This window comes from Anolis sagrei, chromosome 3 (assembly GCF_037176765.1).
Source record: "Anolis sagrei isolate rAnoSag1 chromosome 3, rAnoSag1.mat, whole genome shotgun sequence".
Lineage (NCBI taxonomy): Eukaryota > Metazoa > Chordata > Lepidosauria > Squamata > Dactyloidae > Anolis > Anolis sagrei.
In genome coordinates, this window is record NC_090023.1 from 162,675,002 (window position 1) to 162,747,090 (window position 72,089).

Below are 72,089 nucleotides of genomic sequence, written 5' to 3' on the forward strand. Positions count from 1 at the left end.
TCAGTAATGGCTATCATGGACTATAGAGGATATCAATGGTTCATAAATAGCCGTATGTAAAAATATATCAGATTTTGTTATGTGAAAACTCTTAAATCAAGTTAAGGAGTTGCAGTGCGTTAAATCCTGGTTCACTCCTGCCTGTTGAAAGGGAAATGCTTCAACATGAGTGTTTAGAAATTGTGAATGAGATATATTCCAATAGACTTGATATAAAAGATTAGCCATGGCCTGAGGTAGATGACACTCTTTTTACAGATGGAAGCAGTTTGATGGAAAATGGGAAAAAGATATGTTGGATATGCAATAATAAGTACAACTACTGTGTGGGAAGCAGAACCACTTCTTTTAAACACCTTAGATCAGAAGGCAGAACTGATAGCACTAATTGGAGCTCTGGAGTTATCAGAAGGAAAAATAGTCAACATGTATACAGATTCTAAGTATGCATATGGAGCATTATATAAGGTAAAGAGACTACTACATTCTGCTGGGAGATAAATACAATATAGTGAGACCATTTTGAAATTGTTAGATGCTGTTTGGGTTCCTGCATCAGTAGCAATAATGCACTGCGGAATACATCAATGAGACGAGGAACGTGTGACCTATGGAAACTGGTATGCTGACACCACAGCAAAGGCCGCGACCCGAAAGGGACGAGGAAAAGAGCTGGTCATAGCCCCTTTGCAGATAAGAGACTGGATACATTGTACTGGAATGAAGAAAGCATCACCTGAATGGACTGCGACTCTTGATCCAAAAGGATTCTTTGAGACTTTGTATCATCAAACCAGCAGTGCCATGAGATCCAGAACGAGGACTACGGCTCTGGTTTTGACTACAATTTCGAAAGCTGGTTAAATACATCAGACAGAAGATTGAGGAGCACTGTGAGGATGCCAACGTGTGTGGAACATTCTTCAATAACTGTGATAAATGATTGTGTTAAATGTTATTTTTGCTAAAAATGTAATTGCGTGAGTTTGCGAGACTACTGTAAACATCCGTTCGCAAAAAGGGGGGAATGTGGCAGCGAGCAGAGGAAAAGAAAAATATAATATTTTAAAATATAGGAAGACTTACCTTCAAAAGGGAGAATTCGGCAGCATAGGAAATTCAATAGAGAGAGCGTTCCATGGACGAAAGTAAATGATTGACTTAAAACAAGCTTCACAGGTTAGGCTCAAGAAAAGTTAAATATTAATGGAACATGACATTTGAGAAACAATGGGGTTTGACGTTATAAGCATCATCAAAGACAAGTCTTGGCAGAAAGACAAGTCTTGTTGGCAGTCAGTCAAGGAGACTTGCGTAAACAAAGTGGAACACCTAAAAAGTCAGATAGGAAGAGAGCGGCCTCTGGTGGGTCAGTGAGGTAAATAGCAGGCAACTTCAGATATATTCTAAAAGGTATTTCGAATATGGGAATAATTAAGGTTGGAAACAATTGGGAATACGTTATTGTAACGTCATTGTAATGCGTCCTTGTGATGTATGGGAAAAGGTCGTGCGAAATGTCTCTGTAAATGATTATGTTTGTGCAAATGTCAAGGACAGGTTTTACGTATGCTTAGGCCAGTGGATCTGCTATAAATATTGAACCAAAACTGACTGTAAGGCACGCTTTCAGAAGCTTGCTTCTGAGCGTCCTATCACTTGTGTTCTGTCAACTTGATAGTAAATATGCCTGGAATCAAATTGTGGTCTCCGTTTCTTCATTTCCTGCTTGATTGTGCTCTAAATTGATCCTGGGAAAAGATCATGCCGCTACATCTGAAGGTCTTGACTGCCCTATTTTTCCACAGGGCAGGGGGAGAATAACTCACCCAGAGGCTTTCTGAGGGGGCAAGCTCAAGACGAGCGTCTCCGGCTTGCTGCGTCCGCCATCTTCGCCACTACCGGAAGTCAAAGCCCCACAGATATTGAAGGATGCCTGACAAGCTTCATTAACCTCAGATGTATTGAGTCAGGAATCTCACCAAGCTGAAGGCAAAAGACAGAGGCATTTATTCAAACTGTACAGAAGGGACAGCAACTTGTACAGGTGCTCAAAGGATACAACTGCGAATCATAAGCAAAAACCAGGCATTTTATACATAAGAGTTTTCATGCACTAACATATCTACGATTCAAAATTCCCTCCCATTTCTTTGATTGGCCAGCACCAGAAAGCTGGGCGACATTTTTCAGGCCTCTAATTGGTTGAGAGGTTGGTCTTGCCTGCTATGTATGATGGTTGTTGGAAGAGGCAATGATGCAACTGGGGATCTTCTCCCAGCTGGGCAGGGAAGCTCTGGAGCTTCCACTGAACAAAAGGAAGCTGTCCCTGGGGTGGAGAGGTCTCCATGAGCAGTGTTAAACCTTGCATGTGTAGCAATGCAATGCTGAAGACAAAGAAAGTCCAAAAAAGTGATTGATAGGATTATGCATGTACTGGGTCCAAGTTGCAAAGAGAATGAGCACTGGATTCTCAGACATCTCCCCATGCTGGGAAGACAAAGAAGAGGTCCCAGAAATATCTATTGGTGATGGCAGTAAAATCAAAGTTTCTTCTGTAGCCTTTGTCCAGTGGATAGTTGAGATTCCCAAAGTGGAAGTTCTGAGTGACAGTCTGATGCCTTCCCGCTGGCATGTAGGAAGATTCTTGATCCAATAGATAATGTCTCATCTTTGGTTCCCACACAGAGAGAATCTGGAATTGATCAAGAGGTTATTACAGTTCATAAGTTCATATAGGTTTACCTTCTGCTTCATATTAAACAAGATGATGATGATGATGATGATGATGATAGTATATAAAATAGTTTATGTGGTGTCTCTGTCAAGACCCAGAAGCCTCAAGAATGCCAAACACAATATAAAACATCCAAACACAGGTTTATTGAACTCAAAAAAGGCTTAGAGAAACTTGCTTCAGTGTCTCTAGCATAAACTAAAAGTCTATAGCAACCACTAAGTAAAAAACCCAATTTAAATATAATCCGGATTATCCCAGAGTATAATCTGGGATAACGAAAATATACAGTAATCTGCTTGTAATTCAAAATGTCCAAAAGGCACCAGAAAACAATGTGGGAGCAAGCAAAATCAGAGTCCAAAAGCAGTCCGTAGTCCAGGCATGTCCGAAGTAAGAAGAAGCAGTTCAAAAAGCTTAGTCGTTGTCAAACACGGTCCGTAGTGAAAAAGGGAGAGTTGTAATCAGCACTTACGAAGTATCAACCAGAAGTAACGGAAACATGAAGATCTGTAGTCCAAGGACCCAAACTTGAGAGTAATGGCAAGAACAAAGATCCACACTCGAAAAAACACTTTGCCTTCTGCAAAGATCCATAGAAACCAAACCAACTTATATCCTAAAGCTCCTCATCAGAGAATGAACTGCTCCCCACCCTTCCATCATCACTTTCAGCTGCCCCATTCCCTGCAGCTGAGTCCTGCCTCCCATCTCTCCACCTTTGCCAGCGTCTGTCAAGACTTAGGTCCTCCCAAGTGTTCCCCAATTGCCACTCTCCTGCAAACCCCACAAAGTCATCACTGGAGGTAGGCTGCGTACAGATGTCCCTAATTTCCTGTACACAGGTCCAGTCTAAATCACCCTCCTTCTCAATGTCATTTCCAGTCCCATCACTCCTTTCAAAACCCATAAAATCTTCATCTTCTGTTGGAGCGCTAAGTATATCACGGATACGCTTCCTTTGAATCTCCTCATCAGATTCTTGTTCACGAGTAGCCTGCTTAACTCCCCTGCTTTCCTCTCCTTCTCCCATTTCACAGTCTGAGAAACCCTCAAAAGATTCGGAATCAATTGAAGCCATGAATATGTCTCTAATCCGCTTTCGCTGCTGCTCCTCCTCCAACACCTGCACACCCCTCTTCTCCCTTCTACCAGTAGTAGTAATGTTACTATCACGCTGTACTACAACAGTCTCAATATAGGTTCTTAGGTAGAAAGAGGGGTGAAAGGAGAGGAGCTTTGTCGGGGCTGCATGCAGGGCATGAAAGCTTATTTGCTCTATTTGTTTTAATTCATTCCTCTGCATTCGCATAAGGGGAAAAAATTAAAAAAAGAAATATAGAAAGATGAAAACCCCAGTTTAAAGATATATCATAGAGGTTCTGGAAATGGAAGTATATGATACAGTGTATCAGTTTGGGTTGTAACTTAGTTAGGAGAGAGTGGAATCATGAGGCAATCTCCAGTGGAAGTCTGGGGGTTGGCTGCTGCAGACTGGCTAAGACTCAACAGCTGAGCCAAAGTGCATGCATATGTGAGGAGTTGAGAGCTACGGAGTGGGGCTCCTGCTGGTTGAAGGAGGCTACAGGGATGGTGGCCATTGCCATTCATTTGGTTCTTCATTCCGTGGTGTGTGTTGTCACCATCTGGCCCCAAATTGGTTTCAGGATGCCCCATGTAATCATCTACACAGCAAAACCACTTTTTTCAATTGCAGTTTGAAATGGTAGACATACAAGTAAAAAAAAGTAAGGGACAGAGAAGAGAAAAATAAGTTCAGGTTCTTGTTCTTCTATCAACCTACTGGATGGAAACTTTTTAGTAGTCTGCTAGAATTGTAGCTGCCAGATGACAAATGGAAAAGGGCCAAGGATCATCAGTTTCTTAGTACAGGTTGTAGAATAGTCAGCTGGATCTATGTACTAAATGGGTTTACAACTAAGTTTAAATCTCCTGCACTTTCCACTAGTTTATACTACAGAGATAAAAAGTAATACTCAGTAGTTAGCCACTTATAAGATTATAGTAAAGATACTACATCACAAATGCTGAAGAACTGGTAAAATTTATTCCATCAAAGAGTGGGAAAATGTGTTATTGAAATAACACATTATGTTCAAGTTGCCAAGCTTTATTAGAATCAAAAAATGTAGGCTGCATATAGATTCATTAAAAAAAAGAATTCTAATGTACTTTTATGGATTGTCAGGAAAATAAGTATAAATGTGTTTTTGACATTTCTTTGAGTTATTTTAACAAGTAATTCATCACTACCTTCCTGTAAATATTTATCTCCCAATACAAGTCATTCCCAAATATGTGAAATAACATTGTTTCAGAAACAAACCCCAGTTTAAATCTCTGTTTAAAATGATAAGACAAATACACACACACTTCTGCCAAAGTCTTTGCTTACTGCATAGTTTGAAGTCCCTTAAAATTGAGTTATGAACAGAGAAGGGATTGAGTCATGCAGAATGGATGTGCCAATCCATTTGTGCATTCTGCTTCAATGCATGCAAATTAATGTATCTTTTGGCTGAAAATGGAGTAATAACTCTTTGACAACAAACATACCACAAATTGAGTGATATGAACTTTCAAGATTTTGCTTGGTACTAGGGTTGAGTAAGGCTGTAGAACCAAACAAGGGGAGCCTGCCAGTGCGTTTTAGGTGCATGAAAGAATCATGGCTCAGATGGGCTGGTGGCAGGAGCTTATCATCATGGCCAAATCTTTACAGGTCTGGCTAGAATAGCAAAGTTGTAATCCATACTTTCAACTGGGAATTTACATCCTTGGTCTTGCTTTGGCTTCAGACCAACATAGTGTTTTTAAGCTTCATTTCTAACATTTATGAATATTCTAGACCAGGGGTGAGAATCATAAAAACTTACAGATGTTTTGCTCCCAGCAGCACCACTTAAAAGTGTATATAACTCATTTAAAAACTTATAAAATTGATACATATTTTAAAATTATTCAATACAAACTATAAACATCATGGTAAGTGTTGTGAACCAGAAGCCTTAAAGGAGCCAAACACAAGTAAAAGGTCCAAACAAGATTTATTAATGTAACAAAAATAGCTTAGAAACACTTAACTCAGTGTATCTAGCAAGAAAACAAAGTCTGTAGCAAACTGCTATGCAAAAAACACAACTTGGAAAATAATCCAGGTTATTCTGGAATATAATGCAGTGTAACAAAAGTTCAAGCAAACTGCTTCAAAATCGCAAGGTAAACAAAACACAGGGTAGCAAGGTGGGAGCAAGCAAAAACGTGGTCAGGAAACAGTCCAAAGTCGAGGCACATCCAAAAGTAGAAGTTTGAGTCCAAAACGCGATGTCATTGTCCAAAAAGCAATCCGGAGTCAGCAAGGAAGTAGAAGTCAGCCTTTACAGGATTCCAGTCAGTAGAAGCACGGAAACACAGCAATCTGCAGTCCCAGGACCCAAGGAGAAAATAATGGCAGCAACAAAGTCCCAAGCCCAAATACAACACCTTGCCTACTGCAAAGTCCCCAAAGTTTGATATCTTCTTTTATCCTATAACTCATTATCAGATGATGAACTGCTCTCCACCCTGTCTTCATCACTCTCAGGTGCCTTGGCTTCCACAGCTGCTCACCACCACCCATCCCTCCAACTTTTCCAGCACCTATCAAGACTTAGATCATCCCATGTATTACCAGGTTGCCAGTCTCCCGAAAATCCTTCAAACTCATCACTTGATTTGGGTTGAGTACAGATGTCCCTGATCTCCTGCACACGGGTCCAGTCTAGCCCATCCTCCTCTCCGTTACCACTCTCAGTCCCATCACTCCCTGTGAACCCCATGAAGTCTTCCTCCTCAGTTGGAGCATTAAGTATTTCACGGATCCGCTTTCTTTCCCATTCTTCATCTGACTACTTGCTCCCGAGTAACCCGTTTCAAACCACTACTCCCATCTCCCTCCTCCTCCATCTCAGAGTCTGTGAAACCTTCGAACGACTCAGTATCTGTAGGTGTCATGAATATCTCCCTTCTTTTGCTGCTCTTGTTCCAGCACCTGAGCAGCCCTCTTTCCCCTTCTACTACTAGTTGTAGCTTGATCGGCACACTGTACTGCAACAGTAAGTCTGCTATAAGAAATTAGTTTGAAGTACCATTATGAGCTTGGCCAGTGTATCCAACTTTCAAATTTCTTCTAGCAGGTTGTCCCACAGTCTGGAGGCAGTCGAAGAAAGGTTTATCTCAATGAGAGGAGAAATGCTAGTAACTGAAATAAAAAGGACACACAGACATTGTTCAAAATAAACAAGGTTAATTGATGGTACAGTGAGTAATGACACTGTAGATGTTTGAGGCAAAGATTCCATTGGAGAATCTCTGCTGAAGTTAAGAAGTAGCCATGTAATATGACAGTGAGATCATGGGTCTTAAATTTTAGAAATTCACAATCTATGACATCACTTCTGGAAGGCTATGGGTCAAGCCCTGCAGGACTTTAAGCAGAGACCCTGTGATTCTGGTAGTTTCTCTACTTCTTATGTCATTAGTAAGTGCTACTTGAAAATACACTAGAAGTACCTAACAAAAACCCTTGAAACTATAACAAAAAACAACAATTCTTAAGTACTGTTTGAATAAATGTAAATTGTACACATGTCACTCACATGTACATTTAATATGTAAATAAATAAATTAAGCTCTAGGAAAACCCAAAGAACTTTGACCTCTATAGGCCTATTACACGGACAAAAGAAATCATACTCAACATGTAGCTCCCTTGATCCTGCAACATACAATAATTTTGCTATTTAATGCAATGTATCAAAATCCACATTTTGCTTCACAATTTCCAGGTATACCCAGCTTGTACCTGTGTTTTGATATGTGTGTACAAGCTAGATAAAGATGGCTTTAGGAAAATGGGGTATGACAGGTTACTAAGGTGACAAGCATGCATTTTCATTTACATGCCCAGTGCTACTTGATGAGGTGTATTTCTTATATCAATGCAGATGATTAATTTTATGCGAAACTCTCGGATGGGTGGGTTGGCGGTTGGGGGGTGTCAGTAAGTGAGTGGAAGAACACTCTATCCCTGCCCTTTGCCTAGGCAAGCTCTTGTCTCATCCACTGAAGCTGTTGCTTTGATCACTATAACCATCTCCTTTCTGCCCAAGTCGGTCATTTATTTATTTATTTAAAACATTTATATTCCAAAGGGAACTCAGGGCGGAGCACAGCATATATACGGCAAACATTCAATGCTGGGACACAAATTCATACAAGCATATATATAAACATTAAAAACATTTATCTCAATATTAAAATACACTATTTAAAACCATCCTAGTCATGGCAGTCCCAATACCTGATGGGGGGATCTGTGTCCCATATCAGCATTGGCAGCAGCAGTTCTTGAGTAAACTTACAGGCCAGCCACCTGCCCAGGAGTGAGAAGAAAGGATCATTCCACCATAATTGGAACCAGAAAAGAAGCTGAACCAAATGAGGAAGGAAGAGTAACTGGGTGAATTTGGAGTTGATGTGTGGCTACATGATCTGAAACTGGGTTATTTTGATGATTTAGATAAATCCCATGAGAAAGACCATCTTAACTCTTTTTTCTAAGGGCTTGGGGAGGCACCAGCACTCTTTGACAGAGAAGGATAAAGACCTTGTAAAACTACAATTGCTATAACTCCATAGCATTGAGTCATGACAGCTAAAATTATGTCAAACTTCATGACTTCAACTGTGTAGTTGAACCCTATGTTATAGTTTGGGAAATAATCTCCTTTAGCCAATCCAGACAGGGCCAAAAACTAGGACCAGGGTTGGTTTTACCAGAGGCATCCAAATGACACCTTCAATAATTTGGAACAAACCAATTAGATACCCCATTAGATCTAGGCCTTCCTGAAAGGCCCAGGTCTAATGAGGTATTGGGCTTGTGGAAACTCACTTCGGGTAGTCCCGGGTCTATCAAGGATGAGTTTTCATTGCCATCTTATACCTTTTGGGCTCCTGGAGCCCAAAGGTATAGAATGGTGCCCTGCCCCCCAAGCACCCAATTTCTGCTTAAAAGTTAAAGAATAGGTACCTGGCCACCCTAACTTTCCTCCTTGCGTCCTCTGGATTGAGGAAATGACTCATGAAATGAGAAATGACTCATGAAATGAGAGTTATGAGAAAAGAGGCGGCCGAGGAAGGGTTTTTCTTCTCTTCTCTCCCATCTCTTCAAGTATCATTCTTCATGCCAGGAGGATGCAAGGAGGAAAGTTATGGTGGCCAAGTACCTTTGCTTTAACTTTTAGGGGAAATTGGGGGTTTCAGGGTGGCTTTATGTCACCCCTCCTCCCCGGGAAAAGCCCGGGTTTTTGTTTAGGCGTGGGAACTGAAACTTGTGCCAAAGTGGGCTACTTAAACCCACTTCAGTATGGATTTTAGTTCTGCGTCGAAGTGCCCCTAGATGAAACTCCCCTTTTCTTTTAAAAAGGAAGAAGTCCGCTAGTTTCAGTGAATGCTGCATTTGACATTAGTGGTGTACTGAAAATACCTCCTCAGCACACACATCCATTTTGCAAAGCCATTCTCCTAAAACTGCATTTTTCATCTGTTAAGTGTTGATGGAGGGAGGAGGAGTGTTGAGCATACCTTATTCAGCTGTCGATTATTCATAAAGCCAAAGTGCTGGTCCAGACAAAAGAGGAAAGGGGCAGGGATAGCAATATTAAAACAGTGGAGTGTTTTCGAAATGAATTATTTCCATGTTCCCAGCTAATTTGTTTCCTACCTTCATGAATAAATATTGATTCTCTCCATATCTCTTATTTATTTCTGCTTCCTTCAGGTTGAAAAACAGCAGTCTATTAAGTAGACAACAGGAAATCTCAATCTTGAAAACAGATCTACCGTTCAATGGCTGGACTAGATCATTTTACCAATATAGATTAAGAAATGGCTTTCTTAGCATTTTAATTTGTTTGAGTGATTTCATTAAATAATGCTTCAAACACCGGATGACCACATGAGGGTGAATTTCAAGGAATCCCTGCCCACATGATCATTTGACAACATAAGATCATAAGATTAAAGTGTAAAAATACCATGCCACATAACCAAAAATGTAGATTTGGATATAAGAACACTTGCAATCATACGTCAATAGTAACCATGTCTGTAAATACGTAAGACGAGTTATTAATTGATGAGCCACAATTATTATTATCTCTAACAATTTTCAAAGGATGCAAAAAAAGAAATAAATAGCACTTCTAATTCTGAGAGATTATGTGATATGTATTCCAAAATATTTGCAGAACATCAAGTACAAGGCTGGCCTACATTGTATTTTGGGACTTCTATGAGTGTATTTCAACATCATCTTCATCATCTCGATTACTATTATCTGTCTACAGACCTCATCTTACAAGGGGGGAAGCAGATGGAATTCTCTTCTTTGTGTGGTGTTTTGTGGTGTGCCATCTTTAAAGGAGACAGAAAATTTACTCACCTCCATCACACAGGATCACCTCTGACCATTTTGAGTTAAATCCTGTTTTTCATTCACACCACACAGGTGGCTCTTGTCTCCTCCCATTCTGCCCCTTGCTGTTCCTATTTCACTGGTACTTTTTCTTTCTTAATTTTTTGCAATTACAACAGTGCAAAACAAAAAAATCAATACGACAAAATTTTAGGTGTTCAAGATTGCCCAGGTACAGCCATTAAAAATATTTTTAAAAGATTGCCCAACCTTTTCTGTGTTTTGGAAAAAAATAATGGCGAAAAAGGAGCATTGAGGGGCATTAACAGACTGCCCACATTGAAATATCACAAAATGGTGTGTTAATGGACAAACTCACCACTTTCCATCCCAAGAATGGGAAGTGGTGGGTTTGTCCATTAACACACCATTTTGTGATATTTCAATGTGGGCATTCATGTGGGCAGTCTGTTAATGCCCCTTTTATGTATTTATTAGCATTACAGTTTACATAACCAGTATTCCTTCTCTAAATAGTATTAAAATGCCAATGTTTTTTAAAAAGTTTATTTGCAAGCATAATTCTCTTTGAGGATATTTGTAAAACCAATTTTTGTTGTTGTATTGTTAAATAAGATTTCTCTGCAGTAGCATTTCACAAGAGAAATAAATGTTAAGATACACGTTCAGGCTCACTCACAAGTAAAAGGCTAAGTACGTGAATAAACTTTCTAATTGCAAATGAAATCCTGTAGTTCTGTACAGTAATTAGATAAACTATCAATAGAAAAGCAATATGAAAATATTGCTACTAGAACAACATGAAGATTACAATAGAGTAGTGGTTCTCAACCTGTGGGTCCCCAGGTATTTTGGCCTACAACTTCCAGAAATCTCAGCCAGTTTACCAGCTGTTAGGATTTCTGGGAGTTGAAGGCCAAAATATCTGGGGACCCACAGATTGAAAACCACTGCATTAGAGGAAGGTGTTAAAGGGAAGTGTATTTCCCCAGCCACTTCTGAGTTATTTTTTCAAATAGAGAAATGTGATTCTCTAAAAGCTTGTTGACCCTAGCCCTAAGATCAGATGTAGACCAGAAGTCACTCCTTGATGTTCAAACAATGTCCAGGGACTTTTGCTCCTTACTGATAGCTAAACTAGGGCAAATCAGTTCAGCTCCATAATAAGCGAGGTTGGGGAATGCTCTAGAATTTTGGTAAAACCCCGCACTTCACACAGACTGTGGACACAATGACCAGTTCGGAGGCAAACCAGTCTGCTGTCCACATGGGCCAGCACTGCCATCTTCCCTGTGCTTTATTGCACCCACTACAATGGCAGATAGCTGCAAAGATCTGGAGAAAAATAATAATAAGCGCAAAGATTAAAATATTATAGATATAGATATTAGGGCTGGGTAACAAAGGAAAAATTTGTTTCTAAACTCGTTTCGTTTTTAGGGGGTCCACTGCGTTTCGTTTTTTAAAGAATTCTGAATTTTTCTTTTAAATTTTTTTGTTATTTACGAAATTTCATAAATTTCAAATTGATTCGTTAATGGCGGACGCGATTGCGCAATACGCTAAAAAAACCTCCAAATGGGACAGGGGGGACTTCTGAAGCTTCCCTCTCCCTCTGTTGTTGACTGTTGGTGTGATAATTTATTTTTTTATCACTGATAAAACAAGCAACAACTATAAAACTTGCACCAGACATATGGAAATAATAATGAAACAATTTTGAAACGATTTCCAAACAATTTCAAACCAATTACGAAACAATTACGAAATAAATTGAAAAATTCGTTTCGTTTTTTAGTTGCTCCTGCATGGCTCAATATCGGATCGTAAGCTAATTTAAATACGAATCAATAACGAATTACGAAAGTAACGAACGAAACCGCCCAGCCCTAATAGATATAGATATATAGATATAGATAATCAGACAATTTAAAACAAATTAAGACAATTCCGTAGTTAAGATGATTAAGATGATTTAAATAATGTAATCATTGCACATACAAAAGTTCAAAAACATCAGTTGGGTCCGAAGACTGTAATAAAAAGCTAAAATTTGACATAGCACCGAAGTGATAATAATATTGATGTCCATGAAGACTAAGTTTGTTTATTTTCTCTGCTAGACCTTGCAGGTGAATGGATGTTGAACTGACTTTCAACTTCTGACTTTCCAATTTGATTACCCTTTTTGAGAAATCCACAGTAACCTCCCAAATAGCCCAACAGTTTGAATACTGGGAAGAACAAAACAATGAAATTAGATGGTTGCCAAAAACATTTTTAGATATATATATATTTAAAAAAACCATTAAATCCTGGATTATCCCATTACTATAACTGAACCACACAGGAACATAAGAGACTGGTGGAAAAAGGAAAACAATTTTCTGTTCTAATATCCTATTTCCATCTGTGGCCAGCCAAATGATTAAGTGGACATGAAATAGAAGCATTTGTACACACATGATTATCATTGTCATCCAGTGCTCTGCTTATAATTTGTGTGATCTAGGAAGAAGTGTGAGAAATGGTGACAGGAGGGCTATTCCTCTGATTTTCATCAGTACCTGGTGCTTATGGTAAGAAGTGATAAAAACTGCCCTTGGGGGGTTAACCTCCCCCCCCCCCCACACACACACACAACTAACATGTCTTCCATAGTGAAATAAATGTCATCACACTGTGGCTTCAATGGGCAAAGGGTGAGCCAGGGGAATGAATGACATTGTTTCCAAGCCAATACTTAAATTGATCAGGCTGAACCAAGGGAAGAAAAATATAGGCTGAAAATACACACTGTGCAAATGACTGCAATTTTTCCAGGGTCATGCAAAGGTGGTAAGGAAGGGCAGAAAAAAATCTACTGTTTCCAATAAGGTTATTTTTCCAGTGGGTACTTCTTTCTTCATGTATACAACATGCACGGCTTTTTCCTTCTGCTGTCACCTCTTACACTAGTGTAGTTACACTGATAAAGTACACCAACAGGTGAATCTGGCCAACATACAATTACATAAAATCAGACATTGTTTCTAGATATACATTGGTGATTTTGAAAGTATTTTAGGGACACACATCACATTGAGGCAGACTTTCCCAAACTTGTTATTGTTATTGTTTTGCGCCTTCAAGTTGTTTCTGACCTATGGTGACTCTAAGGCAGTGGTTCTCAACCTGGGGTCCCCAGATGTTTTTGGCCTTCAACTCCCAGAAATCCTAACAACTGGTAAACTGGCTGGAATTTCTGGGAGTTGTAGGCCAAAAACATCTGGGGATCCCAGGTTGAGAACCACTGCTCTAAGGTGAGCCTATCACAAGGATTTCCTGCCATGATTTGCTCAGATGGAATTTGTTGCTGTCTTCTTCTCAGGATAAAAGTATGCAGCTTGCCCAAGATCACTCAATGGGTTTAATAGCTGAACCCCGATCCCCAGTTGTAGTCCTATGCTCAAACCGCTACATCATGTGGGCTCCCATGGCAGTCACAGAATGATGGGAGTTATACATCAAACTATCTGGAGGGTACTAGGTTAAGCAGTTTTGTTAGGCTCTGGAAAGCCCTTAGCATTTTAACAAGAACAAACATACAGCATAGCCTCCTCACAGATGTATGTTAGTTGTATCTAATATGCCCCTGGAACATGTTTGGAGGCATCTCTTGGGTCACATCTGGTTAAGTGGCAGCAGCTGTGCAGAAGCAAAGGGACAGATTTCCTTTTGATGTAAACAGAATCAGCTTTGCTGGAAACCTTCAGGTAGAAAAATTGCCAAATTAATTGTGATGCGCATTCTTGGTTGAAAATGGAAATGACATGAATTGGTTTTGCAGGCATGAGCGGCTTCATGGATTTAGCACTCCCGTAGTACAAGCCCTTAAAATTTCAAACAGAAATTCCTATTTAAGAGCAGAGCTAGTGAAGCAGTCTCAAAGAAGATGATGATGGGAAAATAAAAGTAGGTCAGATGGGTGAAAGCAGGTAGGAAGGGATGTTTTTAAATGACTCTGAATCTCTGCAATGTATAAAGTGAGATATATTGTTCTATCTGTGACAGTTAGGGCCCATCCAGACAGACCCCAAAACTGGGACTTGTCTCAGTTTTTACTGGAAGCATCCAAACGATGCATAAAAAAGCATTAATTCGGAACAAAGCAAGGTTTATTCTGAATTAATTTGATACCCCATTACATCTGGACCTTCCTGAAAGGCCTGGCTCTAATGGGGTATTGGGCCTGTGGAGACTCACTTCTGGGTAGTCCCAGGAATACCTGGGAGTGAGTCTCCATTGCCATCCCAAATCTTTTGGGCTCCTGATTCGGAATAGTGTCCGCCCCTCCCCCCAAGTCCCCAATTTAGCCCCTAAAAATAATTTAAAGGGTACTTCCCTCCTCTCATCTTTGTGGCTCAAGCAAATTACATGCAAGAAGACCCCAGGGGGATGTGAGGAGGAATTTTCCTCCTTGTTCCTCTTGTCTCTTTAGATGTCATTTCCTTGCATCAGGACATAAGGAGGGGAGTTATGGTACATTTTAAGTTACTTTTAGGGGAAATAGGGGAGGGGTCAGAGTGACTTTATGCCATCCTGGTTTTAATTGGGGTGGCATATATCCCCCCCCCCAGAGAGCCCAGGCTTTGTGTGTGTGTGTGGGGGGGGGGGGGATGGGGATAGAATATCGTATCAAAGTAGGTTATTTAATCTCACTTCAACACGGATTTTGGTGCTGTGTGGAAGCACCTTTAATTATTGTAATTATGCATCCAGCCAGATGATTCCCACATTGGTAGAAACAAGGTTCCAGGTAAATGCAACAAAGAGAGAGGTTAGGTGAGAGAAGGTCCTGGTCAGAGCTTTGAAAAGTTATCCTACATTTCCGAAGTCACTATGGACATGGCCATGCTGACTGAAGGATTTGATAGCTGTCATTCTTTAAAGTAACTTAACGATTTGATAAAAAAAGGTTGGTGAGATGGGCACAGACTTGAGAAGACAACAGAAGATTCAGGTAAAGGTCCTAGTACTAGTTTTAATGAATCCATTCCAGTGAGTATTCGTTGAAGAGAAAAGATATGACACCAAAGTTTAAAAGCATTGGAACAAGTTGAAGGTCTCATTTACTCCAATCATTTATAGTGCTATGATTCATTTTAACTTCTGTACTAGTTAAAATGAAATCATTTTAACTTTTGTACTACCAGATACTGTGAAGACATCTGCCCTTGCGCTGTGCTACTCTGCTGCTGAGTATGCATGCCCAGTGTGGAAAACATCTCACCACACTAAAACAGTGGATGTGGCTCTGAATGAGACATGCCGCATTATCAAGGGATGTCTGCACCCTACACCACTGGAGAAATTACACTGCTTAGCCGGTATTGCACCACCTGTCATCCGCCGGGAAGTAGCAGCCAATAGTGAAAGGACCAAGGCAGTGATATCTCCAGCTCATCCCCTGTTTGGGTATCAGCCAGCACGTCAATGACTTAAATCTAGAAATAGTTTTCTAAGATCTACAGAGACACTCGCTGGAACACCTGAGCAAGCGAGAGTCCAAAAGTGGCAGGCTCAAACCCAGAACCTCAACCAATGGCTGATACCAAATGAGAGACTCCCCCCTGGGCACACAGAAAACTGGGCAACTTGGAAGGCACTGAATAGACTGCTCTGGCACCACAAGATGCAGAGCCAACCTCAAGAAATGGGGCTACAAAGTGGAATCCACGACATGCGAGTGTGGAGAGGGGCAAACCATTGACCACCTGCTGCAATGCAACCTGAGCCCTGCCACATGTACAATGGAGGACCTCCTTGCAGCAACACCAGAGGCACTCCAAGTGGCCAGCTACTGGTCAAAGGACATTTAATCAACTACCAAGCTTGCAAATTTTGTATTTTGTCTGTTTATTTTTTTTGTTTTGTTTTGTTCTGTTCTGTTACAACTGTAATACAATTGACTGGTTGCCCTGACACGACAAATAAATCTGATACAAGACCTTGTTGCACAACTAGAAACCAAAATATAGATCCTTCACAGTGATATCTCCAGCTCATCCCCTGTTTGGGTATCAGCCAGCACGTCAATGACTTAAATCTAGAAATAGTTTTCTAAGATCTACAGAGACACTCGCTGGAACACCTCAGCAAGCGAGAGTCCAAAAGTGGCAGGCTCAAACCCAGAACCTCAACCAATGGCTGATACCAAATGAGAGACCACGCTCGATCACCCAAAGGACATTTAATCAACTACCAAACTCACAAATTTTGTATTTTGTCTGTTTGTTTGCTTTGTTCTGTTAGAAATGTAATATAATTTGACTGGTTGTCCTGACACGACAAATAAAATAAATAAACTTCTGTACTTCCATCCTATGGAATCCTGGGGTTTTTAGTCAGGTGAGGCAGTAAACATTAAATCCCAGGGTTCTCTGGATGAAACTGTGGCAGAAAAAGTGGAATAATAGCACCATAATTTTGAACTATTTATAGCATGAAGTGAGATGCGATTTCTCTGTAAAACTCCTGTGGGGAGCACAAGGTTGCAAACAGCCATGGAAGAACTCTGAGGTATTTGGCTAAAAGGCATTACGTTACTTATAAAACCCTCTAATTGGCTTCATGGTTGAACAGGCTTTGTGAATTTGAATTTGAAATCCAATGCTCTGGTTATTGGAGTCAATTACCTTCCTCTCAATGGCATTGAAAAGCTGTTATGGATGGTCAGGATGCTTCCTAAGGTTTATCCTTAGATACTGAGAATTCTTGGATATTTTAATTAGTTCTGAAAATAATGTGTTTTATTACTCTCCCAAAACCACTTGCCATGTGATCTATGAGGGCTTATGCTGGATTGAAACTTCAGGATTATCTTCACATTTCTCATTTGAGACAGGAACATTATCATGTTTACTTTATGCTATCACAGAATACATGCATATTCATCTCCCTTACTCCTCCTAGATTTTTTTCAGTGTTCCCAAGTCTCCAACCACTGTATTTTTTCCCAATATTTTCTCATAAGCGAGATATTCAATAACAAGAGCTGTGCATTGGGTTTTGGAGAAAGTTCTCCCAGGAATTATCTCTCTGCAGGTCTTAAAGGCTAAAGATTTTATAAACCAAGTGTTGAACAGATTTTTATTCACAAAAGGATAAAAATTAGGTTGAGGACAAGCTCATCTTAAAGCAAAAAACAATTAGAAATGATAGCAGTAAACATCAAATGGAGCAGCCTGTGTTATATACAAGTTGTTTCTCAAAGTAAAAGAACGGGTGCTAAAAACTAACCAAAGGGGGCTGTAATGTGAAGAAAAGTCCAAAGTAGCAAGTTGGTTGAAGACACAGCAGTCAAATGAGAAAATGTTGGGGTTCAGCCTGTGTGTGAACCTGAACCTGCTTCTCTGATTGCATTTCCTGATGCTAATGTAGATGTCAATGTGAATTCTGAGGCCAATTTAGATGATGATGGTTTGAGTAGTGAAAATCCTATAGCCTTGCAAAGTGAAAGTCAGAATTCCCATGAGAACATGCATTCCGAGCCGAGCAGAGACGTTTCACTCCCTTTTCCTCCCAGTCTTAGTTCTCCAGAGAATCTGACACCTGGTCTGCCTAATGAGGATAGGCGGGGGCAGATTTGGCAGAGCCGGGGTGAAGCACAAAGTTTACGTAGGTCAGCCAAATTGAAATGCAAACAAAATCTTCAGGCGTGTCTCGCAATAGATTTCTTGGCTTTAAATATGCCTGGCCTGAATGCAACTTCAGACCAGGCAATGTTCCAGATTCATGTGCAAGCTTTTCCAAGTCTCCCAATTCAAGTGGCCTTGTTCCTCGGAGGTTTTCTAGTTGCTCCAGGTACGGTTAGTGGATTGCTAACAGGTTCCAGGATTCAGCAGTTTTGCTGTGGATTTCAGGATCTTGTTTGTGGACATTTCTTGTTCCTGATTTTTACTGTGACTTTTTACCTTTGCATATTTTTTCTATTTTGTATTCATCTTTCATCAATAAAAAAGGATTGTTTTCCTGAAGTCAAGTGTGGTGGATTGTTGTCTGAGGGTCCAGTTTCCTGCTCTGGGTTGCAACAGAAAGCAGGGAAGTTGGGACCATGTGATGAAATTCTCCTTGCCTGCCCATCCCCGAAATAACGAAACAACACACCATAATTTTTGGATTAAATTATGGGCAACTTTATTTAATGTTACCTATTTAATTTTTTTTCCCTTAACTTAAACTAACAGGGGTAATGAACTTGGGTACAAAGCCGAAGAGGTATCCCAACCGGGTATACCCCTCGGCTAACTAGGGCAAAAAAACCTAGGTTCCCTGGTAACCATACCCGGGCAACCTCTAAGGGAAACGTGAAAGGGGTCTTTCTCAAACTTGTTGAGACCAGACTCTCCCATTTCTGGGCCATGTGATTTCACCTCACTGAATACCTTAACTTTCAGGTGAGTGTTTTAGCAAATGGCCCACACCCCTAAAAGGGGGGTGCTTTGTGTGAACCAAAACTTTTGTGTTTCCCAAGCTATTTTCCGCTAAGACCTATTTATAGAAAAAAACCCACCATACTATCTAGCCCCTAAACAGTATAGGGTAGGCAAAAAACCCTCCTAGAACATGAGAGGGGAAAAATTCCTACCCGGTCCCCAAAAAGCAACCAATAATTATACTGTTAATGGGCGGGTGTAGTGGGTCGACGTCCAGGTCCTGACTGAGGACCACGATGCAGGCCAGGCCTTTGCTGGCCATGCCCCCTTTTCTGGATGGTTCCATTTGGAACCATCCATTCTCTTCTTTGGGGAGGTAAGGCAAATTGCTCTCCCTCCCTAACGTTGTTAGGGAGAGAAATTCTCTTCTCTGGGGATCCTTTGCTCCTGGAATTCTGTTTCCTTCTCTTCTTTAGATTCTATTTTGCTGGCATACTATCACTCTTTTTTCAACCCTTTGCATAGTCTGTCTTGCTTTCACTTGCTCCTCACTTCAGGGCTGCCACCTGGAGTGGAGACACTTTTGTGTGTGTGTGTGTGTGTGTGTGTGTGCGTATATGGAGGGGGGATATGACTATAATCTTATTCTATGGGGAACTTTTTTAAAAGGACTCATGTGCAAAAATGGCCTGTGTGCAGAGGGAAGATGTAAAGATAAAATCTGCCTGTCATCCTCTTGTAATTAATCCTAATGGCTCTTAGGGAGCTTCCAGTCAGCACCAAAATGCGGATTTTCAATGAGAAAGAAACAAACCTGGGACCTGCCTGCTGGTCCCCACACAGACCTGCAGGTCCTGGGCTGTCTTTCCCCACCATCCTCACAGAGGAAAAGAGGAAAATCCTGTGTTTTGGCTGTGTTGCTCCAATTCAGCTGGTAACATCATCTAGCTACCCCCCCCCCCTTTAACCCAGTCTCTTCCACTTCTTTTGTTCTGTTTGGAAGGACCCTTAGATGATCTTCTTACGAAAATAATAGAATTGCATATATGGGGCAAAACCAAGTTGCTGTCTTAAGATACAAAAAGGATTGATCCTCTTTTGCAAACTGCACACAAGGAAGTGTACAAATCTAAACCAGTTTGGCAAAAACTCCATTCAGCAGGAATATACAAAGAAGTTAAACACTGATTATTCTCTTGAATGCAACAATGAAACTATTTCCTTGTCTGTAAGAGGGTGGGAGTTTTGAAGAAAATTGCAATTTTTACTTTAAAATAAGACTTGAATTTTTTCATGCACACAATCCCACCTGCGATTGGTGGGGACGATGGACAGGGCCCTCTCGGTGGTGGCCCCTCGATTCTGGAACTCTCTCCCTAAGGATATCAGGCATGCCCCAACGCTGGCAGTTTTTAGGAGGAGGTTGAAAACCTGGTTGTTCCAGTGTGCCTTCCCAGAATAAGGAAACTCCAAGCAATATGTCCCCAAATGCAATTTATTAGAGATCCAGGATGTCTGCACGCCCCATCCCCCTCCAAATACCTATTCTTTTCACCTGGTCATGCCCAGCATATTTTAAACAATTTAATTATTATATTTGGCCCTGCCATAGGTTTTAACATGTCGTGTTTTGTTAATGTTTATTGCTTTGTTTTTGAGTTCATTTATTGTTGTATTGTTGTTATTGTTGTTTACTGATGTTTTTGGGCTCGGCCTCTTGTAAGCCGCACCAAGTCCTTCGGGAGATGGTAGCGGGGTATAAATAAATGTTTTATTTATTTATTTATTCAAAGATGGACACTTACCCAGGATATCACTTCCTACCCTTGCCCACCCTCAACCCCCCCCCAGTGCTTTGACCCCTCTTATCAACCCCCCCCCCCCCCACCCTGGTTCTATACCTGTTACATTAACCTGTATTTTTAAACTGTGATTTTAAACTGTTTTCTAATCTGTTTTATAATAACTGTTTCTCTGGGGAGCTGTGTTTCCCCTTCCCAGGTGCTTGTGCCCCGCTTTGTGTTGTTCAGTGAGTATAACAAAGCTTTGAATTGGATTGCACTCTCGACCCTGCTAGAATGCTTCTGAAAACGTTCAAATTCTGACATGTGGCAGCTCCCTGCCTGCTTCCAGCCATATTTATGAAGCATAACTTGTAACGTTAATACAAATCTGAGATGCATGCCCCAGAAAGAGGGGCAAAGTGGTTTCTTGACTATAGGTACAAGTAGAAAAATAAGAGGGAGGGAGGCATGAAACCAACCTCAGCGAATATTACACATAACAGCATTATTCTCCCTTTCTGCAAAGTTTTCACTTCATATTTAAGTAGTAGAGCAATTTGAATTCCAATAATCTCTCCATATCCATGAGAGATTGATTCTAAGACCTCTGTGAATACCTAAATGCAGATGCTCAATCTTTTATATAAAAGGACTTTATAGTATATAAAGTTTGAGTGCGATACCAGGCAAGATTCTGGAAAAGATTATTAAGGAAGTGATCTGCAAACACTTAGAAACAAATGCGGTCATCGCTAATAGTCAACATGGATTTATCAAAAACAAGTCATGCCAGACTGATCTGATCTCTTTTTTCGATAGAGTTACAAGCTGAGTAGATGTGGGGAATGCCGTGGATGTAGCGTACCTGGATTTCAGTAAGGCCTTCAACAAGGTCCCCCCGACCTTCTGGCAAACAAACTAGTCCAATGTGGGCTAGGAAAAACTACGGTGAGGAGGATCAGTAACTGGTTAAATGGATGAACCCAGAGGGTGCTCACTAATGCTTCCTCTTCATCTTGGAAAGAAGTAATGAGCGGAGTGCCGAAGGGTTCCGTCCTGGGCCCGGTCGTGTTCAACATCTTTATTAATGACTTAGATGAAAGGTTAGAAGGCAGGATCATCAAGTTTGCAGATGACACCAAATTGGGAGGGATAGCCAATACTCCAGAGGACATGAGCAGAATTCAAAACGATCTTGACAGACTAGAGAAATGGGCCAAAACTAACAATGAAGTTCAACAGGGACAAATGCAAGATACTCCACTTTGGCAGAAAAAAATGAAATGCAAAGATACAGAATGGGGGACGCCTGGCTCAAGAGCAGTACGTGTGAAAAAGATCTTGGAGTCCTCATGGACAACAAGTTAAATATGAGCCAACAGTGTGATGTGGCAGCAAAAAAAGCCAATAGGATTTTGGCCTGCATCAATAGGAGCATAGTGTCTAGATCTAGGGAAGTCATGTTACCCCTCTATTCCGCTTTCGTTAGACCACACCAATTCTGGGCACCACAATTCAAAAGCTCTTTGCCTCACCCCAGCCATTTCACAGATATATAAACCCATTGTCTAATTCCAACAGACCTCACTACCTCTGAGGATGCTTGCCATAGATGCAGGCGAAACATCAGGAGAAATGCCTCTAGAACATGGCCCTATAGCTCGAAAAAACCCACAAGAACCTAGTGATTCCAGCCATGAAAGCCTTCGACAATTCATTTTGCTCCTCAACTTCTGTGGGAGAACAACTGCCCCTTTTGTTCAGACACTGGCTTTTAGAAGGTAAACAGGAAGCAGGAATGGCTCAGCCTGAGTCACTCTGAGTCACTCTGAGAACAATGAGCCTTGCCCCGCCTCTCAAACAAAGCACTCAGCAGTTAATTTTAAAAACACACTCAGCAGCTAATTTTAAAAACACACTCAGATTCCTAGTGCCCCCTAAGACAAGGCTTACCTGAAGCAGAAGGGAACAAAATGGCTTCTTGCTTCCTCAACTTCTGTGGGAGCACAACTGCCCCTTTTGTTCAGACACTGGCTTTTATAAGGTAAACAGGAAGCAGCAATGACTCAGTCTGAGTCACTCTGAGTCACTCTGAGAACAATGAGCCTTGCCCCGCCTCTCAAACAAAGCATTCAGCAGTTAATTTTAAAAACACACTCAGCAGCTAATTTTAAAAACACACTCTGATTCCTAGTGCCCCCTAAGACAAGGCTTACCTGAAGCAGAAGGGAACAAAATGGCTTCTTGCTTCCTCAACTTCTGTGGGAGCACAATTTTTCTTCATGATTATTGAATTGGATTATGAATGCAAGTTGATAATTTTATATTATACTAGCTGTCCCCTGCCACGCGTTGCTATGGCCCAGTCTGGTGATCTGGAAAATAAAGTCATGAGAAAGTGTTGGTTTCTAATATATGTAACTCCTTTATGCTTGTGAGTAAACAGTATTTCTTATTGTTTCTTTGCCAGTGTTGATGTGGAGAGTGTCTGGTTTGCCTACTCTGGAATATGCAACATATCATAGTCCTTCTTTAAGGGACTCTTTCAAATCTATGAAACTATATCTCTGTGTGTGAGAGAGAATCATATCTATCTATATTTATGACTGGATGGCTCTTTGTCAGGAGGGTTCTGATTACATTTTCTTGCCCTGGTGAGGAGAGTTGGACTGGATGGCCTTAAGTATTTTCTGTTGGTCATGGGGGTTCTGTGTGGGAAGTTTGCCCCATTTCTGTCATTTGTGTGTTTCAGAATGCTCTTTAATTGTAGTGAACTATAAATACCAGTAACTACAAATCCCAAATGTCAAGGTCTATTTCCTCCTAACTCCATCTGTGTTCATATTTAGGCATATGGGATTTTTGTGTCAAGTTTGGTCCAGATCCATCATTGTTTGAGTCCACAGTGCTCTCTGGATGTAGGTGAACTACAACTCCCAAACTCAAGGTCAATGCCCTCCAAACCCTTTCAGTGTGTTCTGTTGGTCAAAGAAGTCCTGTATGCCATGTTTGGTTCAATTCCATCACTGGTGGAGTTCAGAATGCTCTTTCATTTTAGGTGAACTATAAATTCCAGTAAGTACAAATCCCAAATGTCAAGGACTATTTCCTCCAAACTTCATCTGTGTTCATATTTGCGCATATGAATATTTGTGTCAAGTTTGGTCCAGATCCATCATTGTTTGAGTCCACAGTGCTCTCTGGATGTACGTGAACTACAACTCCCAAACTCAAGGTCAATGCCCTCCAAACCCTTTCAGTGTGTTCTGTTGGTCATGGAAGTCCTGTATGCCATGTTTGGTTGAATTCCATCATTGGTGGAGTTCAGAATGCTCTTTGATTGTAGGTAAATTATAAATCCCAGCAACAACAATTCCCAAATGACAAAATCAATTTTTTTGAGTGGAGGACATAAATTGGACTGTTAGGTGTCTTGTGTCCAAATTTGGTGTCAATTCCCCCAGTGGTTTTTGAGTTCTGATGGTAGCATGAACTAACATTACATTTTTATTTATATAGTTTTGATGTTTATAATATCAATGACTACACAGCCCAACAACAACAACAAAAAATCTTGCTGTCTTGGTTTTTAGGCCTCTTCCTGGAGTTATTTGACTGTTGATTCAGAAAATTGCATTAGAGAGACCCTATCAGCTCTAGTTTCTAAGATGCAGTTATAATGATTTTCTGTGGATGAGCAGATGAAAAGTGGTATACAGCATATGTTCTGTATCTCAAACACTACAGCTGGTAGGGAAAACATGTGCCATTTTTGGAATCAGCAGATCACATATACCCAGAAACAGGTATGACATTTGAGGCATGAAAATGTGTGCTAGCTAGTACTATTAATTAAAGTGTGCAGGACAAGAATGGGGTGTCATGGGGTGGGTGGATGTAACCATTGTGACCACTTGTGGTAAAATGAAAAAAAAGGGGCTTTGAATATCCCTACAGTTATATATATTTTAACAGGCAGTTGTGGTAAAAATATTGCTATTTTGAATTTATACACCGGCATATGATATTACTCACATATTTCCAGACATAGTTACATAAAAGTAACTCTCCTCAATTTCAATGGAAACTTACATCAAAGAAGAACTGTTAGGACTGCACTCCAAAGAGCGTCTCTTAACTTGATTCTTTTATTGTTGGTTGCTCTTATTTCCATTCTGGTTTCCCTCACTTGTGAACATACTGAATGTTGAGAGATAATTACTGACTTACATGCTACTAACACTTGGGAGGTGGTCCTGCCCAGGTGAGTTTTGACCTACTTTTTGCTTTTGATCATGGCCTTGATTCTTCCCAGTTTTCTAGGATTCTATCCAGAGTTCAATTCCACTAAAGACGCTGGTTGTATGGGTCTGGAGCAAGAATGCAACATTTTTAATATAATTCATTAGTTTCAACAGCTTTCATGTTTATTTATTTATTTAAAAGTTTTCTATACCGATCTTCTCACCTACAAGAGGGACTCAGATCCGGTTCACAACATGTGTTCATATACAAAAATACAAACCACACAATGCATCATCATTACACAATTAAAAACATATTACAATACAACATCATCATCATCACATTCACATAGCCACGTCGTCAAAGCATTCCTGGTCATAATTCACAGTTATTCATTCTCCTTCCATGTGGACCAAAGTTGACTCAGTTATCAAAGGCCGCATTCCATAGGCAAGTCTTTGTTAGCTTCCTGAACGTCAGGAGGGAGGGAGCAGTTCTAATCTCCTGTGGGAGGGAGTTCCAAAGCCGGGGAGCCACCACTGAGAAGGCCCTGTCTCTCATCCCCACTAACCACGATTGTGACAGTGGTGGGATCGAGAGCAGCCCCCCCCCCCCGGAAGATCTTAAAGACCTTGATGGTTCATAGGGGAGAATCCGTTTGGACAGGTAAACAGGGCCAGAGTCGTTTAGGGATTTGTAGGTCAAAACCAGCACTTTGAATTGTGCTCGGAAGCTAATCGGCAGCCAGTGGAGGTGGCGTAACAGAGGGGTTGTATGCTCCCTGTACCCAGTATACTGTCAGCTTGCAGTATGTACTTCCAGGTCTGGTGGTGGGACATAACTTAGTCCTTCAACAATACTTCAGACTTGTAGCCTTCACATAGAAAAACATTTGTCTGTTAGCTACATTAATATAACTTGCATCCACTGTATTTATGGCAGTGTGTGTGGTGCAGGTTTTATTTTTCTCACAATAATCCAAAAGTGTTTGTAAGGTAATTAAAGAAATTTATTGGTTTAATGTGTGTTTTCTGGTTCAAAGAGGACTAGAAACTAGATCTTTCAAGTACCAGGGAAACACTTTAACTATAACACTATCAGCTTTATCAAATGCAGTCTTATTTGTGTCTGCTCCCCATTTCTCAGTGCTGCTGAAACAGAGTCCCACTGAGTTCATCACATGATGCAGTCAACCTCTGGTGGGACTCCATGGGGCTCTGGTTTGGTAGTGTGGAGAAATGGAGCCCAGAGTTCCCTTGGAAGAGTCCTGATTCCACAAAACAGGGAAATTCAGGGAAAAGATGGACCTGAAGGGGGAAACGACATGGGATGGCAGAAGATGGACCTGGACAGGATGGAACAGAGTAAGACAGTTCCCTTCACTGTATTATCGAAGGCTTTCATGGCCGGAATCACTAGGTTCTTGTGGGTTTTTTCGGGCTATATGGCCATGGTCTAGAGGCATTCTCTCCTGACGTTTCGCCTGCATCTATGGCAAGCATCCTCAGAGGTAGTGAGGTCTGTTGGAATTAGGAAAATGGGTTTATATATCTGTGGAATGACTGGGGTGGGGCAAAGAGCTCTTCTCTGCTGGAGCTAGGTGTGAAAGTTTCAACTGACCACCTTCATTAGCATTTGAAGGCCTGGCTGAGCCTGGGGAAATATTTCGTTGAGAGGTGTTAAGATGTGCCTGGTTGTTTCCTCTCTGCTGTTTTGCTGTTGTAATTTTAGAGTTTTTTTTAATACTGGTAGCCAAATTTTGTTCATTTTCATGGTCTCTTCCTTTCTGTTGAAATTGTCCACATGCTTGTGGATTTCAATGGCTTCTCTGTGTAGTCTGACATGGTGGTTGTTGGAGTGGTCCAGCATTTCTGTGTTCTCAAATGAAATGCTGTGTCCAGGCTGGTTCATCAGGTGCTCTGCTACGGATGACTTCTCTTCAACCAGAGAGGAAACAACCAGGCACATCTTAACAACTCTCAACAAAAGATTCCCCCAGGCTCAGCCAGGCCTTCAAATGCTAATGAAGGTGGTCAGTTGAAACATTCACACCTAGCTCCAGCAGAGAATAGCTCTTTGCCCCACTCCAGTCATTCCACAGATATATAAACCCATTTTCCTAATTCCAACAGACCTCATTACCTCTGAGGATGCTTGCCATAGATGCAGGTGAAACGTCAGGAGAAAATGCCTCGAGAACATGGCCGTATAGCCCAAAAAAACCCACAAGAACCTAGTTCCCTTCACTACCCCCTGGTTTTTCCCTGCCTGTCTGATGAGGTCTTTAGCGAACTTTTGGTAAGTCTCAGTTTCACTGCTTGAAAGTTTTGGTTGTAGATCTTCAGGTGACAGAAGTGACCAGAAAAAAAATTAGTTTAGGTTATTCATTTCATGGATCTTGCCACAGTCAACATATCTTATCATAACATCCAGAGTAAACTACTGCAGTACGATCAACTTTGAAGAAAGTTCAGAAACTCAGACTGCTCCCCCCCCCCCTCAACATCTTGAAGCAGCTGGATGAAATTTGTATTAAATAACAGTCATAAATCTCAGGATGCAGAAATCTATATACAGTCAGAGGGTGGGTGATGGAAAATGTGAGGTTTATTGAGAAACTGCAGGGTGATTACACAGATGGCGCAAATGCTTCAAATATGGCCATTTTCACCAAAAGGAAAGAAAGGAAAGAAAGCAATTAAGAAAAAGAGGAATTCCTCAGTCAATAAACTTTGTGACAATATGTTCATCCAAACTGATAGCACCATGAAAGGGTTGAAAACAATCCAAGTAGGACATTTTTGAATACAAATTGAAAAGGTTGAACAAAAAGCAATTTGGTCTAAGCAGACTGATTCCCAGGACTATATCTGCCAAAATTACTAAGTCAATGCTTAGATTGATTCTCTGGGGTCAATACACTATGTAAAGCTATGTTATATAAAGAAATGGGTTATCTGCTTATTGGTTGTAGAAACTTTAAAACTTATGATAGGAATGTGAATATGTACAGAAATATTGGCAGTAGTGTTTTAATGAGATTGGACAGTGAGGTATGCTTAATATGGAAAGGAAAAGGTTGGAGGTGATAAAATTGTGATCTTTAGATCCCAAAGGCTGTAATACAGAGTGAACCTGTTTTCTGCTTTGGATGACAGTGCTCAGCCCAAATTACTGGAAATGAGACTCTGGTTAGTTATTAGGGAGAACTTCCTATTAGTAAGAACTATTTTAAAAAGCTGCATACTCTCACCCAACCTTTTTAACTTGTATGCAGAACACATCATGCGATGTGCGGGGCTTGATGAGTGCAAAGCTGGGGTGAAAATTGCTGGAAGAAATATTAACAACCTCAGATATGCAGATGACACCACTCTGATGGCCGAAAGTGAGGAGGAGCTGAGGAGCCTCCTAATCAAGGTGAAAGAAGAAAGCGCAAAAGCTGGGTTGCAGCTAAACATAAAAAAAACCAAGATTATGGCAACAAGAATGATTGACAACTGGAAAATAGAGGGAGAAAATGTGGAGGCCGTGACAGACTTTGTATTTCTAGGCGCAAAGATTACTGCAGATGCAGACTGTGGCCAGGAAATCAGAAGACGCTTACTTCTTGGGAGGAGAGCAATGTCCGATCTCGATAAAATAGTAAAGAGTAGAGACATCAGACTGGCAACAAAGATCCGCCTAGTCAAAGCCATGGTATTCCCTGTAGTAACCTACGGATGTGAGAGCTGGACCTTAGGGAAGGCTGAGCGAAGGAAGATCGATGCTTTCGAGCTGTGGTGTTGGAGGAAAGTTCTGAGAGTGCCTTGGATTGCGAGAAGATCCAACCAGTCCATCCTCCAGGAAATAAAGCCCGGCTGCTCACTGGAAGGAAGGATACTAGAGACAAAGTTGAAGTACTTTGGCCACATCATGAGGAGACAGCAAAGCCTGGAGAAGACAATTATGCTGGGGAAAGTGGAAGGCAAGTGGAAGGCCCGCTCCCTCATCCCCGCCAGACGTGCCTGTGAGGCAGGCGGGACCGAGAGAAGGGCCTCCCCGGATGATCTCAAGGCTCTCGTGGGCTCGTAGGCCGAGATGCGGTCTGCAAGGTATTTTGGGCCGGAACCGTTTAGGGCTTTGTAGGATAACACCAGCACCTTAAATTGGGCCCGGTAGCAGATCGGCAGCCAGTGGAGCTGGGATAGCAGAGGCGTTGTATGCTCTCTGCGTCCAGCTCCCGTTAACAACATGGCTGCCGCGCGCTGGACTAGCTGAAGCTTCCGGGCCGTCTTCAAGGGCAGCCCCACGTAGAGAGCGTTGCAGTAGTCGAGGCGGAGCACAGAAATGTAAACTGAGCAAAGGGACAGTGGCATAACCATGCCAGCAAACGATGACAGTGACCAATATTTTCTCCCTCCCAGAGCATTGAGTGCTATCTGCTTGGCAATAGGGCAACCACATGTTTTCTAAATACAGACTATGCTTCATCCTCTCTCTGAGGGGCAAGGAGGTATTTTTAATTGTTCCATGCAGTTAAGACTCCCTTTTATACATCCAGCTTTTCACACTGGCAATGATTATCTTGTTTTTATAGCAGTTTGTCGGTTTGATTGCTCATTTCCAATCAGATGGCCAGTGCTGAGAGGACAGCTGAGAGAAAAGAGAAAAGGAATGATAAAGAGTAGGGGTGCCCTATATGCAGTTAGTGAACCAATCTAAGTCAGCAGATCCAAGTGTTAGCATGATAGCAAAGGTTTAATCTGTCTGTCTGTCTGTCTGTCTCTCTCTCTCTCTCTCTCTCTCTCTCTATCTATCTATCTCAATCCTTTCTTTCTCATTCCTAATTGATACAACTCTGCTGGGATGCCCATAGATTGAGTCAATTAAGTTTGAAAATTGAGTATCAATATCTACAAAGGCCAAATATGTGTGTGTGCGTGCACACACGTGCACGTGTGTTAAAAACATGCTGGACTGAGTAGGGCAGGGACATCACTTGTGTAGATGACCATTTTGTCAGGCAATTAAAGTTTTAATTTTTATGTGTTGCCATTAAACTTATGGAGATAGTGGCAGAGAACATTAAAAATAAATGTAAATTAAAAGCCTTATAGATGACACAACACCAGAGTAATAAAAATCATCGTCTCCCATTTGGTTAGTTATCATATTCATGAGACATTTATTGCTTCAGCAATCAAGATGTGTTTCTTAGCCCAGGGACTTTTTAGCACGCACTTTCTTGGTCAAGTGAACTTAGGCTTTTAGCCCATTTATAAGATGTTTTTGATCATTCTATAACATTAAGAAATAAAATAGTAGCACTATATCTTGTATTTATTTGTTTAAAACATTTTTACTCTGTCTTTATCCCTTCTCTTTCTAAAGGATCCCAGAGGGCTAACAATATTAGTAATTAGGAAGGCTGGCTCAATCATTAGAAAACGTGTCGCAACTGCCTTGGTAGCAGTTTCTTGAGGGAAAGCAGTTGCATGGGCCTGGGATGGAGAAAATATCAATTGTTCCATGAAACGGAATATTCTGGGCTGTTTCTGAAGCTCAGATAGAATCACTGGGTTGCTGTGAGTTTTTTCAGGCTGTATGGCCATATTCCAGGAACCCACAGAAACCCCCTGTATAGAAAGTCACTTATGGATCACTTCATGTTGTAATTAAGGTTCTCTCCTTGATCTCAAAAATCCCAATGTTCAACCAATCTTCTACCGTGCTCGAGTCTTTCATTTTCCATTTTCTAGCATAGACGATTCTAGCGGCAGTCATAAAGTATGTAAAAAGAATATCTTGATTTGAGTCTAGATTTATGTCTTCATCCGTGATGCCCAACAGAAAATATTCCGGTTTCATCTTGGATAAGAAAAATGGATTGGAAACAGTTCGAAGACTTCATGAAGACTTTTGGAGAACATTGATGATTTAAGCCCTATAGAAATTCAGAAAAGGACATAATAAAGAATAAATTCATAATTGAGAGAAATATATTTCAAAGGATGGGCCGCAGAATACGAAGAAAAAGCAAATGAAAAGAAGAAGAAGATGAAGATGTCGAGAAGAAGACTGGGAAGCCAACCTTCCCCTCCCCCCTCCCTATTTTTACCCAACACCCACCCAACCCCGAATCCTGACCTACACTTTCCCACTATTCTTTTTCCCCCTCCTCCCTTTTTTTCTTATTTTTTCTTTCTTTTTTATTTTTTCTTCTTCTCCCCCACCATCCCCATACCCAAAAGATCCCTGAACACTCCCATAGTCCCTTCCCTTCTACTCTCCATTCTCTCTTTTTATGTATAATTTGCAAAAATCATAATAATAAAAAAAGGAAAAGAATATTGACAAGCTAGAAAGTGCTCAAAGATGGGTGATCAAAATGGTAAATGGTCTGGAAGCCATGAATCCCTATGAGGAATGGCTTAGGAAGCTCTTAACTTGAAGAGAAGTTTAAGAGGAGACATAATAGCCATGTTTAAATATTTGAAAGGATGACATATTCTGAAGAGAGCGAGTTTGTTTTCCAAAATGATAAATACTTAAATATTTTAAAGGATAACATATTGAGAAGGGAGCAAGTTTGTTTTCTAAAATGATAAATAAAACAAAATAAAATCAGTCTATATTATGTAGGCCACTTCTGTAATTCAGGCTCAATTGTTGACATAAACAGTTAAAGAAACATGTTCCAGTTCTTTGCCACTCACAGCTTCCACTTATTTTAAAAGAGTGATCCGTGCTCCATACAAGTGCCCTTTATCATGGATAAGGCATTAATTTATTTTACCAAGGAAAGGAGGTTGAAATTGGCAGGTTGTATTTCTGGTAGATGGGCCTATTGAATAAGGGAAATTTTAAGTTGGAAAGAAGGACAGAGATATAAAAGGTTTTGTATTTCTGTATTTGTTGCTTTTTGTGACCTATGGCATTGAAAAGTTTGGAGGGTGGCAATCTAATTCCTGGTTTTCTTACAATTTCCCTCCATCCAAGTCCCATTCACCTATAGAAAATCCTTGCAGGAAATGAGCAGGACAGTAGCTTCATATTCATATTACTCATCTATATAGAAGCATATTGAAATGTCTGATACGGGAGTTAATACGAGGGGTATTTTTTAAGTAAGGTCTGTTTTGTTGTAGACACTAGTAGTTCGCGCGCATACCGCAACGAGTGCATGCTTCGTGTACCGGCATGCCTCGGGAACAACTGTGCTCAGTTTCTGCTCTGTAGCTAACCTGTACGGTTCTGTTCTGTGCTTTAAAAATGTTTAAGACTATCAACTCACCCTCCACATGTGAGATTCGCTCAGTGATACGGTTTTTCTCAGCAAGGAACCTGCCTGCTGCAGAAATTCATCGACAGATTTGTGAAGTGTATGGTGATACTGTTATGAGTGAAAGCAAAGTGCGTAAGTGGGTACGACAATTCAAAGATGGCCGTGACAACGTCCATGATGAGGACCGCTCCGGTCGCCCTTCTTTGATTATAGTGAACTCTTGGTTATCGGAGCAGGTGGCAAGTTTTTATGAAGAGGATATTTTAAAATTCAGAGGTATGATAAGTGTTTGAACAAACTTGGCAACTATGTCGAAAAATAGAGTGACGTATGTACTTTCTGAAAATAAATTTACTTTTTTGAAATAAACTTTTGTTGTGTACTTATGTTCAAACAGACCTTACTTAAAAAATACCCCTCGTATATAACCACAATGACTAGGATCCACTGGCAGACTTATCTTCCAGGCTGTTTTCCTTTTAAAGCCATCATAATTGGTGATGATTACCACATATTACGGCAACTTAACTATTATGCACTGTGGAAAAAATCCCTTCATTTTCTTAAATCTCCCACTGTTTATTTATTTTATTTATTTCCTATATTTGTACCTCCGAGGGAGGACTCACCTTCTCGGAATGACCATTGGTTCTAGAATTTAAACATATAAAGTGTTTTAAAAGGAAAACATTGAATCAATCTTTGAGCAATTAGTAGTGTGTTCCACCAATATAACTTTTCCAAAGTCTGTTTCAGAAGTAGCCAAAAGAACATGACAACTTATCTCTCATCTCTTTTCTTGCTGGATATTACTGCTGCTACCTCTGTTTCTAAACAGCTTTGAACTTTGTAAAATAAGAGAAAAAGAGAATAATAATACAGGAAGTACTTCTTCTGTTGTGTTTTGAGAAAAGATTCATCAAGGTATAGAAGTTTCCCAATTACCTGAAGCCAGCTCTGTTTTAAAAAATAAATAGATCCTGATTAAAATTCATCAGCCATTGTTCCCTCCCAGCACAACTTTAGATTCCCTCCTGCAGAGAAGGCTCTAGGTTGGAGGGAAGAAAGGGTAAACAAGTTCCAAGATGTGTTAGAAAAAGAAGAAAGAGAAAGAGAAAGAAACATTTTCCCTCCTTTCAATCCTTGGCAGAAATCAGGCAAAGATGAAGAATGTTAACATGAGAACTCAACCAGAATTTTTAAAGACAAGCCCAAAAGCATGGAGTAACAGTTGAAGCTGAATGCACAAGTCCTGCAGTTTTCTCAGTTATCAAAATATAAATTCTGTTTTATTTTGCTTTTAATTGCAGTAGGTAAGAGAAAATAATTATTTTCCAAGTCTGGCTGAATAGAATTATTAGTTAAACATAAGCTTCCAAAACTTTTGACGTTGTATACTATAACACGTGAATTCCCAGATTATAAATCAGAGCAGCTTGGTATTGCCATGAGAAATCTCCTATTATGGTGTAAGAAATATCCTGTTAAAAATAAAGGTTACTGTAAACCCCAAATGCCAGTCTTTAGAGGAGAAGGACCATTTCATCTTTGCTGCATCACAATAACTTATTTGATTATAAGGGAAACACTAGGGACAACTTTAATTTCTCTTTAAAGTGATTGTTCAGTCAGATCTGCAAACATTGTTTTCCTATTTCTGACTTATTCAATTGAAAGCATTAATACAACATTGCAACACAGATCAACTCCAACTTAATTCCAATAAAACCAAAATCATGGCCTTTGCTAAAAGACCCAGGAGTTACTCTTGGAGCATAGATGGTCATAAAATCAAACAAGTCACAAGTCACATGCTTTAAATATCTAAGAGTAATAATAATAATAATAATAATAATAATAATAATAATACTTTATTCGTACCCCGCTACCATCTCCCCAAGGGACTCGGTGCGGCATACATGAGGCCGAGCCCAAACACAACAATACAAGCAATAATAACAATACAAGCAATTAAAATAAAAACATAGGCAATAAATGTATTGTCGAAGGCTTTCATGGCTGGAATCACTAGGTTCTTGTGGGGTTTTTTGGGCTATAGAGCCATGTTCTAGAGGCATTTCTCCTGACGTTTCACCTGCATCTATGGCAAGCATCCTCAGAGGTAGTGAGGTCTGTTGGAATTACGACAATGGGTTTATATATCTGTGGAATGGCTGGGGTGGGGCAAGGAGCTCTTCCCTGCCGCAGTTAGATGTGAATGTTTCAACTGGCAATACACATACAACATTATCAATAAGACAACATACAATTAAAACTGTGGGAAGGCCAAATGTTAAATTAAAATTGGAAATAGTGCTGAGACATGGACGAAAAGGTGATAGTGGCATTTGTGGAAAGACATACGAGCAGACCTAAAAGTATAAAGTGCTTTGGAGGGACAAAGTACTATGGGATCATTATTCCAGGAAGGCACACTGGAACAACCACGCCTTCAAGCTCCTCCTAAAGACTGCCAGAGTTGGTGCCTGCCTGATGTCCTTAGGGATTGAGTTCGAGAGTCAAGGGGCCACCACCGAAAAGGCCCTCTCTCTCATCCCCACCAATCACGTCTGCGATGCTGGTGAGATCGAGAGTAGGGCCTCTCCAGATGAACGAAGAGATCATGTGGGTTCGTATACAGGTAGGCGGGTCCCAAACCGCTCAGGGCGTTGAAGGTAATAACCTGCACCTTGAATTTGGTCCGGTAGATGAATGGCAGCCAGTGGAGCTCCTTGAACAGGAGGGTTGACCGCTCCCTGTGAGGAGCCCCAGTTAACAACCTGGCTGCTTGTGGGATCATATGAAATTTCAGGGCCGTTTTCCAGGGCAGCCCCACATAAAGTGCATTGCAGTAATCCAGTCTAGAGGTGACTAAGGCGTGGACCACCTTGGCCAGATCCACCTTCCCGAGGTACGGTCGCAGTTGGCGCACAAATCTTAAGAGTAGTCCTTTAATCTAACGGTAGCAGAAGAACTCATGGAGATCAAGTAGCCAACACTGCGCAGAGGAGCTCGATTGCCATTCTTAAATATCTTAATTCAAGAGGGGACCACGTTACACTGGCAGCACTCAAACTGTTTGAAGCTAAGTCATTAGCCCAACTCTTGTATGGGTGTCAGCTGGGCCCCTTTCCCAGTTTTGCACCATTAGAGTTGGTTCAGTCAAAGCTTCTGAGATCAGCCTTCTGAGATCAGGAAGGAAAAGGTACCGAAATGCATCTCTAATGCCAACCTGTAACTAGAGATGGGCTTTATGAGGGTGGAGACCTGGTTGTGGGTGTCCATACTCAACCTCTGGCTCAAAATATCCCATGCACCCTTGGTCTTGCCCCACTAACCATGGAGGATGACTTCCAATCCACATGGAAGCACACAGTAGCATCCAAAATCAACTCATTGGGATTTTCTCCAGGTCTACTACCCACTATAGATTACAATCAAGCCAAAGCACTTATTAAACAATGTATCACAGACACAGGGCACCAACTAGATCTAACCTCCGTTCCAACCTTCCTTATCAACAAAGACAGCAGATATCTTGCCTCCCCTATGTTATATTTAACAAATTTAGCGGTTCCTATTCATTTAAGTGTTTTCACCCTGGCTCGATGCCATGCTCTTCCATCAGCTGTACATGTAGGCCGCTACTGGAAGATCCCGTTCCCAGAGAGATTCTGCCTGTGACTTGGGTCATATAGAAACAATAGAACATGTGCTCCTCCAGTGCCCTTCCTACAGAGATATCTGTGCCAGGCTTATCTTACCTCTGATATACAAGCACCCAGGCTTGCTACTTGTAGATATTAATTCAGCTACTACCTACAATGTTGCAAAGTTTTATGCAGCAGCAGTCAAAAGCCATCAGGGGATGACTGGTCCCAAAATTTATCTGTGTAACCTTTGCCCAGCGGGAAGCCAGGGGCCCAAGGAGAAGTTCTCAGAGATTTCCACCACAAACGTCTTTAGATGGCTTTAGAAGTACAACAAAGTCTTTTATTAATAAACAATCAAACAGAAACTTCTCTTGTCTTCAGTAAAGTTAAGCAAATTATTCCAAGCTTTTAGGCAACTGGTGAATTCCTAATCTTGCCCATGAAGGACAGGCAACTGTCTTCAATAAATTCTTCTTTAAAGGAAAATCCCCCTTTTAACTTCTCCCAGGCTGACTGTAATCTAACCCTTACTGATGTGGGCTCCGCTACCGGGTCGAACTGCGTCTCGAATGCCGAGTGGACCTACCAGCAAGGCAGTAGAGTTCTTTGGTCTTTAGGGCTGTTTTCCTGGAAATTCTTAAAGCTGTGGAGATGCTTCCCTTGAGTTCTTAAAGGTTGAAGTTTTTGTTTACACACTTCCTGTACATAGCTTTCCTTGCTGATACTAACCAAAAAATGGCTCCCTTCCCTTCCCAATTGCCCTGAGCAAGGCGCAGGACCAAAACTTAATGATGATGAACAGGTGGCTTGCCCTATACCTGCAACCAAAAGAAGCCACCTATCTGCAGAGTCCCTGAAACTTAGGACTGCAAACAAACATTCAATGCAAAGCAAACAAAATTGGCGCTCCTGGTACAGCTGTACCAGAACATTTTATGAACAATGTAAGTAACCAATTTCATATACAATTTCCCAACAATTCGTTGTACTAAAGCTTCACTTTTATATCCAGTTATGTGTGTGCACGTGCATGTGTGTATGTAGGACATTGGCATTTTCCATCCATTCTGCATTTACCTTTATGTTATATTTTCTTAATTTTCCTAAGTATCTTTGTCTTTCTCATTCTTGTAAAGCTATTCTGGGAGGTTGCAATAAAACACAGATGTTCAATGAGTCACTGTGTGTAGGAAAGGAGATTTTGAGGATATCCTCAGGAAACAATAGCAATCTCTAACAGTTGCAGAGTGAAGTAAAATTAGGATCATTCTTTCCCAGGGAAAACCCCACAACTGTCTTCCTACACACAGTGACTCACTGAACATCTGTGCTCATTTCTGCAGCCTCCTAGAATAGTCCGTAAAAGGAAGGAAAAGACAAAGAGATGAAGGAGAACTAGGCAGGATAGAAATGCAAAAATTCTATACGCACAACCACACACATACACACTGATAACTACTACAATACAAAACAGTGCCAAGCTCACTTTAATGGAGGCACTGAACTTTCAGGAAATTAAATATAAAATCTACTGAAAATTGATTTTTCCCTAAGGTCTTAGATTTCAATCTAAGCAAAATGAAACTTTAGCATAAAAAGTTGTTTCAGTGATGGAATAAGTATTCTCTCTGTGCAATAAATATTCACTGTGCTGTTAAAATATTAGCGGCTGCAATGAGATTCAAGTTTCTCGTTTTATACCTTATCTCTTTTTCTTAAACTGTCTTCTTCTTACAAGTTCTTGTGTTACATGCGCCAAAGGTCTGGTAGTGAATATTAAAATGTAGTTTTATTGTTGTTTTCCTCTCATGTGTGAAAAGTTGTGGATGTCTTGCTACAGGTCAACGCATTGCTGCAGCAATGATTATAGAGGCCAAGCTTCTGCTAAGCTTTCAGAGACTGCCAAGTTCATTCTTATTGTTAAAGAAAGAATAGTAAAAGTTATGAAAACAGGAGATAGTGTACAGGAAAATGGAGAATAGTGTGTCTGTGGTCTGCATGTGTGGTGAATACAACCAGTTTTCTTTCAAAGCCTGATAATAATAATAATAATAATAATAATAATAATACTTCTTTATTTGTACCCCACTACCATCTCCCCAAGGGACTTGGTGCGGCTTACATGAGGCCGAGCCCAAATACAATACAAGCAATAATAACAACAATACAAGCAATTAAAATAAAAACATAAACAATAATAAAAAAATAATGTAACAATTAACAATAAGACAACACACAATTAAAACTGTGGGTAGGCCAAATGTAAAGTTAAAATTGAAAGTAATGTCGGGACATGGGCGAAAAGGTGAAAGTGGCATTTGTGGAAAACATACAAGCAGACCTAAATGTAAAGTGCTTTGGAGGACAAAGTGCTATGGGAACATTATTCTGGGAAGGCACACAGGAACAACCACGTTTTCAAACTCTTCCTAAAGACTGCCAGATTTGGGGCATGCCTGATGTCCTTAGGGAGTGAGTTCCAGAGTCGAGGGGCCACCACCGTAAAGGCCCTCTCTCTCGTCCCCACCAATCGCACTTGCGATGCAGGTGGGATCGAGAGCAGGGCCTCTCCAGATGATCGAAGAGATCGTGTGGGTTCGTATACAGAGATGCGGTCACGTAGGTAGGCGGGTCCCAAACCGTTCAGGGCTTTGTAGGTAAGAACCTGCACCTTGAACTGGGTCCGGAAAATGAATGGCAACCAGTGGAGCTCCTTGAACAGGAGGGTTGACCGCTCCCTGTAAGGAAAATTGTGGAAACAACTCTTCTGTTTTGTTGTTGTTGTTGTGTAACTCTAAGGACCTCTTCACACTTGTTTTCTTCATGGAATGCTTCTCAACTTATCTATGGGTCATATCAAAATCCATAACTTTTGACTCTCAAATGTGCCCTTGACTTACACATGATGCTGTGCAAAGCTATTGTTAGTCCTCTTAAGTTGTTAGTAATATGCTAGATTTGTGCAAATAAATCACTATTTAGAAATATGCAGGAAAGGGGGAGAGAAAAAATTAAGAATCAAAACACCAATTTTCATTAAGATTCTGTAACATTCAGCAGCATCTCAAAGTCGGGTTAATTTTCAGCATAAGCATTAAGCAACTTTGGCAAAGGCAAAGAGGCCATTGCTAGTGTTTAAATTAAGACCCAGGTTGCTCACCAGTCATTATAAGGAAGGGCAGCTGGAATGGGACTAGCTGAGCTGGGCAGGAGACTGAGAACACAGCATTCTGGGAAATGTAGTTTAGTAAGGCAATCCCCTTTATGGCAGAGAATTCAAAAAGCCTTGCCCTACACTAGATTTCTCTGAATGTAGTTCTCAGTATCAGAAAGCCTCAATGAGGGCTGCAGCAGCCAGCTGTTTAGAGTAAGGTTAATAATAATAGAATTATTGAAACTGCAAAGAGGACTAATGTAAGTAAGTAATAGTTTAAATCTGTGCTATGTTGAAGTTCTATGGTTAATTGTGTGTCATATAGATACACTACTAGACAGACATTCAAGGGGATTGATATTGTGGATTTTTTGGGGGATAAATATTTTGTCTAAATTTTTAAAAATCAGTGGATGTGTAAATCTTTCTATAACTTGGGTGGGGGTTGATGCACTGGTTATCTTGTGCACTGTATATAACTTTCAAGTAGATAGCTCTTGTAGTGTTTTTTTAAAAATATATATTGTTTGAAAAAAAATCCCCCCAATTGCGTGGATGAGTGTAATGTTTTGAAACTTGGTGGGCTAACAGTGGAAAATTACTGGTTATTACCCATAAAGCTCTAAACAGTTCAGGACCAGACTATCTGAGTAACAGCATCTCCCTATATAAACCGGCCTGAGCACTACGGTCTGCGGAGGAGACCCTTCTCAAGGTCCTACCCCCATCTCAAGCACAGTTGGTGGGAATAAGAAAGGAGGTCTTCTCTGTGATTGCCACCCACCCCTGGAACTCCCTCCCTAAAGAAGTAATAATTACCCCTTCCTTTCTCTCCCTTAAAAAAATGCTTAAACATATTTTGTTGTTAAGTTTATGGAGAGGAGAATGATTAGAATATTATGTTTTACAACCTTGACTAGAACACAGCACCTTACTCTGCCTTGATGACAGCAGATAAATTATATAACTATGGCCATTTTAACTGTTTTAATTGTTTTTAAACTGAATAGTTTTGTTACTTTGTAGGTTTGATAGATTTATATGTTTTATTTAATTGTTTAAACTTTGTGAGTAGTTGTTATAATTTGTTACAGATATTTCATTCATGGGGCTATTTGTTCATTTTGTATTGTTTTATGCCATTGAATGTTTGTCGTCCTTTGTTGGAAACTGCCCTGAAACTACCTCCCTCAAGGAGATAGGGCAGGTTATAAATAAAGTTATTATTATTTGTTATTGTTATTATTAAAATGTGGGGTACAATTATAGCAAGTTTCATCATGATAGCTCTAAAAATGAGGGAGAAATTAGCGCCTGAAATTTCCCCACTTGCTCAATTACTTAATGAAAAAAGTAACAAAAAATTGTTACTTCATTATAGTTACAAAAAATTGTAGGTCTATAATTTCAGAAACAACCTAAAAAAGTATTTGTGCCCCCCCCCCCCATCCCCAATTTTGTAGTGAGTACTGAAACATATTTTCTTTGATCACACAAGCCTGTAATGTATACATGAGTTGTCAGGTTTTACAATGTATTGTAATATAATATAGCTGAGTCATGTACTGCTAATGGGCTTCTATTGGGAATGCTGAGTCATACATTAACTGTATATAGGGAATCATTTGGGGAATGTGTTCTGGCCTAGTCCAGGTGATTGTGAATGATGTAATCCTGGATCTGAGTTAAGTTAATGAGTTGGGAACCAATCAGAGATTGCTACGTGTAATTGTATAGAATTGTATATAAGGAAATCATGTACAGTGTATATTTCTCCTTCTGCTGTGATGTTGTTCGTCGAAGGCTATATGTAATTAAAAGAACCTGTCTGCTAAGTCAAGATATATCTGTGTGCTGTGGTAAGTTTGTAATATCATCTAGACTGGGGGAAAGACAATGGTAAAACTGACAATGGCCGGGCATGTGCTCAAGTGTCTGTAAAAGGTTCCAGAGTGACTGCAGGCTGTGGGAGCAGTTGACTGAAAATACTGTGCAGGAAGAAGCTACTGGAAAGCGTTGATATTGTGCAACTGATCTGCTGCTAAATTGTGAAGTTAATCTCAACATGAGTATATACAAAAAATATGATTGTCAAGAGTGTGACAAATAACTCAGCAATGTCCTATTCTGCTTCCACAAAATCCCACTTAACCACTTCATTTATGATATGGGATCATGAAAATATACTGCAGAGCACGTGTTAGTAAAGCTTCAAGTACATCCTTGGAAGTAGATTGCATGTTTGCCATTTTAGTAACAGAGTAACTTCTTCAAAAAGTTTTTCACCAGGTGACGACAGACCTGCAGAACAGCCATAGACTGATTAGGGGTATGAAATTGTGGCTCATCAAGAGAATCATGACACTTGCAAATAACCAATTGGAAAATTGCATCTGTTTATTTATTATTTTATTTGTTTAAAATATTATACCATGCTATTTAGTCAAAAAGACTCGCTGTTGTAGTACAGCGTGATAGTAATGTTACTACTACTGGTAGAAGGGAGACAAGGTCTGCGCAGGTTTGGAAGGAGGAGCAACAGCGAAAGCGGATTAGAGACATATTCATGGCTCCAACTGATTCTGAGTCCTTTGAGGGTTTCTCAGACTGTGAAATGGGGGAAGGAGACGAAAGCAGGGGAGTTAAGTGGGCTACTTGAAAACAAGAATCAGACGAGGAGATCCAGAGGAAGCGTATCTGTGATATACTTAGCACTCCAACGGAAGATGAAGACTTTGTTGGTTTTGAAAGGAGTGATGGGACTGGGGAGAAGAATGGTTTAGACTGGACCCGTGTACAGGAGATTAGGGACATCTGTACTCAGCCTACATCCAGTGATGACTTTGAGGGTTTGCAGAGGACTGGAAATCTGGGAACACTTGGGAAGACCTAAGTCTTGAAAGACGCTGGCAAAGGTGGAATGATGGGAGGCATTGCTCAGCTGCAGGGAATGGGGCAGCTGAAAGTGATGATGAAAGGGTGGGGAGCAGTTCATCCTCTGATTGGGAGTTATAGGATATAAGTTGGTTTGAAATAAATGGGTCTTTGCAGAAGGCAAGGTGTTTTATCGCGTTTGAATCTTTGTTACTGCCATTACTCTCAAGTTTGGGTCCTTGGACTACAGATCTCCATGACTTCTGGCTGGAACTTCGTAAGTGCTGACTTCAACCTCCCCTTTGACTCCAGACAGTGTTTTGACGACGACTTCGCTTTTTGGACTGCCTTATCTCATTTTGGACGTGCCTGGACTTCAGACTATTTTTGGACTTCGATTTTGCATGCTCCCTCCTTGTTTTCTTGTGCCTTCTGAACCTTTTGAATTTCAAGCGGAATGCTGAAACTTTTTGTTATCCCAGATTATACTCCGGTATAATCCGGATTATATTTAAGTTGTGTTTTTTGCTTAGCAATTGCTATAGACTCTTAGTTTGTGCTAGAGGCACTGAGTTAAGTATCTCTAAGCCTTTTTTGTGTTCAATAAACCTTTGTTTGGACCTTTTATATTGTGTTTGGCATTATTGAAACTTCTGGGTCTTGACACTCGCATGGTGGTTTGCAAGTACTTCATTTAATGGATAACCTAGAAATATTTTTTAGGAAGCAATGCTGAATATATATACCAGGATGAGACCCCATGGAATACATAAAATTTATTCCTTATCAAATAGACAGTATTTTCATGTAAGCTAAATAAATCCTTGAAATAAGGTATCTGATGTAATAGTTATATGGGAGTCGAAAGACTTAGAAAACAAGGCAGAACTAAAATGATACCTGAATCCTATTGCCAACATCCAAATGCATCCTGGGGCCAAATCCCACTGCTATTTTTTCAATACCACTTTTAAGTCTGAATTAGTAATTAAAGAGCCAGATGGTGCAACTCAAGGGAATGAATTCAGCCCTGGGGCTGCCAGCTGTTGATCCAAAATAATAAAAGGGCAAAAAGCCCATTGTCATAAATGACTCTTAAACATGTATCTCTAAATGCAGGATTTTACTTTTCATGGCCTTGATGCTGAAGTGCATACAGGATGAGGGGAGAAAGGAGGGACTACAAGAACAAAGGAATGGAGGACTTTCCGACAAAAGAACTTCCTGGGAGATTGAATCATAACAGTATTTTCTGTGAGATGTCTCCTCCCACCCCAAAGGTTTTTGTTTTCCTAGCTGAATTTCAGAAAGCTATTGAGAAAGATACTGGGTGCAAATGTAGTCTACCTTATCATATCTCAACAGCCATATTCATTAGAAGGGGGGAAAAACCCTTTTAACACGAATAAATGAATAGCCCTAATTCATTTTCTGCATGATTACACACTTTTTATTCTACATAAAAATTAAATAAAAATACAGTCTATCTTTACCACAAGCCTTCTAGAAAAGAAACAAAAATCAAATTAAGAAAACCAGAACAGACAAGCTTATTTTCCTTCCTTCCTTGTCCTCATACTTCTAGTGCTCCTAGAATCATAGAATCAAAGAGTTGGAAGAGACCTCATGGTCCATCCAGTCCAACCCCCTGCCAAGAAGCAGGAATATTGCATTCAAAGCACCCCCAAAAGATGGCCATCCATCCTCTGTTTAAAAGCTTCCAAGGAAGGAGCCTCCACCACACTCCGGGGCAGAGAGTTCCACTGCTGAACGGCTCTCACAGTCAGAAAGTTCTTCCTCATGTTCAGATGGAATCTCCTTTCTTGTAGTTTGAAGCCATTGTTCCGTGTCCCAATCTCCATGGAAGCAGTAAACAAGCTTGCTCCCTCCTCCCTGTAGCTTCCTCTCACATATTTATACATGGCTATCATATCTCCTCTCATCCTTCTCTTCTTCAGGCTAAACATGCCCAGCTCCTTAAGCTGCTCCTCATAGGGCTTGTTCTCCAGACCCTTGATCATTTTAGTTGCCCTCCTTTGGACACATTCCAGCTTGTCAATATCTCTCTTGAATTGTGGTGCCCAGAATTTGACACCTGACTTGCATATTCATGAAAAATAAGGATATAAATGTTTAACTCATTTCTGCATTTGGCAATAAAAAAAAAGAAAATTAATCCATAAAGGACATGAAAAATCCACACAGAAACTTTCAAGGTAAAACTCCAAATCATGAAATCAAACAAGGCATAACTTCCAATGCAAGACTGCAAAGTATACCACTATGTCTTGATCCAGTTCCAACATTGTTTCATCTGACCACAGATTCTGTACTTGGCACTTTTATCTCCTAATCTACTCTAAATCCCTTGCAGAAGCTTGTTTCTATTCAGACTCTGTTATCAGTTTTTCTCTCAATCTGGTAGAGCGCCGGATTGTTAAATAATTATGTTCTGTGGGTTGTTGCAGGTTTTTTCGGGCTATATGGCCATGGTCTAGAGGCATTCTCTCCTGACATTTCGCCTGCATCTATGGCAAGCATCCTCAGAGGTAGTGAGGTCCTCACCATATAGCCCGAAAAAACCTACAACAACCCAGCCTTCGACAATAAATTATGTTCTGTCTGAAAACAAGCATCTAAACCACCCTCATTATTAGAAACAGCAATTTCATTGTCATTCTCAACATCATAAGAACCAGTATTGTCATTCCCAACATCCATTAGACGCAGTCACAGGCTGAACTCTAACACCTCCTACTCTTTGCCTGAAATGTGGGTCTGCTACATAGTCTCAGCTAACTCTGGTGCACTTCCTCACATTCAAAGCACCCCTGACAGATGTGCTATGTGCTATGAAGGCCTAGCAGTACCATATTTGGACTTATGAAAAGTTGGAAGGTACATTGAAATTCTATGTAGTAGATTTTTTTGAGAGTTTCCAAGATGCCATCATCTATTATCTGCCTTCAAGGAATTGCTTTCTGACATTTTTCAGAATTGTACCATTCTTCTGAATTTTTTTATGAAGGGATGGAAAATAAATATTGCTTGACCTTGAGGGGTTTATTTATTTATTTGTTTGTTTGTTTGTTTGTTTATTTATTTACAGCTTTTATATTCTGCCCTTCTCACCCCGCAGGGGACTCAGGGTGGATTGCAGTGTACACATATATGACAAGCATTAAATGCCAATTTTGACATAAAAACATATACTGACATACACAGAGGCTATTTAACTTTTTCTGGCCACCAGGGGAGCTGTCGCTTTCATTGTCATCTGAGATGCTGATGAAGCACTTCCGCATTCCCCGCATGCTTCCCCACTGGAATGCTTTGCTGGAGTCTTCTTTATGGCCTCATAAATAAGTTAATTTAGTCTCGCCAAACTTTAAGGCGGTACCTAATTTTCCTACTTGACAAATGCAACTGTCTTTCGGGTTGCAAAGGTCGACAACAGGCTACACAATTTTACACATTAATCCAACCTATGGACTATGAATTTCTTAGCAAAAGTGGTCAGGTATCTTCAAGTTTCCCATGATGGGCAAAAGACCACAAATGAAAGACTTTTCTCCATCCCTTTGTTTTTAAATTGTCAGGAAACACAATTCAACAATGCATGTTTGATGTATGAGAAAAATGTATGAAAAATGCATACATTACAAAAATTCATTTTTGTGTATACTGCCTCCACCTCCCCTCCCCCCCCCCCCACCCCCTAATCTATTTTATAGCATGACAGAAACAAGCAAGCAAATTTGGGCATTGCTATGAAAATAAAATCAAGGTTTTCACATCTCAAACAGGCTAACTTCAGTAAAATGCAGGATGCTATAAATCAAACCTTTGTAAGCTTCCTTTGAAACCAAAATATAACAAAAATATGTATATAGCCCATGCATCTGACATCTTAGATGCTAGGATTTCAACTTTACTGCTCTGTTGATGCTTGGTTGGGCTTTAAAGCTTTAAGCTTTTTCACCTCAGCATTGAAATCAGCTTTGACACAGCACTCAAGCAGAAATCTAGATAGGTTGAGACTGCTGACCAGATGCAGTAAACCTTTCCTCTTCTTCCTAAATGTATTTGCCACAGAATTCATATACTCTTTGGAATATCAATAGGCATGCTCATTTTTTTTCTTTAAGTTTCTTCCGTGATGTTAAGTCAATTTTCTTTAATAAGGACTAGAAGTCTGAGGCTGCAATTTCTGCCAGTCTTGTTTAAACACTGATTATTTGATAAGGCGTTCTCTTTCTCACGTTCTTCTGCTTTTCTCTCTGAATTTTCTATTTTTCCCTGACTTCCTTGTTCAAACTTAAGTATCCTTTGCTCATCTTTCCTCAGTTTGCCCCATCCTTAAATGCCCCTTTTTGCTTCAAGCGTCCTCAGGGTCCTTTCACACAGCCATATAAGCCAGAAAATCAAGGCAGAAAACCCCACAATATCTACTTTGAACTGGGTTATCTGAATCCACACTGTCATATATTTCAGTTCAAAGCAGATAATATGGGATTTTATTCAGCTGTGTGGAAGAGACCTCTGTCTCCATTTCAAGTACAACGAGCGGCAGCCAGATTACTAACAGGAGCAGGGTACAGGGAGCATACTACTCCTCTGTTGCGCCAGCTCCACTGGCTGCCAATCAGCTTCCAAGCACAATTCAAAGTGCTGGTGTTGACCTATAAATCCCTAAATGGCTCTGGCCCTATTTACCTGTCCGAACGGATTCTCCCCTACGAACCATCAAGGTTGTTAAGATCTTCTGGAGGGGCCCTGCTCTCGATCCCAACGCCCTCGCAATCATGTTTGGTGGGGACGAGGGACAGGGCCTTTTCGGTGGTGGCCCCTTGGCTTTGGAACTCCCTCCCGATGGAGATTAGATCCGCCTCTTCCCTCCTGATGTTTAGAAAGCATGCAAAAACATGGCTTTGGGATACTGCATTTGCAGAATGATGATGAAGTCAATAACTGCTGACCTTTCTGGCGGATGGCGATGAATTTGTGATTCATTCTGACGAATTGATTTTTGCTGTAACTTGTATGAATTGTATGGATTGTATTTTAATGTATTTTATATTGATGATTTATAATGCTTTTCTTATTGTATTGAATCTTATGTTGTTAGCTGGCCTGAGTCCCTCCTCGGAGGTCAAGAAGATTGGGTTATAAAAACTCTAAATAAATAAATAAATCCAGATTTCTAAGGGTGGTTCCAGATAGGACTTTAATGTGGGCACACAATTGGGTTCACACACCTTTTCCCAACATTTGTGCTTTCCTTGGGGAGCGGGGGAAGGGTTCTAGATGCACACAAACACAGAAAAGCCTTTAAAGATAAAAATCACTTTCTCAGCCAGCATTGCCCCTTCCTGGCACATAGAAAGGATGCATCAGGAGAAGGGGGGCCAGGAATGATTTTCCTCCCCTTTTTTCCTGGCACATCATTTCTACATGCCAGGAGAGGGCTGGCAAAAGGGTAATGCTGGTCAGCTAAGTAGTTTTAACTTTTAAAGGCTTTTCTGGGAATGGAGGGGGTTGAATCAGCCTGGAAAAACCAAGAGGACTGCCTGGACCCAAGTCTTCCAGGAAATCTCAGATCTAATCCAGCATAAAATTAATTAATGCATTTTTACATGAGGCATCATTTGGATCCCGCACAGAAAACTCCAGGAGCTTGGGCATTTTGTGAGCTGTTCCTCTATTTCAGCAAACTTTCTATTAATAATTTGCAACATAATAATTTGTCAGTAAAATGTTGATATAAATAACAGTTAGTGAGGCATCATAGAATCATAGAATCAAAGAGTTGGAAGAGACCTCATGGGCCATCCAGTCCAGCCCCCGGCCAAGAAGCAGGAATATTGCATTCAAATCACCCCTGACAAATGGCCATCCAGCTTCTGCTTAAAAGCTTCCAAAGAAGGAGCCTCCACCACACTCCGGGGCAGAGAGTTCCACTGCTGAACAGCTCTCACAGTCAGGAAGTTCTTCCTAATGTTCAGATGGAATCTCCTCTCTTGTAGTTTGAAGCCATTGTTCCGCGTCCTAGTCTCCAAGGAAGCAGAAAACAAGCTTGCTCCCTCCTCCCTGTGGCTTCCTCTCACATATTTATACATGGCTATCATATCTCCTCTCAGCCTTCTCTTCTTCAGGCTAAACATGCCCAGTTCCCTGAGCCGCTCCTCATAGGGCTTGTTCTCCAGACCCTTGATCATTTTAGTCGCCGTCCTCTGGACACATTCCAGTTTGTCAATATCTCTCTTGAATTGTGGTGCCCAGAATTGGACACAATATTCCAGATGTGGTCTAACCAAAGCAGAATAGAGGGGTAGCATTACTTCCCTAGATCTAGACACTATGCTCCTATTGATGCAGGCCAAACTCCCATTGGCTTTTTTGCCGCCACATCACATTGTTGGCTCATGTTTAACTTGTTGTCCATGAGGACTCCAAGATCTTTTTCACACTTACTGCTCTCGAGCCAGGCGTCACCCATTCTGTATCTTTGCATTTCATTTTTTCTGCCAAAGTGGAGTATCTTGCATTTGTCACTGTTGAACTTCATTTTGTTAGTTTTGGCCCATCTCTCTAATCTGTCCAGATCGTTTTGAATTCTGCTCCTGTCCTCTGGACTATTGGCTATCCCTCCCAATTTGGTGTCGTCTGCAAACTTGATGATCATGCCTTCTAGCCCTTCATCTAAGTCATTAATAAAGATGTTGAACAAGACCGGGCCCAGGACGGAACCCTGCGGCACTCCACTTGTCACTTCTTTCCAAGATGAAGAGGAAGCATTAGTGAGCACTCTCTGTGTTCGTCCATTTAACCAATTACAGATCCACCTCACCATAGTTTTGCCTAGCCCACATTGGACTAGTTTCCTTGCCAGAAGGTCATGGGGGACCTTGTCGAAGGCCTTACTGAAATCCAGTTACGCTATATCCACGGCATTCCCCGCATCTACCCAGCTTGTAGCTCTATCGAAGAAAGAGATCAGATTAGTCTGGCATGACCTGTTTTTGATAAATCCATGTTGACTATTAGCAATGACTGCATTTGTTTCTAAGTGTTTGCAGACCACTTCCTTAACAATCTTTTCCAGGATCTTGCCCGGTATCGACGTGAGGCTGACCAGACGGTAGTTGTTTGGGTCATCCTTTTTTCCCTTCTTGAAGATTGGGACCACATTGGCCCTCCTCCAATCTGCTGGAACTTCTCCCATTCTCCAAGAACTCTCAAAGATGGTTGCCAATGGTTCCGAAATGACTTCCGCTAGTTCCTTCAATACTCTGGGGTGTAGTTGATCTGGCCCTGGGGACTTGAACTCATTAAGAGCGGCCAGGTATTCCTGGATGACTTTTTTCCCAATTTGGGGTTGGATGTCCTCCAATCCCTCATCCACTCCATCTTGCTGAGGTTGAGGACTCTCTTTTTGTGAGAAGACCGAGGCAAAGAAGGCATTAAGTAGTTCTGCCTTTTCCCTATCCCCTGTCAGCATTGCCCCATCTTCTCCTCGAAGAGGTCCTATCGCCTCCTTGTTTTTCCTTTTTCTGCTGACATAAGAATAGAAGCCCTTTTTATTGTTTTTAATGTCCCTGGCAAGTCTGAGCTCGTTTTTTGCTTTAGCCTTGCGGACCTTTTCCCTACAGGTGTTGGCCATTTGTTTGAATTCTTCTTTGGTGATTTCTCCCTTTTTCCACTTCTTGTGCATGTCTCTTTTCCACTTTTGTGCATGTCTTAGCACAGTTAGAAGTTCTTTGGACATCCATTCTGGCTTCTTAGCACTTGTCCTATTTTTTCTCTTTGTTGGCACAGTTTGCAATTGCGCCTTGAGTATTTCACTCTTGAGAAATTCCCATCCATCCGTAACTCCCTTGTCTTTTAGTATCTGTGTCCACGGAATGCTGCTCAGCGTTTCCTTCATTTTTTGGAAATCAGCTCTCCTAAAGTCCAAAATGCGGGTTTGACTTGTCTTAGTTTCGGCCTTCCTTTGTACCTCAAATTGCAGGAGCACATGGTCACTTGCCCCTAAGGATCCTACTACTTCGACCGCATCGGTCAGGTCCTCCGCATTTGTTAGGATGAGGTCAAGAGTAGCCAATCCCCTTGTTGCCTCTTCTACCTTCTGGACCATGAAATTGTCTGCAAGGCAAGCGAGGAATTTGTTGGACCTTGTACTCTTGGCCGAGTTTGTTTTCCAGCAAATATCGGGATAGTTGAAATCGCCCATGACTACTACATCTCTTCTCTGTGCCTGTTTGGTCAACTGTTGGCAGAAGACTTCATCAAGTTCTTCCTCCTGGCTTGGGGGTCTGTAGTAGACACCTACGACATCTTTTTGAGTCCCAGATCCCTTGATTCTTATCCAGATGATTTCAAGCTGGTTTCCCAGATTGCTGTCTTGAATCTCTTCTGCAGCATAAGAGTTTTTGACATATAAGGCTACTCTGCCTCCTCTCCCCTTTGTTCGGTTTCTGTGAAAGAGGTTATACCCCTCGATATCTACATTCCAGCGATAGGAGTCATCCCACCAGGTTTCAGTGATCCCTATGATATCATATTTGTGGTGTTGTGCTAAAAGTTGGAGTTCGTCTTGTTTATTTCCCATGCTCTGTGCATTAGTGTAAAGACATATGATCCCCTGAGATCTTCCCTTGAGCTGTTTAATTGGGATTATTGTGCTTTTGGTACTTGGTCCTTGTTGTGTTTGTGCAGCCCTCCGTTTAGCCTTCTGGCGATTCCCAGACATTATGGGTAAAGTAGTGTTCGCAAGGCTGTTGTCCCCCTCCCCCGGTGGACCTAGTTTAAAGTGTGTCTAATGAGGTTTGCGAGTCTGTGAGCAAAAAGGTGTTTTCCTACTTGTGTGAGATCCCTTTATATAGTTTAGAAGAAGTATTGTTGAATGTACAATTTAAATGATCAAGGGAATGTAAAGCATAAGTTACATTAAAAGGAAGCCTTAAAGATAGATTTTGATATCAACTTTTAATATTTATATTATTGCACTTTGTATTTTCCTTGTGGAAAATACATTGTTAGTCCCCGACTCATTGAACTTATGTGGTTTTGTTACTTATAACTTGTTAGACATAACTACTCTGGCTGGGACTATTATTGAAATTAGCTGTAGATATTCATCTGTACATATACCAATTTTGAAATGATTACGAGAAATGACATTTCATCTAGACATGGGCACAGATTAGATTGACACAATTTGGTACATGAGCATTTTCTTTGATTCAATGGTTTAAATTGTATTGAAACTCACTAATAGATTCAGACGATAGATTCTGCTGCTTCCTTCTTTCAAATCACACTGAATTATCTATCTCGTCTCTTGGACTGTGATGTCAATGTTACTCAGCCCCTTTGACAGCAATCCTCTCCACATCACTGCTGACAATTAGGTCACTAAAATATCAATTGTAATTTGCCTCTCTCCCAAGTAAACTGCAGCACCTTTCACCAGAGTTTGAAGAAGCAGGAATTAAAGATGTCCTGGGATGAGATGGAGCCAATGCAGGCATTTAATGCCTTTCTGAGACCATTCATATATGTGCCAGAGTGGAATGATACAGATTCTAGGTGAGTAGTTTGTCAAATCAACAGCTTCAATCATCATGTGACAAATAAATATACAGACCAGTTTTTAAATATCATTGAATCCAGAGGTTGTAAAAGTTAATTTTTTGGATAACATGGTAGTTGGGGAATTATAACAATCTAGTCCAAAAAAGTAATATTTCCTCTGACCAAATTCCACCCCCCACCTACTGATGGCTGGAAAGAGGCCTAAGAGCTAGGGAAAAAAAGTTTTCTCAAAGAATCAGACATTGAGTCTACTAAATGGCACATGCCCCACTGTACCACTTCTGATAGAGATGTGATATCTTGAAAAGGAAGGAGGAAAAACTTGAGATGGACTCTGGAATGACGTTCAGTAATTGCAAGGGATATCAAGGTGAAGCCTGCTAGTTGGGTTGCCGTGAGCTTTTCAGGCTGTATGGCCATGTTCCAGTACCATTTGGTTGACAGTGAAGCAAGCAGAGTGTGTGTCTGTCTATCTGTCTATCTATCTGTCTATCTGTCCATCTGTCTCTATCTATCTATCTATCTATCTATCTATCTATCTATCTATTTGTGGAATGTCCAGGTTGGGAGGAAGCACCCTTGTATGTTTGAAGTAAGTGCGATTATTTTTTGAGAACACTGAAATTCTAGACCACTCTGACAACCATCATGTCAAGCTACACAGAGAAGTCATTGAAATCCATGTGAATAATTTCAGCAGAAAGGAGAAAACCATGAAAACGAACACATTATGTTTACCAGTATTAAAAAAAACACCAGAATCAAGACAGTAAATAAGAAAGACCACTTAGAAACAGGGAAACTCCAGGCAGCAAACAATCCAGTGCCAATTAACACCTCCCAAACAGAGGATGCCTTCAAGCAACAGAGACAAGGCTGCCTCTATCCAGATATCATCACTGATAGACTTTGCAGCTTCATGGGTACCCAATGCTATTCAAGCTCGCTGATTGCAACATTAATAATGGCTTCAGACAGACAAGGGCTCTTTCTCCCACACTAGACATTCACACACACATACACGAGAGAGAGAGAGAGAGAGAGAGAGAGAGAGAGAGAGAGAGAGAGAGAATATATATATATATGGGCTGGGCGGTTTCGTTTCGTTAATTCGTAATTCGTTAAAAATTCGTTATTTTTTTTTATAACGAAGCGATAATGAACCATTCTGGAGCAACTTAAAAACGAAACGAATTTTTAAATTTGTTTCGTAAATGCTTCGGATTCATTATGTATTTGTTTCGTTATCGGTTTGAGGTCGTTTCGTTATTATTTCCGCATGTCTGGGGCAAGTTTTATAGTTGTTTTTTGTTTAATTAGTAAAAAAAATTATAATATCACACCAACAGTCAACAACAGAGGGAGAGGGAAGCTTCAGAAGTTCCCCCTATCCCATTTGGAGGTTTTTTAGCGTATTGTGCGGTCGCATCCGCCATTAACGAATCGATTCGTTATTGTTTCATATTTGTTTCTTTAATGTTTCGTAATTTTTTTTAACATTTACGAAATTTTGTAAATATCGAACTTTTTAAAAGAAAAATTTCGGAATTCTTTTAAATATCGAAACGCAAAAACCCCCAAAAACCGAATCGATTTTAGAAACAAATTTTTCTGTTGTTACCCAGGCCTTATATATATATATATATATATATATATATATATATATATATTCTGTCATGTGCTGGGCCTGTATAGAATTGTCTTTAGAACAGGACGTGCAACCTTTGCCCAGCGAGAAGCCAGGGGCCTAAAGAGAAGTTCTCAGAGGGTTTTCACCACAAATAGTCTTTAGATGGCTTGTGAAGTACAACAAAGTCTTTATTAATGAACAATCAAACAAAAACTTTTGTCTTCAGTAAAGTTAAGCAAATGATTCCAAGCTTTTAGGCAACTGGTGAATTCCTAATCTTGCCCACGAAGGACAGGCAACTGTCTTCAATAACTTCTTCTTTAAAGGAAAATCCCCTTTTTAACTTCTCCCAGGCCGACTGCAATCTAGCCCTTACTGATGTGGGCTCCGCTACCGGGTCGAACTGCTTCTCGAATGCCGAGTGGACCTACCAGTAAAGGCTTAGATGTTCTCTAGCTGGAGTTCTTTGGTCTTTAGGGCTGTTTCCTTGGAAATTCTTAAAGGTTGAAGCTTTTGTACAGGGGAAGCTTGCACACGTCCTATACATTAGCTTTCCTTGCTGAGACTAACTAAAAGATGGCCCCCTTCCCAATTGCCCTGAGCAAGGGGCGGAACCAAAACTTAATGATGATGGACAGGTGACTTGCCCTATGACACCAAAAGAAGCCACCTATCTGCAGAGTCCCTTAAAACCAGGACTGCAATCAAACATTTAATACAAAGCAAATAAAGTTGGAGCTCCTGGTACAGCGCACTCCACTTGTTTCACTGCCAACAGACTCTGAACAAACCTTTGTGAATGTCTGCCACAGATGCAGACTGCTAGAACATGGCCATACAGCCTGAAAAACTCACAGTAACCCAGTGTTTCTGGCCATGAAAGCCTTCAACAACACAAAAGAACCATTGATGAGTGTGGTAACTCATAAACTCCAAGACTCATTGTTCTTAGACTGAAGTTGGACCCTTCTTTTGAACTCAAGTTTTGATATTTTGCCTGATCTCTAAACCAAAATTATCTTGTTGGCTTTTTGTAGTAACTCTGAATATTGGTAACTTATGGCACTTTCTCACACAGTATTAGTATCTGTGCAGCAGAGAAATTTTGAACTCCTGTGGCCTTAGATACCACATCACAGCCAAACTTTTAAAAGCTTGACATGTTTCTTCCCATTTTACTGCATCTTATGCACCCAGGCGCTATATATAAAGGGTTTTCTTTAAAAAAAAAAGCAAAGCACTCTGTGAAGGCTTTAGGGGCTTAACCTTGGAATGTTCAGACCTGGCTCTTTTTGACAGTCAAAGGTGTCTATGGGAGCCAAAATGCTCTGCAGGAAATGAAGTAATTCTTCAATAATTCAGTAATTTATCTTCTTGGGATGTCGGATTATGAAAAAGGCTTCCAGTAAAATACATCAGTAGCCACGTGAAAGCATTTGCTTGTCTCATATACACAGAAAAACTGTAACTATGCACACACGTGCTCTGGCCCTATATCTCTGAGTTCCAGAAATCTTTGGGCATTAGCACAGAGAAAGGAAGTATCTTGGAAGCAGAAGAACACATTGGTAAACCTTCTGAAAATGGAAAAACATAATAAGCACCTACTGAATAGAAATTTATTTCTATATTTTCATAATAAACATGAGAGCCTTTAAAAGGCAGCCTTGAAAATAGGGACATGGGGGCCAGAAATTATGTATACCCTTATGACCTTTGCACACTTTTGGTCTTTTTGTGTGACAGGTGAATACAGGTACGCATAGACATGATTAGGTTCGGTCGGAATCTTTGTAATTCAGAATAAATTCGGAAAGTTTTGCTTTTTGAAGCCATTTTGAAGTTTTGATTGTATTGGTGATGGCTTCCATGGCTGGAATCACTGGGCTGTTGTAGGTTTTTCGGGCTATATGGCCATGTTTCGACAATATGGCCATTATCTCCTGACGTTTCACCTGTGTGTATGGCAGGCATCCTCAGAAGTTGTGAGGTACTCTGAGGATGCCTGCCATAGATGCACGTGAAACGTCATGAGATAATGCTTCTAGAACATGGCCATATTGTCGGAACCGAGATGCCTTAAAGAGCCAGACACAGGAGTATGTCCAAAACAATAGTTTATTAAAGCAAAGTAAACAAGACTCAGAGACACTTGCTTCAGTGCCTCTGGTCAAAACTCAAAGTTTGTAGCAATTTCTAGCTTGTAAAACAAACTCAGAAAATAATCCGGATTAAACTGGCAAAAAACCCGAATTAAACAAGAGTTCTTCCAAAGTGCACCAAAATCACACAGTTCAAGGAAAACAAACAAACAAAAAGCCGTGAAGAGAAGCCATCGGCCAGTTGCAGTCCAAAGTCAAAGAAATCCCAGTTGAAGGTTCCAAAGTCCACAAGGCAGCGTCGTCGTCAAAAACAGTCCGAAGTCAAGGAGAGGGGAAATCCGCACTTACAATATCCAAGCTGGTCGGTACACAAAGTAAACGGCAACATGCAGATCCAGGACCCAAGCCCAACAGGAAAGTGGCAGCGACAAGACCCAAGGCACGAAGCCAACACTTTGCCTACTGCAAAGTTCTATCATTCCAGTGCCTACATTTATCTTACAGCTCATCATCCGATGATGAGCTGCCCTCCACCCCATCCTCATCACTCTCAGCTGGCTTAGCTTCCACAGCTGAACGCCAATGCCCATTCCTCCAACTCTTCCACCTCTTGTCAAGACTTAGGTCTCCCCATGAATCCACGGTATCCCCTGATTGCCAATCCTCACCACCAGAAAACCCCACAAAAGTGTCACTAGACGTTGGTTGAGTACACACATTCTGACCCTCCTGTACCTTGGTCCAATCCAGTGACTTCTCTTCATCCCCATCACTCTCAGACCCATTATTCCCAGAGAAACCCATGAAATCCTCTTCCTCTGTGGGAGCAGTAAGTATGTCCTGGATCTTCTTTCTCTGATGTTCCTCGTCTGATTCCTGCTCATGAGTAATCCTCTTAGTCCCTCTATTCCCATCTGTATCGCCTTCTTCCTCCTCACTCATTTTACTCTCGGAGAAACCCTCGAAGGACTCTTCATCAGTGGTGACATAAGTATCACCCGGATCCTCTTCCTTTGCTATTCCTTGTCTAACACCTGGGCACCTCATTTCCCTCCTCTACTATCCTACTACCAGTTGTAGCATTGCCAACAGACTCTACTACAACACATATAGCCCAAAAAACCTACAACAACCCATGTCTTGATTGGTTTTAAGTTGTCTGCTTTTAAATTAATATTCTATATTTAATATATTTAAAATAATTTTAGATTATTGATATGATTTTTTAAAATTAGTTTTATTGCCAGTCACCTTGACACCATCAGAAATAGAGCAAGGTACAAATATTACGAAAATAAATAAATGCATTAACAAACCATCTTAAGTTCTGTTAGGGACAAAGGTGGGATAAAATAAAATAACAATACAGACAGGAGTTATGTTCACAAGAACAAGCTTGTTTATTGGTGGACCACAGGATTTTTTTTAAAAAAAATGGAACAAATGAGTTCTAGGCTAAAATTGAAAGGCCAAATGTGTCCCATTTTGACATTAGAGGTGGGTATTGCAAGAATGTTGAAGTCACTTTTGTGCGGAGTTCCTAAGTGAACTCTTTTACTTATTTCTACGGCAATTTGAAACAACAAAGCATGGCTTATTTACATGGGAACCAATAAAACATTGCTCTTACAGTCACTGCAGAATGTTCCTTCTGGTTGTCACACTGGGTAGAACAAATTATCTGGGTGGAACAATTAACTGATACTGTAGATCAGTGTGATATGTATGTGTGAGCAAAGCAGAAACAGATGCAGTGGATCTCTTCAGGGTTCTTTCCTTTTTTGACCCCAAACCTGCCAACAAAGTGATGGGCACTCTGCTACAGGAATATATTTGTTGTTTTTGTCCAAATTAAAAGAACCAGAAGCATAATTTTTTCAGCTAATCAGAAAACATAGGATATGCCTTAAGTCTGCAAATCAACTAAAGAAATTGCCCAATGAAAACTCTGTTGATAGCAGTTGAGCCATGGGAACATTATGAGTATGAGAACAGAAGTCTGTGCCTCCCATGGCTTATAAAGTATTCAAAATCAAAATGAGTAGAAATGGGATTTTAATAGCTGTTGCCCAATCCAGAGACCTGAATGATCCCATGCCCTTGAATAACAATTAGATGTAATGGTAATTAGAAGAGCAATGGCGTAATGACCCCCATTCTTGCTAAAATATGGTTGGGTTGGCTGAAAAGAACCATAGTGTATTAATAGAGAAGGAGGAGATGTAGATCCCATTCTTTTCTCTGTCAGGTAAATGCACTGGAAAAGTTGTCTTTATGTAATCTGGATGTGCCTTCATGGATGCATTTATGTGTCTCTACTTTTTCATTCTGGGATTTTATAACTAGATCAAAATTAGAAGGTACTTGGTGCATCTTTTACGGTAGTTGTACTTTGGTTATATGAAAATTCCTAAAGGTTTATTAAAGGATCCCAAATGTTCTTATACTGTGAATCAGAATTCAGAGTTTGGGGAAGTGAGCAGAGTTGTATGCATGTATAAACAACCATTTTTTTTCTATATTTTGACAGACAGCATGAAAGATGCTTCAACAGCTTCCTGATCAAAACATAGTAATACTTTCACTTCATGGAAACACATAACGGACCCTTTGCGTATAAGTGCCACAAAAGTAAAATTCCACTTCAAATGACATGATACTCTTTATATACCAAATGGCAGAACATTTTTTTAAAAGTTTACATCATATTTCTAATTTCTACATCATATTTCTAATATTATAATGAAACAAAAGGTATTGCAGAATATAAAAGCAGGTAGGTTTGGGTTAGATTGCATGTACCAGTACACCTGCTAGCACCAACTATCATTCAATGACAGACACACCTGAAAGATTCAATGCCTTGTGCTTGACAGGGAAAAAACATGTCTTTAGACCATGGAGAAATTCTGTCAGGGATAATGCTGAATTTAGTATAAGGCAACACCTCTCTATGTATTTTGTGTCTATCTGAGGTTTCATAGCATTGTCTTGGATTGTATTCACACTTCATAATTATAGCAATTTAAAACCACATTAACTGCCAGGGTGCAATATATGGAATGTTTGTGATTTTTTGTTATTATGTACCCTTTTCTAAGATGAAACCATGGCATTTAAACCTGTCATAATTCTTCAAAGTGGATCGTCCCTTGGTCATACTTAAGACTTTGTACATGCAAATCATACACTCATGTATATTTTAGGAACAGCAATGATGTTATCACATCTGTCTCTTCTGTCTTCAGATTAACGACCATTTCAAAAAAGACAGTAAATTAGGCTTTGAAGAAAAAATATCAATCTGGTAAAAGATTTTTGAAAGTAAGAAAAAAATAATTACGAGAGGTATTTTTAAAGTAAGGTCTGTTTTGTTGTAGACACTAGTAGTTTGCGCACATACCGCAACGAGCGCATGCGTCGTGTACCGGCATGCCTCGGGAACAACTATGTTCAGTTTCCGCTCTGTAGCTAACCTGTACATTTCTGTTCTGTGCTTTAAAAATGTTTAATACTATCAACTCACCCGCTGCATGTGAGGTTCACTCAGTGATGCGGTTTTTGTCAGCAAGGAACTTGCCTGCTGCAGAAATTCATCGACAGATTTGTGAAGTGTACGGTGATACTGTTATGAGTGAAAGCAAAGTGTGTAAGTGGGTACGACAGTTTAAAGATGGCCGTGACAACGTCCATGATGAGGACCGCTCCAGTCGCCGTTCTTTGATTACAGTGAACTCTTGGTTATCGGAGCAGGTGGCAAGTTTTTATGAAGAGAGTATTTTAAAATTGGTTCAGAGGTATGATAAGTGTTTGAACAAACTTGGCAACTATGTCAAAAAATAGAGTGAAGTATGTAGTTTCTGAAAATAAATTTACTTTTTGGAAATAAATTTCGTTGTGTGCTTATGTTCCAACGGACCTTACTTAAAAAATACCCCTCGTACAAGAATATATAAACAATTATTAGAATGGAACACCAAGAGAGAGCAAAAAAAACCCTGTATGATTAAATGGGCCAGGGATATAAGAAGAACAATACTATTGGAGGATTGGGAGATGCTCTGGACTAAGAAAATGAATTGTACTTGCGCATATGATCTTAAAGAAAATTTGATAAAGATTTTCTATCAATGGTATATGATAAAATAGCTAATTTCAACAAAAATCTGAACGATAAATGTTGGAAATGCAGGAAATGCAAAGGGTCGTTTATACATATGTGGTGGACTTGCGAAATAGCTAAAACTTACTGGAAGGAGATCTACGATATCTGCCAAAAAGTACTGAAGAAGGATATACCATTCCAACCGGAATGCTTTCTCTTAGGATTGACAAACATGCAATTGAATACCAATGAAGATAAACTTTTCGTATATATGACTACTGCAATGCTCTCTACGTGGGGTTGCCTTTGAAGACTGCTCAGAAGCTTCAAATGGTCCAGCGTTCGGCAGACAGGTTGCTAACAGGAGCGGCACTCAGGGAGCATACTACTCCTCTGTTGCGCCAGCTCCACTGGCTGCCAGTTTGCTACCGGGCACAATTCAAAGTGCTGTCGTTAGCCTATAAAGCCCTAAACAGTCTTGGCCTGACTTACCTCTCTGAACTCATCTCCTCCTATGAACCGGCTAGGACACTAAGATCATCTGGGGAGGCCCTGCTCTCTGTCCCACCTGCATCACAGCCGCACTTGGCGGGGACGAGAGACAGGGCCTTCTCAGTGGTGGCCCCTCGGCTGTGGAATGCCCTGCCTGCAGATATCAGATCGGCCCCCTCCCTGCTGCAGTTTCAGAGGAAAGTGAAGACCTGGCTGTTTGAACAAGCATTTGATTAAACAGTGTAATTGAACATAGGAATACAGAAAAATGGATGATGAGACTGGATTCTGATTTCACTGTTGAGGTGCTAATGATTGATATATGGATGTTTAATGATTTATGTTACAATTGTTTTTAATTGCCCTATACTTGTCTCGTGACGTTTTCTATTGATGTTGTTCACAGCTTTGAGTCATCTGAGGGCTGAGAAAAGCGGTATATAAATAAAGTAAATAAATAAATAATACCGCAGCAATATTAATTTATGCAAAATCATGGAGACAAAAAACTAGACCTCAAAAAGAAGACTGGATAAAGAAAATCATCAACATAATTAACATGGATAAACTGACATCTTTATTATCAAAACTACAAAACAAACATATGAAGATGACGGACTGGACACCCTTGAAGATATGACTTAAGGGTAATAAAGTCAAGCTTTTGATATAAAAAGAGAAAAGTTAACTGATAGACCCATCACTAGAATAAAGCTGAAGAAGAGAACAAATTCAAGATATAAGAATACACACGGAAAACACCACTGACGAGAAACGGAAGAAGTTAGTTCCCTCCACACTCCCCTTCTTCTTTTTTTCTTTTTCTTTTTTCCCCTCCTTTCCTACCTGCCCTTCCCCCTGCCCCCAAATTTTATTGTTGTAAAAAGAAAATTTTAATAAAAATCTATATAATAAAAAAAGACTTTGTACATGCAAATTATACACTCCTGTATATTTTAGGAACAGCAATGATGTTATCAAATCTGTCTCTTCTGTCCTCTTTTTTTTTAAAAAAACTGTTCATGAATTCTAGGACACTTCATTAAAGTATCCAAATGCTACAGAAAATTCACAAAACCTAAGCTGTTCAGCACAATCCTTATTATTTTAGAATTGGTTGTATAGGTCACCTTAAAGTGCACTGTGGACCATTACTGGTTCATAGGTCATTGCCAGAAAATTGTTAATCTATTGCCATTTCATTTAAGGTCAAGTGTCTGAGATTAAGGGTAAAATAATAAAACTGCTATACTGTGCTGCTTCACTGTGGTCTGCATTGTGGTCCATTGCTACAACATCACTTTGCAATTAACTAAAGGCAGTTGCATTTTCTAAAGAATAAAATTGTCTGGACTTTTTCAATATGTTCAAAACCTCCTTTCTCATGTCTATTTGTCTCTGATTCTGTATCTATGTATTTATATCTGTCTGTGTTTAAGAAGCCTTGATTTACTGCCAGTGAGTAATCATTTGCCAAACCATTCTTATCATAACTATCATGAAAACAGAAGAAACAAAGGATAATTTTTCACTTTGTTGAAGAATTAGAGAATGTACAGCTTTCCACCTGGCATGTCAGTTTCTATTTTGAAAGAAAAGAAATAGAAAATTCTTACTGGCATTTCAAATGTCCTGCTCATTGAAGAGCGTACTCATTTGGGGAAATACCTATGTTTCAGACTATATGCATGAATTGCTAAGTGCTAAGACATCCATTCGCTCAGTCATTCATTCTCTACAACTACAAAAGACAGAATGATGCTAGGGAACAAAGTTACCTTTGTTGGGGATGGGAGGATTCGTTGTGTCTGTAGATGTTTGGCTGTCCCTAGGCCTGTTGTTTGCTTGGGAAGAGCAGAGAGTAGCAGACAGATGCAAGCCTAATGCAGGAATAGGCACGGCTACATGCATCCATATAGAATATTTTTGTGTTCCCTTCCTTTCCATCTGTTCAGCACTCTGAAACTGAGCCCACATTGGACATGGTGATTAACTCATTTTCTCACAATGAGATTTACTCACAGAGAGAATCAGACTTGCACATTTCACAAAGTACATTAAATCTATCTGTGTATCTATGTATCTATTAGGCTTGAGCGGTTTCGTTCGTTAATTTCATAATTCGTTATTAATTCGTATTTAAATTAGCTTACGATCCAATATTGAGTCATGCAGGAATAGTGTGAGGAGTAAATTAGATTCGAAACAATTTTTTCAATTTATTTTGTAATTATTTTGTAATTATTTTGTAATTATTTTGTAATTATTTTGTAATTATTTTGTAATTATTTCATAATTATTTTGTAATTATTTCGTAATTATTTTCGCATGTCTGGTGCAAGTTTTATAGTTGTTGTTTGTTTTATCACACCAACAGTCAACAACAGAGGGAGAGGGAAGCTTCAGAAGTTCCCCCTGTCCCATTTGGAGGTTTTTTTAGCATATTGCGCAATCGCGTCCGCCATTAACGAATCGATTCATAATTATACAAAATTTTGTATATTTCAAAATTTTTAAAAGGAAAATTTCGGAATTATTTAAAAAAACGAAACGCAAGGGCCCCCTAAAAACAAAACGAGTTTAGAACCAAATTTTTCCGTGGTTACCCAAGCCTAGTATCTATCTGTCTGTCTGTCTATCTATCTATCTATCTATCTATCTATCTATGTATCTATCTGATCAATAGAAGACTAAAATTACAGACAGAGTGTGTTGGAGGTTGTAAATGTAAATAAATAGGAGCTTTACCGCTGTTTCTGAACCAATTGATATGTGACTCAGATTTGTCTAACAAGTTATTTTATTTATTTTCTTCGTTGTGTCAGGGCAACCAGTCAATTATATTACGTTTCTAACAGAACAAAGCAAACAAACAGACAAAATACAAAATTCGTGAGTTTGGTGGTTGATTAAATGTCCTTTGACCAGTAGATGGCCACTTGGAGTGCTTCTGGTGTTGCTGCAAGAAGTTCCTCCATTGTGCATGTGGCAGGGCTCACTTTGCATCGCAGCAGGTGGGGGACATGAGAGAAGCCTCCTCACAGGATTCCAAGACATCCGGGCGTCCCCTGGGCAGCGTCTTCGTAGACGGCTGATTCTCTCGCCACAGAAGCTACCAGCATACAAGCAAGCAAGTCTAACAAGTAACAGCAACTTTATTTCAGTTCAAAGGGTTAAACAGAGCAACAATATTCATACAGAGAACAGAAGGAATAAGCAGTCCTTTTACACAGTCTTTAAAATATGCTTCATCCCCTAGAAATGATCAGGCTTCAGAGAGTTGGCAGCCATTTCCTTCCTGGCTGTTTCCAGGCAGCACTCTCTTCACTCTCCACAAGCTGAAAGTGGAAGTTAAAACCATTTGTCTCAGCAGCAAGATATAGACAGCAGCCAATCAAATTTCTGGCTCCCAGCATGCTCAGCCAATCAGCTGCCGACACATGTCTTTCCTGTCAACCCATTACATCATGGTGCCTTTTTACAAATCCTCACATCTATACTGCCCATTTAGGTCAATGTAGAATTAGATAAGCCTCAAGGTGGATAAATGCCACACAGGGCTGATTTGTGGTAACACAGGGCAAGGCCACCTTAGTATTTTCCCCTGACTTATGGGTAGTGAGGACAGTTGGGCTGTTTCCCAACAGGAACTGTCCACATCTGTCTTGATCACCATCTTGTGTTTCCTGGACTAGGGCAGCCAAGGGACAGGGAGGATTGGGAAGGGAAGGGGGCTCTAAGTTATGAGGTGAGGGGAAAATTTTCTATTGCAATTAAAAGGAACATTTGACTGATTGCATCTCCCTGTATGAGTCCGCATGGTTCCTTGAGATCCTCAAGAGAAGCCCTTCTCTTGGTCCAATTACCATTGCAAGCTTGGTTGGAGGGAACACAAGAGAGGCCCTTCTCGGTGGCTGCCCCTGGACTCTGGAACTCCTTGCCTACGAAAGACAGAATGATGCTGTTGAGATTAACTTCACAATTCAGCAGCAGATCAGTTGCACAACTTCAGCGCTTTCCCAGTAGCTTCTTCCTGCACAGTGTTTTCAGTCAACTGCTCCCACAGCCTGCAGTCAAGCTGGAACCTTTTACAGACACTTGACCACATGCCCGGCCATTGGCAGTTTTACCATTGTCTTTCCCCCAGTCTAGATGATATTACAGACTTACCACAGCACACAGTTATATCTTGTCTTAGCAGACAGGTTCTTTTAATTACATTTAGCCTTCGACAAACAACATCACAGCACAAGGAGAAATATACACTGTACATGACTTCCTTATATACAATTCTATTCAATTACACATAACAATCTCTGATTGGTTCCCAACTCATTGACTCAACTCAAACCCAGGATTGCATCATTCACAATCACCTGGACTAGGCCAGAACACATTCCCCAAATGATTCCCTATATACAGTTAATGCATGACTCAGCATTCCCAATAGAAACCTATTAGCAGTGCATGACTCAGCTATATTACATTACAATACATTGTAAAACCTGACAGATGCCTTCCCTGCTGTCCTTTCAATGGCAGGCTAAAACCTTTTTATTCAGGCAGACTTTTAAAGAAGAAAAACATTAAGACCAAAATCAGGATGCTTTGTTTTATGTATTTTAACAGTCTTGTTTAATAGTTTTATTCCTGTTAATTATATATTTTTATATTTCTATGTTTAATTTTAATATTTGTATTTGTTTAGTTTTTAAATGATGTGTTGCATTGTTTTTATTGTTAGCTGCTTTTGGATAAAGAGGGCTATAATAACAACTACAACAGAGAGATTGGTCTTCAAGATATACTTTTATAGAGTCTCAGTCTTTGAATGTAAATGCTATTGGCTCATAACACCTTCTTGTGTCAGCTTAAGAAGAAAGGTCATTTTCTGGAAACTTCAGTCTCTTCCCTCTGTCAGTTCAATATCCACAGTCTTTATCATAAGGAGCTCAAAGGAAGCATAATTCTGTGTATTTTGGTTTTAGACACCTGGTGAACGATTTTTTTTATGTTTTCCAGCACCTGGAATGCTACTGATACAGGGAAAATTAGAAGTCCAGAAGAGGCTGTCAGCATTCATTAAATGTGGGCAAAAACAAGGCGTAATAGGGTGGGAATAGCCAATTTCCTTTAGGTCAAAGGCTGTTTGCATACCATAAACACATACATATACACTGTAGATGACCAAGAAGAGAGATTTAACACATACACACACACATACATGCAAAAATGCACATCTCTGGAATGTTAAGTTGAATTATTTGGATAAACATGTTCTTTCATATATTACAGTGTTTCTCAACCTGGGGGTCGGGACCTTTAGGGGGGTCATGAGGGGGTGTCAGAGGGGTCACCAAGGACCATCAGAAAACACAGTATTTTCTGTTGGTTATGTGGTTTCTATGTGGGAAGTTTGGCCCAATTATATCGTTGATGAGGTACAGAATGCCCTTTGATTGTAGGTGAACTATAAATCCCAGCAACTACAACTCCCAAATGACAAAATCAACCACCCCCCCAACCCCACCAGTATTCAAATTTGGGTATATCAGGCATTTGTGCCAAATTTGGTCCAGTGAATGAAAATACATCCTGCAAATCAGATATTTACATTATGATTCATAACAGTAGCAAAATTACAGTTATGAAGTCGCAATGAAAATAATTGTATTATTAGTGGTCACCACAACATGAGGAACCATATTAAGGGGTCGCAGCATTAGAAATGCTGAGAACTACTGATATATTATTAGAGATATCCAGCTCTGAAGTGGTTAGTAGCCCCTTATTGCTCAGCCTGTTGCTCTTTTTTTTCTCTTTCCTTCTTTTCTTTATCTTGGATTTTTTAGACCACTGCATCTCATATTTTATTCAGTCTCTCCTACTGTTCATACTCCTTTCCTATTTACCTGGAAGCAGCATCCCCTCACCTCAATTGTTTGAAGAACGTGGGTCTTGCAGAGAGAATGATAGTGTGAGGCCCACTGGAGAAATGGATATCTCAGCCTTCCTGGGATTTTAATTAACTAAAAATAATCAATCAATTTTAGACAGAAAATAATGTAAGCATGTAAACCCATAGGCTCCCCTTATTATCCAAACCAAGCTTCATATGGCCAGTTTGCATAGATATTTGTTTGTGTATGTATCTAAATCTATATCTATGTGTGTAGGCATCATTCAATTCAATTTTTTTAAAATTAAAATTGAACAGCATTATAATAAAGCAGTAATTTCACGCACAGTGGATTTGAAATTCAGCCTTCCTCCTCCTGCTGTTATATATTGAAGGATTTTCATTGTTTGTACCAATAATCATTGTTGTTTTAAACCTGTGTGTTTTGATTTATTTTTTTTAAAAAAGCAGTTGATTCATATTTCATTAGCAAGAGGAGTCTGAATCAGGGAATGACAGGAAATTGCTTTTTATTCAATAACCTTCTTTTATTGTTTTCTTCCCCATTTTATTGCTTTCCAAATTTACCTTGGTGTCTTCTCTGTGTGTTTCTTCTTTGTTGCAGGCTTGCATAACAACAGGAAACATGTGCTGTGGTCTATCTCTATTGTTTTCAAGGATGAAGACAAGACTCCTATAGGGTGAGAGCAGAGATGAAATAACTTTGAAATGTTCTTCCCATTCGGAACATAGGAGAAACACTGTAGGTAGAGATATTCACAGGTTTTCTGCAAAGAGATGGACCAAAAAGTTTGGTAACTTGAAGAAAAATGGAAGAAATTCCTTATTGTTTTACGTAAGATGCACACCATCCTTCCAGTTTGATTCAATATTAGAAACAGGATTGGTCCCTCTTTCACATCTGAGGACACTCGAGTTCAGCAAGTACAGGATTGGATGTGTGGTACATATAGTTCCTTCCCGCAAAAATAAGAAATAGCTGTGGGCCCAGAAAGACTTTTGGGAATAGACATCTAACATCTGCCATCCAAAGCAATTGCCTCAATGCACTGTATAGCAAAGTCCAGTCTGTCCTCTGTATTGTAACAAACAGATCTTTGATCAAAAGCAAGTTCCTGTGGTGCTAGTTTACTACAGGCAGGGAGCTTTGTGATGGTAGAACAGAAGCTCTCCGAAGCTCTAGGTGCTCTTACTGCCTATTACAGGGAAAACCAGCTGATCTCTAACCCATCTAAAACACAGACATGTACTTTTCATCTCAAGAACAGACAAGCATCCTGAGCTCTGAGGATCACCTGGGAAGGAATCCCACTGGAGCATTGCAGCACACCCAAATACCTGGGAGTCACTCTGGACCGTGCTCTTACCTACAACAAGCCTCTCACCATGCTAAAACAGTAGATGTGGCTTTTAATGAGACATGCCGCATTATCACGGGGTATCTGCACCCTACATCACTGGAGAAATTACACTGGTTAGCTGGCATTGCACCACCTGACATCCGCTGGGAAGTAGCAGCCAATAGTGAAAGGACCAAGGCAGAGACATCTCCAGCTCATCCCCTTTTGGGTTTCAGCCAGCACGTCAATGACTTAAATCTAGAAATAATTTTCTAAGATCTACAGAGACACTCGCTGGAACACCTCAGCAAGCGAGAGTCCAAAAGTAGCAGGCTCAAACCCAGAACCTCAATCAATGGCTGATACAAAATGAGAGACTCCCCCCTGGACACCCAGAAGACTGGGTGACTTGGAAGGCACTGAAGAGACTGTGCTCTGCAAAAGTTAACTGTGTGTCCAGTAATCTTCTTTTCTGAATCTACAATTTGGTGATGGATCTGGGCATTGTATGTTTTTACCCTGTTTCCCCTTCCCTTCTGCTCCCTCACCCATATTGTGCTTCAGTAGTTATATTTATATTTGTAATGTACCAAAGATACTAAGTTTGTATGAAAATGTGGCTATTTCCTGTTCTGGTCAATGACCGAAATAAATGATTTGATTTGACTGTGCTCTGGCACCACGAGATGCAGAGCCAAACTTCAGAAATGGGGCCACAAAGTGGAATCCACGACATGCGAGTGTGGAGAAGAGCAAACCACAGACCACCTGCTGCAATGCACCCTGAGCACCCACATGCACAATGGAGGACCTTCTTGCAGCAACACCAGAAGCACTCCAAGTGGCCAGATACTGGTCAAAGGACATTTAATCAACTACCAAACTTGCAAATTTTGTGTTTTGTCTGTTTATTTGTTTGTTTTGTTCTGTTAGAAATGTAATACGATTGACCGGTTGCCCTGACACGACAAATAAATAAATAACTACAGGCAGGAAATGTCCTAAATGGATGACCATAATGGCTTCAACAGTGGCTTCAAACTACAAGAGAGGAGATTCCATCTGAACATGAGGAAGAACTTCCTGACTGTGAGAGCTGTTCAGCAGTGGAACTCTCTGCCCCGGAGTGTGGTAGAGGCTCCATTTTGGAGGCTTTTAAACAGAGGCTGGATGGCTATCTGTCGGGGGTGCTTTGAATACAATTTTCCTGCTTCTTGGCAAGGAGCTGGACTGGATGGCCCATGAGGTCTCTTCCAACTCTACAATTCTATGATTCTAATCCTAAATGTGATCCCGGAAACTTGATCACTGGGGTGACAAAAGCTTGGTTCCACCACCTCATTTTGTGTGATGTGTGGAAAGGCTCTTGGTCCTAGCCACCTGAGAAATGTATGTTCTGATGTATTCCTTGGTGAGAGACTTTTTGTTATCATGAGGGATCTTCCATGCATTATGGGCAAACCCATGTCAGTGCTACATTACCAACTCGGTTACTCTGGGATCTGTAGCTGTTCTGCCTTTCTCGTTATTCAGTACAACACTGACATCTTGTGGCCCTTCACTTCATTGATGTAGAAGAGAGGGCCAAGGACTCTTTTAGAACAAGGAAGAAGCTGAATTAACTTGGGAAGAGCTCTGTTGATTTCTCTTAAGTTCTGCTGCCAAATATTTTGCCAGAAGCATGCTCTGTTGCATTGAGTGAACCATTTTGCTAACAAACACCTTTGTTTTTAATGATCAAGAATACAATGGCAGATATTAGGGTCCTATGGCAGCAACCCAACAAGACATCAGCTGAAAGACTCCTTGTGAAATAATTAGCTTTTGGTGAGTTAAACAACAAAAAGAAAGCAAAATGGCAGAGATATCCACTGTTGAAGCAATCCGTGTTTTTGAATTGAATGAGTGCTGTTCTATGCAAAGAAACAGTGATCTCTGCAGCGAGTTTCTTCTTATGCTGGATTTGTACTACTGAACATGATTTTCAAATTCCTCTGCAAGAACAGCTTAAATGTCAATAAAAATAAGCCCTGTCATTGAGCTTCTAATTTAAGAAGAGATGACAAAAACAAAGAAAGAGAAAGGAAAGGTAAAAAGGAAACAAGAAAATTTTGGTTCTTGGTGCTCCCCCCCCCCCCCTTTCTAATAAGCAGATGTAATGAATCTTAATGTTTTAATAGCTGTCATGCTGGGATAGCTTCATCCAATGGAATCTTCGGTATTCTCTAGCCAAGAAGTTCCTTACCAAGCACCAAAGTAGCCCATAGAGTAGAGATGTAGTATAGAGACCAACTCTTAGTGTTTGAAGAAACCATCTTTTTCTCTTCTTTTCTCTTTATTCCTTTTCATAATAATAATGATAATCATCATCATCATCATCATTATTTACACCCCGCCACCATCTCCCCAATGGGGACTCGGGGCGGCTTACATGAGGCCAAGCCCAGACAACCTATTACAGCTAAATGAAACCAATAACATAAGCAACAAGCAACAGCATCATAATTACATAGAAACATATGAATACAATAACAATATAACATTACAATAAACACAATCACAGTGACAGTGGGCGGGCCACATGTGCAGGATAAAATGTTAAAAAACTCGAATCAGATAAGAAGAGGAGCAAGTTATTGCAGGAGGGAGCTCATAAAAAACACAGGGTTATGGAACCAAACTTTCCCATTAGGGGTGTGTGTACTCCAGTGACAGAAGCGTTGAGGGGAGCAGTAGTGTCATGTTGTGCACCTACTAGCCAAAGGCGCAGCAGAAGAGCCAGGTTTTAAGGTTCTTTTTAAAGGTTTCTAGTGTAGGGGCTTTCCTGATCTCTCCAGGTAATGAGTTAACCCATCAGAATCATATGGCAGACAAAGAAAGGTATATACCTCCCTGTACACCCCACTAGAAGCCTTTTCAGTGAAAAGTAGCACCTACTCCCCTCTCCCAAATAAAATTTTATTGATTTTCTTGTTGAGGTCAAGAAAACCATTTGCTTTTGCCATCAGCTAGGAGACCAAGGGGATAGTCAATCTGGCCTTCACCTCTTGCCAGCAGAAGGATATTGCTTCCTATTGATCTGTTATCCTGAGACAGATTATTGGTCTATTTAGCTCAGTACTGCCCACTCTGCCTGGCAATCCTTTTGTCCTCTTATGATTCTCCAAAGCACCAGCAGGTGGTTACTAAATTGGAGGGATGGTGAATCTATCCTGGGTTTTTCTATGGACTTTCAAAAAGTTATTCAAGATCCTGAATCTATTTTGAGAAGCTGTGACCTGCCACTGATTTCCAATTTAAAAAACTAACCAGTCTGAAATCAGACAAATTAGGTGGTGATACGGTGATCCCTTCATTCATGATAGAAACAATATTAATATTCAGTAGTTTTGAGACTGTAGAAGAGATTCACTATTTGACCACCTCCACAGTCAACAATGATCTCTTAGAGGCCTATAGTAATTTTAACTGGTCTTTTTCTCAAACCCAGATGTGGCTCACCAAGAGTTAAACAGTCAGGGAATGATAGGAAAATAAATTTAACAAGATTCTTATATCCATATATATTTCACCTTCAGACTAAGAGCTGCTTGGTTATAGTGCATTTCACATTCCCACTTATTAATGAGCCATCTTGAAAATCAGTTGATTAAAATACAGCGATACCTTGACTTAAGAGTTTAATCTGTTCTGTGACTGAGCTCTTAACTCAAGACACTCTTACCTCAAAGGGAATTTTTGCATCAAAATACTATTAATCTGTTCCAGCCTCCTAACCCCCCCCTCCAATTTTTGTTACATGTTTTAAATAAGAAACATCATTTTCTTCATTCTGTACTTATTCCAGCCTCTCTCTCTTGCTCTCTCTCCCTCTCTCTCTTCATGAAGCCAAACATACAAGGAATAAAAACCACACAAAATTAGTTAACCCAAAGTTCCTCAAAGCGGGCAAGAGCAAAGCAGGCAGCAATATCCCAAAGTGGGCAAGAGCACAGAGACACTGAGGCTGCTCCCTTGAAGCCCTAAAGCCCTAAATCCCTGTACTCTCATGCTAGCACTCCTTCTGGAACAAGCTCTTAACTCAAAACACTGTGAAGTTCAGGCTGAAAGACAGCTCTTAACTTGAAATCCTCTTAAATTGGGACACTTTTAAGTAGAGTTTCTACTGTAGTATGTTTGTGTGGGAGGGAGAGCAAAAATTGTGAAAATGAATAAATGATTGGGTTGCTATAGGTTTTTTCGGGCTGTATGGCCATGGTCTAGAGGTATTCTCTCCTGACGTTTCACCTGCATCTACGGCAAGCATCCTCAGAGGTAGTGAGGTCTGTTGGAACTAGGAAAAAGGGTTTATATATCTGTGGAATGACCAGGGTGAGACAACTGACTCTTGTCTGCTGGAGCTAGGTGTGAATGTTTCAACTGACCACCTTGATTAGCATACAATGGGCTGACTGTGCCTGGAGCAAACTTTTGTTGAGAGGTAATTAGATGTCCCTGCCTGCTACCTCTCTGTTGTGCTGTTGCAATTTTAGAGTTTTTTAATACTGGTAGCCAGATTTTGTTCATTCCACAGATATATAAACCCTTTTTTCCTAGTTCCAACAGACCTCACTACCTCTGAGGATGCTTGCCATAGATGCAGGCGAAACGTCAGGAGAGAATGCCTCTAGACCATGGCCATACAGCCCGAAAAAACCTACAACAACCCAATGATTCCGGCCATGAAAGCCTTCGACAATACAATAAATGATTGACTTGAGCAGTTGTGTGAAAACTGGACTGGGTAATATGAAAATCTGCATAGTTTATCTTATTAACCTCCCTGTGTTTTATGACACCAAGTGAAAATACGTTCTATGGGAAAAAGAAAGAAGATGGGAAAGAACCATTATCTGGGATAGTTTCAATGTCCCTCTATGTCAAGCAGTTATTTAGATGTCTGTCACGGCCAAGCCTCCCTAACATTGCTGCTGATGCCTGTTTGAATTCCTATGAAAAAATATACTGTCTGTTGGAGCTTGCCTTTTTACTATGGGTTTCTTTTGTGGTTCTTGACCTGTGATCAAATTTGTCAATGACTTCCACTTGGGGAAAGAAAGAAAGAAAGAAAGAAAGAAAGAAAGAAAGAAAGACTGCAGCAGAAGGAATGAGACAAAACTGGGAGCTGCTGCAGGCGGTGGCTGAGGGAGCTGTGTAAGTTTGTTTGAAGTCCTGTGTTCAGCAACTTGAAATAAGCAAAATGGATGTTTATTATGAAAGAGAAAAGGGAAC